Source organism: Garra rufa, chromosome 10 (assembly GCF_049309525.1).
Source record: "Garra rufa chromosome 10, GarRuf1.0, whole genome shotgun sequence".
Taxonomy (NCBI): domain Eukaryota; kingdom Metazoa; phylum Chordata; class Actinopteri; order Cypriniformes; family Cyprinidae; genus Garra; species Garra rufa.
This window is the reverse complement of record NC_133370.1, coordinates 38,776,108-38,848,196: the sequence shown is the minus strand read 5'-3', so window position 1 is coordinate 38,848,196 and position 72,089 is coordinate 38,776,108. Positions and strand designations below refer to the sequence as shown.

Here is a 72,089-nt window from a genome sequence, read left to right as displayed (position 1 = left end):
AGCCTGCCGCGGAGACAGACTGACTGCGCAGGCGGCCCGGCAGATGTACGGAAGATAAGTTTGTGTTCGTAAGCTGGGCCGTGACCCTCAGCGGCAGGACACTGACCAGATCCTGTCAGCGAGAGGGCAGAAGGGAGCCCGGCACAGCCGCTACCCTCCCCCACAACTGCGGCCTCATCCTCCGACCGGCCCTCCTGCCACCCAGCCTATCGTGGCCCCGCGGGGAGGAGGGAAGCCCTGTGGAGCCGGCGCTTTCCTCTACGGCAGCACCGCGAGGCTCTCTAACACCTCCTCCGACCCCGCAATCTCTCTCAGGCTCTGCCGACACACAATGATGGCCCGCATCATTTCCCCTCTCCCTGCCGGACTAATGGATGGAGACGTGTGACAGCGACGCCGGAGTACTTTCGAAAACACTCTATCAGCAGTTTCTCATGGCTGTTGCTTCTAGAGTAACCGAAGAAAGCTTTTGCTTGCAGTTGAGAATTATGACGTTGCATGGAAAGAGAAGCAAAATCTTAATGTTTAAAATGTGCATTTTCTTTTTAAACTTGCAAAAATGCAGCAGTACACGCAAAATTATTATTAATTTTTTTTTACATTCAAAACCATACCATGGGGAAGTGGGTGGCCACTTTCACTTTTTACATTTTTCTTTTTTTGTATTTATTTATTTTTGTGGTGGTGCATGTGCAATAAAACAAAATAAATATGTGAAGAGTTAATTTGCAAAAACAGACTTTTCAACTTTTCAAAAATCATATTTTTTCATTGTGCATCTCAATCAAACTGCAGTTGGGTGAGGTTGTATGAATTTGTACGAATTAGCCACCTCATAAAAACCTACAAACTGATCATAAGATAGCGTTGGTTGTTATTATAAAGTAAAAATACAATACAGCTAACTAACACAATAAAACACAATAAAAATATAACATAATTAAAAACCATGATTTCTGACATAAAAAAAAAATCTGTTTTTGCAAATAAACTCTTCATTTGTTTTCATTGCAAAATCGTGGCTAATTTGATAATTTCGCAATCTCATTTGTGCATTTTTATATAATCTGCTCATGACTCACTATTATAATCTGCATGGCCAACTTGAACAAGTTGCAAAATAAGCATGGGGAAATCTTTCTTTTTAACAAGAAACTCCCACTTACATGGATTCAAGTTGAAAATATAGCTGCAAGCGGCAGTTACGGGGCCAAGCACACCAGAGGCAAAGTGAAGAGCTAAGCATGGCATGGAGCATCAGACCAACTGCAACAATGAGTAAAGGAAGCAATTTTAAGATTTTAGTCAAAATGGCAGAAAAATAATGTAGAACTCCTAGTAATATGATTTAATGACTTATCACTTTTAACCAACAGGTGAAGCTGTTATCAAATTAATGTGGTGTGTTCTGTTTAAGGTGACAATGACACACACAAAGTTGGTGTCATTATTTCAAAGCTTTGCAGAGATAAAGCCTCAGAGTCATTTTGACATGAAGCCTAAAATTTGTAGTGGTGCTGTACGAAAATGGATTTTGGTAAAAATCAGACAAATGGTTGTGAAGGAGTTTGAAAAAGTAGGTTTTCAATAGGTGGTCAAAGTTTATACCAAAATTTATGCCAAATTTATGTGGCATGATCAGTGTGAGGTGACAATCTCACATACAAAGTTAGGTATCAATCAGATGCAGTTTGGCACCTTTCCAGCAAATTTGTTGATGCGTTCATTGAAAACCGTTTCATATATCGACACTAAATCCATAACTTTTTTGCCAGCATGGTCTGAAGATTATCCGAGTCAAATTTGGTGAAAATCGGACCAACAGTCTAGGAGGAGTTTGAAAAAGTATGTTTTCAACATTAATCAAAATGGCAGAAAGGAAGTTCATCCAGTTATGGCATAATTGGTAATTATGTTCTTGGCATGACCCAAGGAATATATAAAGAACAAATTCATTACAATAGGCTAATTTAAACAAAAGTTATTAGCATTTTTCTAAATTTCATTATGACAAAATTATATTATAACATTATAACTGCCATGGCAATTGGGTATGGTTCAATTTGGCATGCTCCACTGAATCTAAACAGACCAGTTTTGTGATTTTTGGCCAAACCATTGAGAAGTTATAAGCATAAATAGCTATTTTTCGTATTTCCTGACCACTAGGTGACTGCACCGAAACACTACAGGTAGCCTCAGGTCATGCTTGTTATAACACACACCAATTTTGTTCTCAATACGCCACGAAAATGATTGTATAAAATGATCAGAGCCAATTTAGGACGAGTTTAAAACTATTAAAAATAGAAAAAAAAAAAAAACGATTACGATTTTCAAATTCGACTTGGCATGAGCCAAGGATTCTGAGAAAATAAAAAAGTATTCTGTGCATTACGGTTCAAAAGTTATTAGCATAAGTAAACCTTTGGACAAGTTAGAGACTCCAGATTTGCTATGACGACATTTTAGACTGTCCTCTATCAGTGTGCCAAATTTCACAACTTTCTCGCAAGCGGTTCTATGGGCGACCATATACTCAAGAGACGAAGAAGAAACGTAAGAAGAAGATAAAGAAAAAGAACACCAACGGATACAATAGGTGCCTTTCGCACCTTTGTTGCTTGGCCCCTAATTACTGCATTTTGCCTGTAAAAAAAAATTACAATAATAGTTAATGTTCACCTTTAGGGGTGGATCTTCATGCATCCTTTTGGTAACACTTTATTTTGATGGTCCCTTTTGACTATTATGTTGACAATAAGTAACATTGCATGTGTCAACTAACTCTCATTAGAGTATTAGTAAATTGTCTGCTTAATATCTGCTAACTCTTTATTGTGATGTAGTGATGCGCGGGTCGTCTCATAACCCGCGGACCCCGCTGGTAACCCACGGGTCGGGTTGGGGCGGGTAAAGAAAATGTCACTTTATTTGCGGGGCGAGTTGGGGCGGGTTATTAAAACAAAATAAAATAAAAAAAAATCTATGTATGTTGCGTGCAATTCCCTATAGCCTATATTAAATATTTGGGAATATCTATTTTTATTTTTATACGACGGCCTAGTATGTAGCAAAGTAACTTGCGTGATGTCCCCAAACCTTTGGGGTCATGTGACACGTCACGAAAGCGCCAAGCAGCTCCCGCTGCCAGCCAAGAGCGCATCAAGCGAGCCGACATTCAGCTCTGCTGGCCTGGTGCTGGAGTCTAGGCGAAATAGATTAAACCCCGGTACAGTGGATGCTATTCTTTTTTTGCACAGCGAACGTAACCCCCCACCCCCAAATGACTCGACTATCCCCCCTGCAAATGATCGCGAGTAAACTTACTTTTGATAAGGAAAAATTGTCCAGATCTAACATTAAATACTGCCAAACAAATCATCTAGCCCTAAAGGAGCACTAATCTCTACAACAGTAACCTAATATGAAGCTAATATCTAAGTGTTTACACCGACCACCAACATTTTTATGCATATTTTTGGGTTATTGCTTAAAAAACGCTGGATGGAAACGGCAAGATGCGCATAAATTCTAAAAATGCACATAAAAAACTTGTGCGCTCAACTAAGTGGGATACAATTTTTATAAGGTAAGAAAACATGCGCATAAACTCGATGGAAACACTTTTACCTAATAAATTCCTTAATGCGCATCAAAAATGTGACGTGACTTTGTTTTTCTTTGTGATATTTAATGCAAGTTAATCGGGAAGTGAGAATTTTGTTCTCTTCAACTCACTGGATGGAAACAGTGCTTTATGCGCAAATGTTTTATGCCATATTCTAATTTAGAGCATACATTAAATTAATTTTGGATGGAAACATACTGGCATAGCAGGCGGGCACGCACTGCGCATGGGATTCACGCATCTTAACATCATGCATATGCAGCGCTTCTGTGTAGAGAGAAAAACAGAATAAAATAAAATAGTTATAAAGGAATAAAATAAATAGTCCTAAAAGAAATATCTTTCAATTCATATTTCAGTTTACTGTCAAAACCAAATAAAAAACTGCGACAAGTCTACACTGACCGTGCAACAAGCTAAAGGAAACTTGTTCTTTATTTTACGAAAGTTCAATGTCTTGTTTTAATAGTGAGTGTACACAAATAGAAGTTAACCTTTTACAGTTCGGAATAATGTCTTATTCTTGTCTATGTGACCAAAAATGACATTTTTAGTTGGTTCCGCTATAAGGAAAAAAAATCTAAGCGATGGCGCCGGAGCCTCTAGTCGTGGAAAATATTTGTATTCGTGCCGAAAGATGCATGTGTGTTTCAGTTTCTCTTTATATTCGTTATGGTTAGACTTTTGTATGTTGTTTATAACGAATGCCATTATAAATTGTGATTTATTTTATAATTTGTATATCTAAATACAATTTATATGTATATGTACAATTATTTTGTAGATTCCCCTATTTTCTGATTTGTATGTTCCTTTGTCTGGATATGCTTCCATACAATTTAAAGAATTTGTCGACAACAACTATAACTTTTATGGGTAGTTTAAATGTAAAACATTGTCATGAATTCGTTGTAAATTACAAAATTCATTGTATGCCTATATAGATGCGATTATCAGGCGGCTTTGCATATACCCACTTTTTAAATACCTTCTGATGCGCATTATTCACTAGTGTCCTGTATTAGCCAAAATCATGAAAGTCAACCACATCCAGTCATATGTGAATAAATGTAAATATTCGCTAAAAACACCCAATAAAGACAGTAATGATGCAGTCAGGACTGTGGCGCCGGCTTGCTTTGAAATGTATTTGATGATTGCGCCTGATGCGTCTCCTTAGTCATTTGAATCGGTACATAATAATGAAAACAATACCTTACAAATAAAATGAAGCAGATTTTTAACCCCTGTAAACCTTTCAGTCCAAGGACCCAGTAAACGAATGCACCCACTTCTCCTGATTCACTGATTTTCTTTTTATCAATATAATGTTTCCAAGGATTTTCAGGCTGAAATAAAGGCTGTTTTTGCATTACAATGCCTAGTATGTCTATTTAATGGTCGCGGGTGCGGGGCGGTGCGGGTTGTAAAAATTAGATACAGTGGTGCGGGCCGGCTGGGGCCAAATAATTTCATTAAAGCGGGACCCACGGGTTGGAAAAAACCCGACCCGCGCATCACTATTGTGATGGTCTCCCAACAGACATTCTACTGACTATAAGTATCTTTGCAAGTACATGTCTAACTCTAACCCTACTACTCTACGAATACTCTACTAACACTCTAGTGAGAGTTATTAGATATGTTGGTGCAATGTTAGTCAACAGAATGTGTTAAAGGGACCATCAAAATAAAGTGAAACCATACTGTTTTCTAAAAATTGCATGTTTTTGTACGAATCACAAAATAACTGTACAATTGTTATTTCTATCCTGATAACAGGTTGCACTTTTGGGTTCTTATCAGAAATGTTGAGATCTTTGGATCCTCTTCTCAGCCTACTAAGATACTAAGCACAGTCATGGCGTCACTGGAACATTAATGTGGCAGGCGTTCCCGATGACTTCCTGATTCTGTCTATGAGCTGAGACCAGTTGGGACACAGGACAAGATGAAAGCACTGGCACAACTTCGAAATGCCAATGGGAAGTACTGAAAACACTGCTTTGAAGTGAACCTAATTGGGCTTTCAGCAGTTACATCTCCTTGATAGAGTTTATTTAAAGCACTGTGGCCTGATTAGTCTACTGACTGGACTGTATCTTACCTTGCCTTTCAAAAGGGATTTAATGATAAAGGGAGTTCACCTTGAAGCCAAAAAAATGTGCATTCCAAGAAAACAGTGGGACTAAAATAGTAGCTTTATCAGAGGTGACTGTATTTCATGCGCTCTTTTGACCACCTGGAATGAAGTCCTATTCAACAAGTGAGAACAAAGAAGGAGTCTAGTAATAGTTTATTTCTTAATGTTATATGTGAGGTGAACTGTGTTCTGGGGGGGGATTATTGATTTGTCAATAATGTTTGCAGAGTATTTTGAAGAGTGTGGGAAATTAACAAACTGAAATTAAATAAGGAAAATAAAGAAATAGGTCTAAACAGAACAAATCACCAATTGGCAATGTGACAGCTTTAACTGTTTTTTTTTTAATGTTGTACTGTGAACTCACGGTCCCGGGTGTGGATATTATTTTTTAAAAAGGTCCCACAAGATCTGTCCATAAGTCCAACAGCATTTTGTAATTGTTTTAGACAAAAGGAATATTATGGAAACCTGACTATTTTGATGGCATTTACTGTTTTGTAATAGCTTAAAGCTTCATACCCATTAGAAACTGCGCCCCCTTAGTATTTTTGGACAAAGTGGATAACCCCTCAAACATTAGTTGTATCTTTGATAATTACCTTGCACATATCATCACCTTTAACCCACCCTCGTATCACTCAAAACCTAGATGCTCTTTTGCAAAGAAAATGCATGGTGTTCGCCAACTGTCGCTGAAGTTATATCACAATTTTGATAGATTTACTATATATAACTATAGATATATAGACAGGCAGGTTGAGTTTTGCACCTAGGTCCTCATGCACTTAATAAAAACTGTACTACTACATAAACTCCTTTTACACCTACAGTGCCTTTGTGAAAATATTCGTACCCCTTCAATTATTAGGGGCCAAGCTCAGAAGGTGCGATGGCACCTATTGTATCCATTAGATTTCTTCTTCTTATTATTATTATTCCGCTCTTGAAGTCTATGGCAGCCCATAGAACCGCTTGCGGAAAAGTTGTGTAATTTGGCACACTGATAGAGGACCGTCTCAACATTAACCATAGCAAGTTTGGAGTCTCTAACTCAAACTCTCTAGCGCCACCACTTGTCCAAAATTTCACTTTCTTTTTGTTAATAACTTTTTAACCGTAAGGCACAAAATCAAAATTAATTTTTTTCTCTGAATCCTTGGATCATGCCGAGTCGAATGAACACTGAATTTCAAAAATCGTAAGGTTTCGGGTTTTTTTTCTATAATTAATTGTTTGCAAAACCTACTTTTTCCGAAATCGTCCTAGACGGTTTGTCTGATTTTCACCAAAATTGGCTCAGATCATCTTCAGACCATGCTGGCAAAAAGTTATTGAATTCAAGTTGATTGGACAAACCGTTCTCGAATAACACGCTAATTAATTCTACGAAAAGTGTGCAAAAATGGATGTGAGGCCATATCTCTGCAATGCTCTGGAGTATTGAGACCAAACTTGGTGTGTGTTATTACAAGCATGGCCTGAGGCTACCTGCAGTGTTTCGTCACAGTGCCACCTAGTGGTCAGGAGATATGAAAATTGGGTATTTTTGCTTATAACTTCTCAATGGTTTGGCCAAAAATCTCGAAACTGGTCTCGTTAGATTCGGAGGAGCATGCCGAGTCCAACCATTTCCAATTTTCCCACGTCAGCCATTTTGGGCGTCAGCCATTTTGAATTTTGTCATAAAATGCTATATTTTCCAATCACATTGACATACCGTTACGAAACTCGGTATATGTCTTCAGCACCAAGCCCTGACAGTGCTCAAAAAGTTTGGTGGCAGCGCCACCTTCTCGTCAAAAGTTATAAAGAAATTTAGAAAAATGCTAATAACTTCTGAGAAAAATGGCTTATTGTAATGAAAGTGATCTCAAAATATTCCTTGGGTCAGGCCGAGATCATTGATACCAATTATGCCAAAATTGGCCAAACTTCCTGTTCACCATTTTGATTCACGTTGAAAACCTACTTTTTCGAACTCCTCCTAGACCGTTAGTCAGATTTTCACCAAATTTGACTCAGATCATCTTCAGACCATGCTGACAAAAAGTTATGGATTTCGTGTCGATATTCGAAACCGTTTTCATTTAACGCATCAACAAATTTGCTGAAAAGATGCCAAAGCACATCTATAGCTGTATCTCTGCAAAGCTTTGAGATATTTGCACCAAATTTTGTATGTGGCATTGTCACCTCACAGTGATTACACCACATCAATTTGGTAACAGCGCCACTTATTGGTCAAGAGTAATAAACCATTTATTAACTATCAATTATAAAATGCTAATAACTGTAGATAGCATTAGCCTATTGTAATGAAATTAGTCTCAAAATATTCCTTGGGTCATGCCGACAACATAGATACCAAATATGCCACAGTTGGTCAAACTTCCTGTCTGCCATTTTGATTTATGTTGAAAACCTACTTTTTCGAACTAGTCCTAGACCGTCAGATTTTCACCAAAATCGAGTCAGATCATCTTCAGACTGTGCTGACAAAAAGTTATGGATTTCATGTTGATAGATGAAACCATTTTCGTACAGCGCCTCTACAAATTTTAGGCTTGATGCCAAAATGATTCTGAGGCTTTATCTCTGCAAAGCTTTGACATAATGACACCAAATGTTGTGTGTGCCTTTGTCACCTCACACTAAACACACCACATCGATTTGATAACAGCGCCACCTGTTGGTCAAACCTAATAAGCCATTAAATCATTTCAGTAGGCATTCTACATCATTTTTCTGTTGTTTTGACTAAAATCATCCTAAAATGGCTTCTTTTTACTTATTGTTGCAGTTGGTCTGCTGTTCCTGCCATCCTTAGCTCCTAATTTTCCCTTTGAATGCTTGGCCCCGTAATTGCTGCTTGCAGCTATATTTTTAGGTTTTGTTATTGTACTTCACCCAAAAATGAAAATGAGTCTATTATTTACTCATCCTCAAGCCATCCTAGGCGTATATGCCTTTATTCTTCCAGACAAATCCAATTGCAGTTATATTAAAAAATGTTCTGGCTCTTTCAAGCTTTATCATGGCAATAGGCGGGGGTTTCTCTTCAACAGGTCAAAACAAGTCAAATAAAGTGCATCCATCCATAATAAAAAAGTGCCTTACATACTCCTGTAGTGAATCGATGCTTTTTGGTGAGAAAAATATCCATATTTAATACATAGTAATCACTTTTCTTTAGCTAACTACCGGAGCTGTGTGAGACACTTTTATATTATGGATAAATGTACTTTATTGGACTTCTTTTGACCTGCTGAAGAGAAACACTCACATATTGTCATGGTAAAGTTTGGAAGAGCCAGGATATTTTTTAATATAACTCCAATTGGATTCGTCTGAAAGAAGGAAGTCATGTACACCTAGGATGGCTTGGTGGCTTATGATGGCTAATATTCATTTTTGGGTGAACTAACCCTTTAAAACTGCTTCAGACTTTTTTCTTTTCACATCATTCTACACCATAATGTCAAAACAAAAAACAGGTTTGTAACAACTTTGCAAATTCATTAAAAATAAAAAACTGAAATGACTGCATTGCATAAGTATTCAGACCCTTTTCTGGGACAGTTAAAGGGGTCATCGGATGCAAAACTAACTTTTACATGTTGTTTGAACATTAATGTGTGTTGGCAGTTTGTGTACACAACCACCCTACAATGATAAAAATCCACCCAGTGGTATTTGTTTAATCTTTAAAAGTAATATCCCCTTTTTAAAATTAGGTCATTCTCAGCTTCTTGTCGGTGTGACAGCACACTGACAGAGGCCACTCCCACGATAATTGATTGACATGAGCGCCTTACCTTAGACCCGCCCTCACCGAGCTGAAACAGTCCGACTTCGAAGGCCATTGTGTCAACTCAGGTGCAGACAAGAATGTCTCCGATTGAGCGATTGAGTTGTTCTGTTGTTGGATGTAATAGTGAACACAGCAGTCGTCATTTACTCCTGACATCTGAGCCGCTGAAGACACAGAGGAAAAAGTTACTTTCGTTTTTAAAAGGAAAGCACCGGTCCCAACATTTGCCTCTATGTTCGTGCGAATTGTTCCTGATGCAGCTTCACCCACAGAAAAAGTGAGTATAAAGGTTTTTTTATGCATCTTTGTGAATGGCCTTTCTTAATAATGTGCTTGTTGGCCAGTTTTGCTGCTAAATGTGGGTAAACGAGTCTAAACGCAGCTAAATGCGGCTAAAGTAAACATTACATCTCATAATCCCACAGCAAAGAGGGGCGGGGCAAGCACAGCTCATTTGCATTTAAAGGGGCCATGCAATAAAATGAGTTGAGTTTTTGCAGAGCTGATTTTGACAAGGTAAAAGGTTTTTTTTTTTTACACTGCTAAAGAGAATTATTAACCAAAGTATATTAGAGACTTTTCATTAAGACCCTAAAGAATCATATGAACTTGTGGAAAATGGGCATCCGACGACCCCTTTAAAATTTAGCTCGGGAGCATTTATTGCTTAGCCGTTACTAAACTTTGAGTGGAACAGCTGAAAATGATTGTCAGAGCAAAAAACAAACCCTGAGGTTAAAAGAAGTGCCCGTAGAGCTCAGAGACAAAATTTTGTCAAGACACAGATCTGGAGAAGAGTTAAAAAAAAAAAAAAATGTTCACAAAAGCATGTAGCCTCCATTATCCTTGATGGAAGATGTTTGGAACAAACAGGACTTTTCCTAAAGCTGACCTCCTGGCCAAACTAAGCAATCAATGGAGAAGGGCCTTGGTTGAAAGTGGTGATGGTCACTCTAGTTGAGATCCATGATCATGGAGATGTGAGAAACTTACAGATGGACAAACATCACTGCAACACTCCAGCGATCTGGGCTTTATGGCAATGTGACACATAAGAATTAGCAAAAAAGCACCTAAAAGATTCTCAGAAGCTGCTTTAACTAACTTTTGCTTTGTCATTATGGTGCATAGATTGTAGAGATATGAACACTTTTACAAGGCACTTATATATTATTATCTTGCCCAAGACAGTGTCACCTCAAAAAGTAGATGCAAAATGCACTTAAAAGTAATCTATCCGGTATTGTATAAACTGTATGATTTAGTGTTAATGTTCAAATTCCACTTTCAACTGACAGTTTGATGAATCTCAGTCAAATATTTAATTCTGGTTTTTCTTGTAAAACTTTTATACTAAATGTACTTTGAGTGAATTATTCATTAAGAAGAATTATTATTATATTTTTACAATATTTTTGGAAGTCATACCCAGCACTTTACAACCTGAAATAACCTTGCCTTGTCATCACAAAGTATCTGACTTATTGACCCTGAGTCTAAAGGTCATCTCTGTGATATAATTTCCTGTATTATGCTTGTTGCACCATTTGAATTTTCAATAATTTCATTGTGATTCTTCTTCATTATGATTTTGGCACATTTTTACTTTATGCAATTACGTGAGCAAGCCTCCCACTTTTAAGTCTTGTTCAGTTCAGACTTATCTGGAATCTCGCATTGGATAGAAAATAAAGAGATACTAATAGATGATTTACCCTTATATGCACATTAGTCATGCACAGTATAAAAAACTACCTCATTATTTACTTGTCCATTCCTTCGATTTTTCACAGTGGTGTCATTTTGTAAAAACATTTGTTATATTTTGATACAAAATTTGGCTTGGTTTGCCTTTAACTCAACTTATCAAAGCATGTTCCTTGTACATGACGAAAACAAAAACATAGGACTTTATTAGGCCTACGTATGTGATACTAAGAATTGTGGAGCCATTGAAGAAGCACGTTCAGATAATTATAGCCAATAGCAACACAATAGATACATGACAGCAGCTTACCTCACTACTAACAATTTATCCAGCATCCAAAATCCACACTTACTGTTGCCCCGGGAGGCGGGAGGGTCTCGAAGCCAAGCTGGGTCTGGACTCTCTCCTCCATCACAGGCTGTACACCACTTTTTTTTTTTTACTTTTGCCTCTCCTCTGTGATAATTATTTAACCATGAAACCTAGTGAAAGTGATATGTTTAGATATGGACAATAGATCTGGATAACATTCTACACCCCATTACTGCCCCCTCCCTATGGTCCTGGTAAAGCAGTGTTGCTTTGTCAAATTCCCAGAGCATCTTACAAATGACACACGACCCTAAAGTGTTTAGAATCCCTCAGAGTAAACCTACCATTGTTTAACACCATCAACACATTCATTTATCCTGTGTCACCTTCCCGAAACAGGCAATGAAAATGTATTCGGAATGAACAAGAACTCTGCATCTTGTAATCTGGACCCTGCGCTGAGATCAAATCTGTAAAATGTAAAATATAAACATGGCAGGTTAAACAAGCATTATTAGAAATTAAGAGAAATTATTATACATTTAAATGACATTCTAAAGAAAACTTTTGAATTAAGTGTGCTGATAAAAAAAAAAAATCACAAATATGATCAGTATCAATAATAATAATGTTATTATAAAAAAAGAGATCATACAAAATGCATGTTATTTTTTATTTAGTACTAACCTGAATAAGATATTTCACATAAAAACATTTACATATAGTCCACAAGAGAAAATACTATTTGAACTTACTCTTTGTTCATGAGTCCATTGTTTGTCCTGAACAGTTAAGCTGCCCACTGTTCTTCACAAAAATCCTTCAGGTCCCACAAATTCTTTGGTTTTTCAGCATTTTTGTGTATTTGAACCCTTTCCAACAATGACTGTATGATTTTGAGGACAACTGAGAGACTCATATGCAACTATCACATAAGGTTCAAACACTCCCTGATGCTCCAGAAGGAAAAACAATTCATTAAGAGCCAAGGGTGTAAACTTTTGAACAGAGCGAAGATGTGTACATTTTTCACATTTTGCCAAAATATCATATTTTTTCATTTAGTACTGCCTTTTTCATAAACTACTTACATGTTTCCCAAAAGACAAAATAAGTTAAATTTACTTTGATCTTCAAATTAATGCATCATGTTTCATTCTAAAGCATCAGTGAGTGTTTGAAACTTCTGTAACAGTTGCATATGAGTCCTTCAGTTGTCCCCAGTGTGAAAAGATGGATCTCAAAACTATACAGTCATTGTTGGAAAGGGTTCAAACCCCCAAAAACGCTGAAAAACCAAAGAATTTGGGACCTAGAGGATTTTTCTGAAGAATAGCGGGCAATTTAACTGTTCAGGACGAACAAGAATCAAGTGTATGTAAACTTTTGAACAGGATCATTTTTATAAATTATTTTTTTATTTTCTCTTGTGTAAAAATCTTTTATGTGAAATATCTTATTCAGGTCAGTACTAAATAAAAAATAACATGCATTTGTATGATCCCTCTTATTTTGGTAAAATAATTTTGCAGATTCAGGTGTATGTAAACTTTTGACCTCAACTGTATTTATATATAGAACATGACCTTATCGTTATTTGCCATGAATTGCAAAATTCAAATTTATCCAAAATTTATCCAAAAAGTAGCTCAGTCACTGCTGGGACAATTTAATTCCATTGCGTAATAAGTGCTTTTTAATGCACCATTTATTGTTGGCCTTCTGCTGCTTTTTATTTTATGTAGAAAGTGAAAATATCTCAGGAAACCAAGAAGAAAGGGGATGCATAGAAGCACGATGCAGACAAGACTTAAACCTGTGTCTCTCGCAAATGCTATTATAACGACTAGGCCATAAGTCAAATGTCTTTTTTTTTTCTTTTTTTTTTTTTTACAATTCAGATTAAATGAGGATCAGAACTAACAATTTTAAAGAGCTCCTCTAGTAGACTGACAGTAGAAGGTTGTGTTTGTCCTTTCTACTTCAATGTGACACAACTGCTTTGATTTTATAATTACCATGGTGACAAATGGGTGCTTTTAAAGGGAATTTTTTTTAGCATTTCAACCCACTCATGTTTCATCTCCAGTTTTGATAATGAATTACAAAGCTGGGTGTTCTGTTAAAGTTTAGCGCCACACCAGAAACTCAATTCCCAAATGTTATGGGAATTTTTCAACTTCTCTCTCTTGAATCTATCAACATGAACATTTTGAAACAAAATCTTTTGGAATAAAACTGACTTCACAATACTAGAGGCTATTATGAGGAGAAAAATTAAAATCAAGATATGTGCCTCTTTTCCCAAGCTGTTCAGAGAAGTAAGAAAAAACAACATTCCTGGCTATTTTTCCCATAAGTACACATTATGTATATATTTAACATGACACACTTTTAATGCACATACATGGTGAAGCAAAGGTTTTAAATCCCAACAATAAGAAATCAAGCACTTTGGGTTGATGTGGTTATTCTAATGATATCAAATAAAGTGCAATCACATTTTAGAGCAGGACACTAATTTCTTACAGAAAATCCTATTAAAAAGTTGTCCCTTTTGAAAGTATTTTCATAGTTTTGCAGTAATGTTACCCCATTAATAACAAACTATATGATGACACCATCATAAAGCAACTCACTTAAAATTAGTACTATTCTCATTTTTCTTCCACCTACTATGGTGCCGTGCTTCTGACATTACTGACAACATTATAGTGAGTCTGTCTAGCCTCCCACTGCACTCATTTCTTAGAAAAGGGCAAACATTCGATGGCAGGCTGAAAAAGGCCAGTATTGACACTAATATCCCCAGATCAGAAGTGTTCAAATACAGCCTGAGCGTATTTACCTCACACTTGCTACACTTTAATGTTTAATCCCTGATTAGGCGTCAGACAACACAGGTAAATAGACTATTGTATGCGACACTACGTCGCACGGAAAGGTGTGAGGGTGTGTGTGTCTGTGAATGTGACCTCTACTGTACACACACACAGTCTTGTTAGATGAAAGAGAGTGAGAGGGCAACTACAGGTAAAAGGTCAGCAACAGGTGACACATGAGATGTCCATTTAGCTGCCATGGGAGGGAAGGAAATCGAATGGAAATCGAAATAACTGTCATTCAGATCGTATTATTTTAGCTTTGTATGATCCAAAGATAAAAATACTCAAAGTTGTTCCAAAGTTAAATCAAAGAGAGCTTACTCATGTGATACTGCTAAATAAACAAGAAAGCTGATTACATGGCAACACAAACTAAGTGATACACTAAGGAGTTGCCCAGGCATGACTCTCTTCCTGGATTTGTAGACACAGGCTTCAAACTGGTGCCATTAGGTATGAAATTCATCATCATTTGGCATCAGCTTTTGACGTATATTGATACAGACGTAGTAAAACTACTCAGTAGATGCAGATAAATTGTGTCATGTTCTTTTATGAGAATGTAGAGAAATAATTGGGCGATTGTTATGTTCTGTGTTGTGCTTGTATGAATGATTTAAAGTAGTGAAGCTATTATTTTTAACTACAATGCACTACATTGAGTTGCAATACAAAAACGTCACAATTTACTCAAGAGTATTTTGTTTACATAATGTACAGTGCCTTCATTTTTTTTCATGTTTTGTTATGTTGCAGCCTTATGTCCACATCAATCTACACTCCATATATCATAATGACAAAGTACAAAGAAGGTTTGTAACAACTTTGCTAATTTATTAGAAATAAAAAAAACTGAAATGATTCCATTGCATAAGTATTCACACCCTTTTTTGGGACACTTGAAATTTAGCTCAGGAGCACTCATATCGTTTGTAGATGTTACTACACTTTAAGTGGAGTTAAACTGTGACAAATTAATTTGAATGAGTATGATTTGGAAAGGCACTCAGAAAAGGTCTAACAGCTGAGAATGCATATCAGAGCATGAAAAATGAAAAACCAAGCCCTGAGGTCAAAATAACTGCCTGTAGAGCTCAGAAACAGGCTTGCATCAAGGCACAGATCTGGGGAAGAGTTTTGAAAAAAAAATCTGCTGCATTAAAGGTTCAGAGAAGCATGTAGCCTCCATTATCCATAATTGAAGAAGCTTGGAACAACTAGGACTCTTCCTAGAGCTGGCCTTCTGGCCAAACTGAGCAATTGATGGAGAAGAGGCTTGGTTATACTGGTGACCAAGAAGCTGATGGTTACTCTAGTTGAGCTCCATGGTTATATATGCAGATGGAAGAAACTTACTTACTTTACTGCAACACTCCACCAATCCGGTCTTTATGGCGGTGTGGCCAAAATCAATTATCACCTCAGTGAAAACACATGAAAAAGCACTTGGAATTTGCAAAAAAGCACCTAAAGGACTCTCAGACTGTGAGAAACAAGGTCCTCTGGTCTGATGAACCTCAGTTCCAAGCATCATGTTTGAAGGAAACCAGGCACTGCTTGTTACCTGCAGAGTACCATCCAAAAAGACTGGGCAGAAGGTTTTACCTTCCTACAGGACAATTAACCTAAAGACACAGCAAGAGTGGTTTATAGACAACTCTGTGAATGTCGTTGAGTGGCCCAGCCAGAGCCTTGAACGCAATCAAATATTTCTAGAGAAACCTGAAAATGTCTGCCAGCCCCTATCCAAGCTGACAGAGCTTGAGAGGTAAAGAGGTGAGACAAAGAATGGGAGATAATTGCCAAATGTTGATGTGCAAAGCTTGTCGCATCATATCCAAAAAGACTTGAGGCGTATGAATACTTATGCTATGTACTTATTTCAGTGTTTTTTTGTGTGTATTTCAGTGTTTATTTTTAATAAATTTGCAAAGTTGTCACAAATCTGCATTTTGCTTTGTCGTTATGGTGTATGTCGTTATGGTTAGGGATGCACGATATGTATCGGTCGATAACTTGCGCGTTTTGTCAGTAAAGCCGGTTCTGTAATCAGCGGTAAATGCCATCAGGTGCGTGATTTCACGTTGAGCCGTATATACTACACACAGCTCGTCGGTAAACAACGGCTGTGTGTAGTATATACGGCTCAACGTGAAATCACGCACCTGATGGCATTTACCGCTGATTACAGAACCGGCTTTACTGACAAAACGCGCAAGCTTTATCGACCGATTGGTATCGGTGCATTCCTAGTTATGGTATTGTCAGAGTGTCACCCACACAAACCACGCCCTCTGAAGCACCACCCACTCGTTCCAACTCACCTGATTATTGACTGTGCACACCTGACGTCACTTCCTCTGCTCTATATATACCCGGAACCTCCAGACACTCATTGTCTGGTCTACAGATCGCACTCCATGCTTGCCCTGCTCTCCCGGACTGCTTTGGACTCTGGTTCCCTCTCTGTTCCCGCGGACTCTCAATCTAAATACCCAGGACTGTTCAGATAAGCATACTTACCGTCACATTCATCTCTGCCGATGTTTACAACTTACCTGCTGTGTAAATAAACTTACCATCATCATTTTATACTTACCTCCGTCTCTGCCTTCATCCTTGTGTGTGACAGAAGACCAGACCACACAATTATGAGCACAGAAGAAACCTCTGCACCGAATCCCTTCACCGAACTCATCCATGCCTTTAAAGCGGCACTTACCCCATCAACCACGCCGCCATCTGCCTCAGGAAGTCCCATGGCCTTACCAACAACATTCGCTGGAGAAACGGCTGAGTGCAGCGGTTTCCTGTTACAGGTTGATCTTTACATCCGGATGCAACCACAACAGTTTCCAACAGAAGACGCTAAGGTAGCATTTCTAATTTCTCTCCTCACCGGTAAAGCTTTACAATGGGCTAAAGCCATATGGAATGCGGATAACCCCATTATTCACTCTTTTGAGCAGTTTACCAGTCATTTCTCTGAAGTATTCAGCACAACTACGAGCATTCTCTCTGTTTCTGACCAACTATTCCGATTACAACAAGGATCTTCTTCGGTGCATGACTACACTCTGCATTTTCGCACGCTGGCGGCGACTAGTGGCTGGAACGAGATCGCATTGCTGGGCGCCTACAGGCAAGGTTTACATCCAGACATTCGAGCCGCCATAGCATTGTACGATGACTCCATCGGGCTGGAAACTTTTCTGCAACGAACCACTCGGGTATCCCAGTGACTAGCCGCCTGCCAGCCTGCTCAAACCGCTCCTCAGCCCACTAATGTGGCAGCTTGCTCTCCAGTACCAGAACCCATGCTCATCGATTCCACCAGACTCTCACGGACCGAACGTCATCGTCGCCTCACTTCCGGCCTCTGCCTATACTGCGGCAAACCTGGTCATCTCCTTCGCAACTGCCCCATCAGACCCCCACGTCCTGTGGTGAGTACCATTCAATCTGAAATAGAAACTGCTCAACTTACATTAATACCCGTGACGGTTCATACTGCTGAATGCACTCTCCCCTTCTCTGCTCTCATTGACTCAGGAGCAACTTCATTTCGCAAGACTGTTTAGATATCCTACAACTACCTCGTCAGCGCCATCATCCTGAATATGCTGTGAAAACCATTCAGGGAAAACCACTGGGACATGGGCGGATTCGATACTCTTCACCAGTTGTCACCCTTCAGATTGGATTGTTTCATCAAGAGAAAATTAAGTTCCTGGTACTGGAGAATTCCACTGTTGATATCATCCTCGGACGACCCTGGCTTCACCTCCACCATCCTGAACTACGCTGGGATCCATGCGACATCATCAGCTGGAGTAAGCATTGCTATAAGAACTGTATGTCCTCACAACTACCCCCTGTTTCTGTTCCTGTCTCTCTCGCCTCCACTAGAATTGAAAGTCCGGACACGACTACCTCGACGGAGATCCCAGCGGAGTATCTCGATTATCAGGATGTTTTCAGCAAGCAAGCTGCCACCCTCCTTCCTCCACATCGGCCATGGGACTGTGCTATCGATCTGCTACCTGGGGCTCAATTACCCAAGGGACGGGTCTATCCACTGTCCAACCCGGAGCGCCAGGCGATGGAGGAGTACATTAAGGAGGCCCTAGCTCAAGGATTCATCCGACCATCTACTTCTCCGGCCGCTTCCAGCTTCTTCTTCGTGGGTAAGAAGGATGGAGGTCTGCGTCCCTGTATTGATTACCGCCAGCTCAACTCTCAGATCATTCAACAGCCATATCCGCTACCACTTGTCTCTGCCACCCTCGAAGAACTCCGCGGGGCTCACATCTTCTCCGAGCTGGACCTGCGGAGTGCGTACAACCTCGTTCGTATTCGTGAGGGAGACGAGTGGAAGACGGCCTTCATTACACCAACTGGCCACTACGAATATCTTGTCATGCCCTATGGTTTGTCCATCAGTCCCTCAGTCTTCCAGACGTTTATGAACGAGGTGTTCCGGGAATTTCTGCATAAATTTGTGGTGGTGTATATTGACGATATTCTCATTTATTCCCGGAACCAGGCCGAACATCGCCAGCACGTCCGTCAGGCCCTCCAGGTTCTTCGTGAACACCATCTCTTCCTGAAGCTGGAGAAGTGTAAGTTCCACATGCAGGCCGTACAGTTCCTGGGCTATAACATCAGCCCCGAGGGTGTGCAGATAGACCAACAGAAGGTCCAAGCCATCCAGAATTGGCCCCAACCTAACACCATCAAGGAACTACAAAAATTTCTGGGATTCTCAAACTTCTACCGACGATTCATCAAGAACTACAGTTCCATCACAGCACCTCTGACCTCCCTCCTTCGTGGCCAACCCAAACATCTCAGTTGGAATACCTCCGCCCACAAAGCATTCCACCAGCTGAAAAAGATCTTCAGCACTGCTCCCCTCCTACGACATCCTGATCCTGAACATCCCTTTGTAGTCGAGGTTGATGCATCTACCATCAGCGTCGGAGCAGTGCTGTCACAAGCGGCCGGGGAATCCTCTCTCCTCCATCCCTGTGCATACTTCTCCAAGAAACTATCCCCGGCGGAGCAGAACTACGATCTGGGCAACCGCGAGCTACTTGCCATCAAGCTCGCCTTGGAAGAGTGGCGTCACTGGCTGGAAGGGGCTAAACATCCGTTCCTGATCATCACTGATCACAAGAACCTCCAATACATCCGAGAAGCTAAACGACTTAACCCCAGACAAGCCAGATGGGCTCCATTCTTCACCCGGTTCCAGTTCAAGATCACCTACCGCCCCAGATCCAAGAACATCCCCGCTAACGCATTATCCAGACAATTCTCCAACGATGCCTCCACGGAACCCGAACATGTCATACCCCCAGCACTGATTGTTAGCCCCATCCAATGGGACATTGACACCTGGATCCGAGACGCCACTCTCCAAGAGCCCGCTCCGCCGGAGTGTCCAGAGGGTAAGATCTACGTCCCCAGCTCCCAACGTCAACGCCTTCTGGACACGGTACATCAGTCTCCGGGCTCTGGACACCCAGGTAGCAGAAGGACCCTCTCGCTCATCCAATCTCGTTACTGGTGGTCCAGTATGACCCGGGATGTCAACAGGTACGTCCAAAGCTGCTCAGTCTGTGCCACTACTAACACTCCTCGTCATCTGCCCGCAGGAAAACTGGTGCCCCTTCCTATCCCGCAGCGACCCTGGTCCCACCTCGGGGTGGACTTTGTGACCAATCTCCCGGATTCAGAAGGTAATACCTGTGTGTTGGTGATTGTGGGGAGATTTTCCAAATCCTGCAAGCTGATCCCTTTGCAGGGATTGCCCACAGCTATGGAAACCACCGAACTTCTGTTCCAACACGTATTTCGTCACTTTGGTCTCCCCGAGGAGATCGTGTCGGACCGGGGTCCCCAGTTCATCTCCCATGTATGGAAAGCATTCTTTAAATCTCTTGGCATCTCTGTTCATCTCTCCTCAGGCTACCAGCCGCAAACCAACGGCCAGACTGAGAGAAAGATCCAAGAGCTAGGACGGTACCTCCGGGCATACTGTTCTGAGGATCAGCACAGCTGGAGCAGGTTCCTCCCGTGGGCCGAATACGCACAAAACTCCCTGCGCCAGGACACCACTGGACTAACACCTTTCCAGTGCGTACTCAGTTTTCAGCCTCCGCTGTTCCCCTGGACGGAGGAACCCACACACGTTCCAGCTGTAGACTACTGGTTTCGAGAGAGCGAGAGAGTGTGGGACTCGGCCCATCACCACCTTCAAAGAGCCATCCGAAAACACAAGGACTTTGCCGATGTCCGAAGGAGAGCAACACCCCAATACCAACCGGGAGATAAGGTCTGGCTCTCCACTAAGGACATCCGGCTCAGGTTACCCTGTCGCAAGCTGAGTCCCCGCTACATTGGTCCGTTCGAGATCCTGAGGCAGATCAATGAAGTGACCTACCAGCTTCAGCTCCCACCCAGGTACAGAATACATCCCACCTTTCACGTCTCACTCCTAAAACCGTTCTTTCCCTCTGTCACAGAACCCGATGGAGCTGAAGCTGGACCCCCTCCTCCAGAGATCCTGGACCAACCTTTGGTCTACACGGTGCAGGAGATCCTGGATTCTCGACGCCGAGGGAGACACCTAGAATATCTCATCGACTGGGAGGGGTATGGACCCGAAGAAAGATCCTGGGTGGCCAGAGAGGACATCCTGGACCCTCAACTCCTGGCCGACTTCCACCACAACCACCCTGAGTGTCCTGCCCCTCGGGGTCGTGGTCGTCCCCGGCGTCAGATTAGGGCGTCGAGAGCCGCCCCTGGAGGAGGGGGTAATGTCAGAGTGTCACCCACACAAACCACGCCCTCTGAAGCACCACCAACTCGTTCCAACTCACCTGATTATTGACTGTGCACACCTGACGTCACTTCCTCTGCTCTATATATATACCCGGAACCTCCAGACACTCATTGTCTGGTCTACAGATCGCACTCCATGCTTGCCCTGCTCTCCCGGACTGCTTTGGACATTGGTTCCCTCTATGTTCCCGCGGACTCTCAATCTAAATACCCAGGACTGTTCAGATAAGCATACTTACCGTCACATTCATCTCTGCCGATGTTTACAACTTACCTGCTGTGTAAATAAACTTACCATCATCATTTTATACTTACCTCCGTCTCTGCCTTCATCCTTGTGTGTGACAGGTATAGTGTAAATTGATGTGGGAAAAAAGTAAATACAAAGAAGTTTAACATAAGGCTGCAAGATAACAAAATGTGAAAAAAATGAAGGGGCTATGAATACTTTCACAAGGCAATGTATGGGCTGGATGTGAGCAGTGTTCATTGACTCTTTTGAATCTATCTTTTCAATGAAACTATCAAACCGATATGAATTATCAAGGTCATATTTTTTTTATCTATTTGAGCGGTTCCAGCATACATAACTCCAGCTAAATAATACTCCAGCAGATAAATGCGTTCAACCAGTTGTGCTCTAACCCTTCTAGCTCTCCCACATTACTTTGTGTCATGACAGTGAGTCACCATGTCCATACTTCGCTAGTTGTATGAAATTAATAGAAATAAGTGAAAAGGATGTATTTAAATGTTTATTATGCAGTTCAAAGTAAAAGCTGTTGTTCTCGTCGATGATGTCAAACATTTGGCAACAAGTTTACTGCTAATTAGGCCAGATTCACACAACAGCAGATTATGGTTATCAGTCCTGTATTTGAGATATTATATTATATCATTTTCACCATCCAGAGATGTATGAAATTCACAAATTGTGTTCATGGATGAGGTAATGAATTAAGTTTTTTACTACCTGTACCTTCCACAGCTAGTCAAACAGCAAATAAATTATACAAAGAAAGCAAGCAAAGAACATTTACATTGTCAAAGAACATCATGATTGATTTCAGTGTAGCGCGAGTTTAAGCACTCTCAAAAAACTCCCCATATAATCAGTAAAGCTATGTATACACTGATGAATGAATCCCTTAATTCATACATACATCTGCACTTTGTTGTTTATGAGAGAATTCACGAGAGAGCAGAATTAAGTCAGAGAACGCGCACACTGAACAACAACCTCTGGCATTCCAACGATGACTTATCTGAATGCCTCTGATTGGCCATTGCATTCATAAATTCAGCAGATTTGTGTGTGATTGGTTAGAATGTGCAACTCTATAACAACGTGGAAGAAGAGTCATGATGTCTAAATTTAATGCTGCAGTCAACACTTTTCATTTCAGCCGTAATAGATTTAACTTAACTGTGCAGTGGCATTTTTATCCTCGCTTGTAGTTTCTACAAGTGAAAACCAAGAACAACTACGGTGGCCGCTGCAACTTAAGAAAGCACATGCAAACAGAAAAAAACGACAACAAATAAAAAAAAAAACATCTTCATCAGTTTGACAACACAGGCGCCGCAAATCCTCGCAACGCAAACACAAATACGGAAACGCTGCAAACACACACACACAAAAAAACGCTGCAAACACCAAAAAAGCACTGCAAATAGCACGGAGCACAACGGAAATGTTTCAGGGGGACCTCAAAAAGTGACGAACCCATCTGGGACCTGATTATTTGTTCAGTGGCTGTTGGTCAGAGCAGAGGTGTTGTCGGTGAATTAAAAGGTGATAAAGATGAACTTAGTGATGGGAAAATGAAGCTTTTCGAAGCACCGAGGCTTTCCCCTCAACTGTATCGTAAAAAGGTTCATTACTCGAAGCTTTTCAACACGTTGCACACTAATGACATCTTGTGGTCAAAGGTGGAAAAAGTTGCTTTCGCATCCCAGATCTCAAAGCGATTTTGGACAGTTTCATCAAATACATCAATTTGTGCTACGAAGCCATCAGAAATAAAAAAAAAAGTCATTTTACTTGAATTAATCTGTAAATAAACTTTTTAATAAAATTATACAAGTATAAGCATGGTTCATGTAGGCATATATGTTCAAAGTAAATTAAGAATACTGTTGACTAATATTATTATTAATTAGAAGTGCTTGTGAAGCAAGGATAACTACAAAATTAACATGCACAAAAGTACACGTACAAATTTATTCGTATTATGATTTATTCTTAACAAAAAGTGAATGACACTTGAAACCTGCGAAAGGGGTTTGTGTTATTTGAATTAGAATATGAAGCAGTCGCGTGGTTGTGTGCGAAAACGAAGCTTCAAACGTCACAGGTCACGTGGTTATGGCAAAATGAATCAAGCTCCGGTACAGTGCTTCACTGTGAGATGTTTCGCTTTTTTGATACAAGCTTCGAAGCTTCGGTGTCAAACGTCACATCACTAGATAAACTATCACCTTTTAGTTCACTGACAACACCTCTGCTCTGACCAACAGCCACTGAACAAATAATCAGGTCCCAGATGGGTTCGTCACTTTTTGAGGTCCCCCTGAAACATTTCCGATATGCTCCGTGCTATTTGTAGCGCTTTTTTTGTGTTTGCAGCGTTTTTTTTTTGTGCGTTTGCAGCGTTCCGTATTTGTGTTTGCGTTGCGAGGATTTGCAGCGCCTGTGTTGTCAAACTGATGAAGATGTTTTTTTTTTTATCTGTTGTCGTTTTTTTCTGTTTGCATGTGTTTTCTTTCTGTTTGCATGTGTTTTCTTTCTGTTTGCATGTGTTTTTTTAAGTTGCAGCGCGTTGAGCTCTCTCGGCCACCGTAAACAACAAAGATTGTGAGTTATGGATGTAACTGTGGATCTGTGAGACCGAAGGATGACCGTCACTAACGGTCTAAATAGAATGATATCCTTCGTTCCACCTTCTCTCGAGACCTTATGTAAACAAAGTCATGCCCATGACCCCGGAGGCGGAACTCCCGCACGTATAAAAGCGGATTTTACTTCCGGCTCGTTCTCTTACCTTGAACGCCCCAGAGTTCCAAGCGACAAGGATTAGTGACGGTCATCCTTCGGTCTCACAGATCCACAGTTACATCCGTAACACACGATCTGTTTCGACCTCACTCTGACCATCACTAATGGTCTAAATAGGATGACTTGTGTCAACAGGGTCGCGAGGAACTGCAGAATCCGTACCATTAGATCCTCGCTGGGCAACTGACATTAAAACAGCAGTGCTCACTGGTGTTGCACTAGTCACATCAACACTGTAAAATTTTGTGAATGTGCATGGCGTAGACCATGATGCTGCTGCACAAATATCCTCTACTTGAACTCCCTTTAGTGCAGCCCAAGAAGTAGCTATGCTTCTGGTTGAGTGGGCCCGTACTCCTACAGGAACTGGCAACCCTCTCACTGTATAAGCATGAGAGATAACTTCAACCAACCAGTGTGATAAACACTGCTTTGAAAGTGGCAACCCTAGCCTACTCTTTCCCTAGCAAACCAAGAGCTGAGAATGACATTTCCTCAAGGGCTGAGTAACATTTACATAAGTGCGTAATGCCCTAACTGGACATGGGATGAGCAAGCCCTCCTGCTCTGTCAGTGACGGAGGAGGTTGAAACTGCTTCATCTCCAGAATCTGATTCTTAAACTGAGTGTTGAGTGTGAGTATTACTTTTGGCAAGAAGGCAGGGTTTGGCCAAAGTGACACTCCTGTTCCATCTGGTTTCCAACGTAGACAATCGTTGCTAACAGATAGAGCACATAACTCCCCTACTCTTTTAGCGGAGCAGATGGCCAAGAGGAAAGCTGTCTTAAGAGACAAGATTTTAAGATCTGCGTTAGCCATTGGTTCATAAGGGGGCTTGGTGAGAGAGTCTAATACGAAAGGCAGGTCCCAGCTTGGTGCCCGCAAAGTGCGATTTGGACAGAGGCGACAAACCCCCTTCAAAAACTGGCATACCAATGTGTGTCTGCCTAATGGCTGGCCATTAACCCCCCCCGTGAAATGCAGAGATAGCTGAGGCATAGATCTTGATTGTGCTAGCTGCCTTCCCTGAGTCTAGTTGCGATTGCAAGAAACGAAGAACAAACGGCACGGAACAATTTACTGGATCCATTCCTGAGCCCAAACACCATTCTGAAAAGATTCTCCATTTAATGGCATAATTAGCACGAGTAGATGGGGCTCTAGCATTGTTTAGAGTCTCCTGCACAGTTTCATCTAACTGTTGAGGGATGGGCTCTGCAAGGGCCATACCCCCAAGCGCAGAGCCATTGGGTTCAGATGCCAAATTTGACCACCCACTTGTGACAGAAGATCTGCCCGTGATGGCAGCTGCCACGGGTGACCCTGAATCAGCTGGATCATATCTGGAAACCAGGGAGCTATTAGCAAAATCATGGGGCTGTTCCATATCGGGCCCAGATTTGGGCTACCACTTCCGTGTGTAGCCGCCACTCCCCTGGGAGAGGCCCCGTCCTGGACAGAATGTCGGCTGCTCTGTTCGCTATACCTGGAATGTGGATTGCTCTTAGCGAGGACAGCCGTGGACATGCCCAAGTTAATAGATCTGTTGCCACCTGAAGGCTTCTTAGTGATTTCGTCCCTCCTTGGTGATTTATGTGGTAAACAACAGAGGTATTGTCTGTTCTTATTAGTACATGTTTGTGGTGTATAACTGGCAATAGAGCCTCGAGAGCAAGATGAACAGCCCTCAGTTCTAGCACATTTACATGTTCTGATGACCAAGGGAATTCCCACTTCCCCCTCACTGACCTGCCTTCCCACACAGCTCCCCAACCTGTCAGTGATGCATCTGTTGTGATCACTGATCTCCTGTGGGGAATATTGCCCAGTGGGGCTCCGCTGCGAAGGAAGCTCCTGTTCCTCCAGGGAAGTAAGGCTTGCATGCAGGCCTGACATCCACGTAGGCTCTTCTTCCGGTCCTTTCTCGGATGAAGACGGAAAGAGTTGAACCATTGCATAGGCCGTGCCCTCAGCAGACCCAAGGGGATTACTACCGATGCTGCGGTCATCATACCTTACAGCTTCTGGACCCTGTGTGCTGTCACAATCTTCCCTGGCTGGAAATGACTTATTGCTTTTTCTAGGCTGTCTATTCTCCAGGGAGTAAGACATGCCTCCATTGTCATAGAATTGAAATGTAGACCCAGGAAATCCACCTGCTGTTTCGGCTGAAGACTGCTCTTCTTCCAGTTCACTGTGAATCCCAGGAACTGAATATGAGCTAGAATTATATCTGTGTGAAACACCTGCTCCTGGGAAGAAGCACAGATTAGCCAATCGTCCAGATATGGGAGGATTTTGATCCCTCGTAACTGAAGGGGAGCTAAGGCGGCTGCAACCACCTGAGTGAAGATTCTTGGTGCTAATGATAGACCGAATGGGAGAACCCTGAACTGAAAGGCTTGGCCCTGAAATGCAAAGCGAAGGAAGGGCCTGTGCTCTGGACAGATTGGAACATGAAAATAAGCATCTTTCAAATCCAGAGATGTGAACCATTCTCCTGCACTTATGGACTGCATTACTGTTTTCGTATGGATCATTTTGAATGGAAGAACTTTCAAATACTGGTTGAGGCCCCGGAGATCTAAAACGGGAGGATGACCACCGTCTTTTTTTGGCACTAGGAAATAAGTTGAATAATATCCAGTCTGCTGTGCGTCTGAGGGCACTTCTGAAATTACTCCTTTTTGTATGAGATTTTCTATCTCTTCTACTAGTATGGATTTTAATAGTAGGTCCTTGACGACAGTCATTCGGACTTTTGAAAAGGGTGGGGGGCGCCGTCGAAACTGTAGTCTGTACCCGTGAGTTATGGTGGATAAAACCCAAGGGTCTGAGACCACTTTCTCCCAACTGGCCCGCAAAAGTTGGGAGGAACAGTCGACGATCTGCCCCTGATCCCTATGCAGGTCTGCCCTCTCGGCCTGCATATCTCCGTGAGCTTCCCTGTTGGTTTCCCCCTCGGGACTGAGATGTTCTCCGGGAATGTGTGGAAGGATTTTGTCTTTGAGTACGAAAGCTGTGCCCTTGAACAACAGTTGGACCACCATTCATTCGATTAGACCAAGCTGGTTGTTGCGTCCTCTGGGATTTCTGTCTGGAGGCTGTGGGAGGTTTATGACAGGCTCGCTGAACAGTTTCTCTCATTGTGATAGAGCTCACTGGTACTTTGAGAAACCAAAAATGGTTCTTCTATGGCATCATAACAATAACACCCCTTTGGAGCCTTTATTTTTAAAAGTGTAATGTGCCTTTAAAACCATTAAAAATGGTTTCCTGTGGTGTGTTTTGGGGCATGTTCCGTTAGGATTTAGTGGTTTTAACAAGCCACCAACAGAAGATGACCAATTACCAGTAGAAACCAACAGAGTCATTACAGTTTCCATTGCAATTCCCATTATAACCAGTAAAACCATTCCAAATTCTTTGATGGTGTCTATAATTGTTGTTGTTTTTTAGCAGGGCTGCATTTTCAGAACACACAATCGTGTCTAGCATGTGTTTTCAGTTTTGACATGTGATTTTGGTAACTTAAAAAAAATTAGATATGAGTTGTATCTGAAAAATGTATCTTCCACCAGAGCTACTTTAGTCAGTTTTGTGGTTTAAGTGCTTTACACAGATATAAAAGCTGCTGTTAAGGTATGATGGATGAACTTGCGTCTCGACTGGATTTTTGTTGTGTCATGTGTGATAAGACTTTCCAGTTTTACTTTAGTCACTGTTGCTGCGGTTACAGGTGTTATTCACCAATAGGTATGAGCTTGACTTCCATTGCACATTCATACAGACAGCATTCAAGCCATTATTGTCAGCTGCTGTGTAAACAGGACATTTTGACACTCACACCTGTAAGTAAATGGAGTTGCCAATCCCAAACACTGATAGCGTGAACTGTAGCAAGCTGTGTTTAGCTAGCTGTTTTCCAGGGATGTTCTAGTTTGTAGCTTAACTAGTGACATTTTTCGAATAGCTTGCCCAACACTGGTTTTATGTCTCCTCAGCCTTCACTATGCAATATGACACAATTACAAAGTGAGCACTGAGTTGTGCTATGTAAATATCATATGATGTATTTAATAGCATTTACCATCTCAGGTGACGTCCTCCAAACATCATCCTGTTAAGCGTCCCAAATACTCAATGATTAATTGTCCAGAGATGAACTCATTTACAAAGCTGACGGGTTGTGTGTAATGTTCCCATGGATATTGTCCTTGCTGGTAAACAATCAGAGGAGGGTGCAATGATGTACTTTACCCCATCAGCCATGTAAACTTCAGGGACCACACAAAGTGTATTTATACCTCACACATCTTGATATAAACACCTGTGTTTATTAATTGAGCATCCAGTGAGCATAAACGTTCCTGACTGCCAGGCTTGGGCACCATCTCAGGTCCTCTTCTCCTGCATACTCAAACTGAGTGACTGAATGCAGGGCCCAGTTAAGCAGCCCCAAAAGACTATCTCACTTGTTTATTATCGCTATTGCCCTGTCAGCTACGACTCTGGGCGGCTTGCGAGGAATGCGACCAACTACGCCACAGCTCAAGACCCTCTCACTTAGGATCTGCACAACCACCTTCAACCCATCCATCAACCGACCCCCCTGCCCTTTTTGAAAAACAAGTACTCTCTAAGTAGCGAAGAGGTGCCAGGGCTAATTATAAACAAATCATTGATGTTTTAGAGACCTGGGCAGCCTGCAGTAAAAGCCTGGAACTGAGCCACGAAGGATGGGAGGGCAGTGGGCTCTGCTGAAGTGTTCTGCTTGAGAGAGTGTTCAATAGACTGTGGAAGGGGACCTCACACGGGGACCGCAGTGCTACAGCAGAGTGACAGGTGTTTAGGAGCAGAGCCAAACAAAGACAAGAGGATGCCTAGTGGAAGGCACGAGAGGTGAGTGTCTTAGCAAGACACAGACATTCAGAAGACTGGTGGGACTTGATTTCTGAAAGAGAACAGACTTTTGAGAGTGTTCGGTTCTACAATAAAAGAATCACAACAGAAACAGTTGAAAATTGTACATTTCAAGTTTTGGGAATGTGCTGAAGACCGATTCTGAAATCGTTACATTTCTTTCTACACTGGAAGACCCCATGAAATCGCTTGACAAGGGTCTGTTTTCTCTTCTTTTTATGTTTTAATGTAAAGTGGAAGTTTGGGATTATCATTTTTAGAGAATATTTGATTGGAGAAAGAAGTTTGCAGTGCCAGAGTCATTAATACTGATGGTCTATTTGTTCTATTAGTCAGGATTGATTAATATTTTTAATCAAAATGTAATCTTTCTGTGAAATGACAGACGTCTCTCTGGTACGCTGGGCTGTTCACACAACATGTTTAAAATTTGTGAGATGTGGGAAATGGAATGGGGGAAAAAATGCAAGACCTCACGATTTTTTTTTTAGAAGGTGAACTTATTTGAACTTGAGCGCTGCTTTTTTTAGAATAGACATGAGCACAATGGCCAAACATGTCTGACTATTGCAGGGATCCTCAAATCTGGCCCACGAGATCCACCTTTCTGCAGAGTTTAGCTCTAACCCTAATCAAACACACCTGAACATGCTAATCAATGTCTTCAGGATCATTAGAAAATCACAGGTAGGTGAGTTTGATCAGGGTTGGAGCTAGACTCTGCAGCGTATTGGCTCTCCAGGGCAAGATTTGAGGAACCCTGGTCTATAGAGTGTATTTACATAGAAAAACAATGGAAAAATGCATTCTGTGTGAATGGCCCCTTAGTCCACTTAAACCCTGCCCCTTTCTTGCAATCGACTACAAGCTTGAAATCCCATTCATATCAACACTCAAATCAAGTCTTCGCCCTGCATTTTTTCAAGACATAGAAAGGATCTTTTGCTGCTCCCATTTTATTGCAACTTCAAATGCTTATCTCTGCTTAAAGCAAATGATGCCAGCATATAATCCTTAAAACTATAGTAGACACAGACTAAAAGCTATTAAACTCCAATAGTGATTTCATAGTTTTTTTTATTTCCTTCTAAATTATATTTTGGATTAATATTAGATTAAGACTACAAAAATTTATGTAGCTAGACCTTCAGACTGATGGCAGAAGGTCTGGGAACCTTGGCCGCTTTGAATGGCCAAGGACTGCCCAGGAAGCCATGCAACTGACAGGTAACCAATGAAGTTTTTGTTTATCTTTACATATTTCACACTTTTGAAAATCCAGCATTTAGTTATTGATGATAAGCAATCATTGTCACAGTTGTAAACCCAATGGGTTTCTTCTTCCATGAGGGGGTTTGGCATCATGGCATATTTGTAGAATGGCATATTAAAGAACATGACACACACGTCTCCCAGAAATCCTGTATAATTCAACCAATCTAATGACAACTTCTAAAACTCCTGAAGCATTTCCAAATTTGTGTGCAATATCCATTAGACGTTCAGTCAACGGTCCATAGGCATGAGGTACCTTAGGCATACAGTTGTAGACCATTATAGAGATGTCCAGTCATTGCATTAATGTGTAGGCTAACCTAGAAGACTAATTTACATTTGGCATGGTCTTCATCTTGAAATTGTAATGGGGTGTTAGAAAGATGAATTTTGAAACCAATGTACAAGGAGAACCAGACAAGGCCTCTGCTCAGTCCAGCGTGATGTACCCAATCTTTAAGCAGAAGGAACTGAATGAGCTATTCAGAATCATGGTATTCAGATATCAGCCTACAAATACAATCTGGAATTAAGCCACATCATGTTGGTTCGTCTGGCCAGAAAAGAATTGACCCTTGGTTTCTCCCAAGGTTTTTTTCTTCTTTTCTGTCACTGATGGAGTTTGGGTTCCTTGCCACTGATTTGTGGCTTAGTTGGGTACATAATATTTGGTAACATTATTGACTTGACTGCACAAACATTATTGGATGAGAACAGAACTGAGCTGGATAGTGACAACACTGTTCTTAGCTGCTTTATCCGTATTTTTCTTCAACACGGAAGTAAGCCTATGGGTGAGACTTCCAGTTTATTATCCACTATAGGGAAATAATGAGAAGAATAACAACATGTAGTAAACGGCAAAACTGTTTGCACTACAAACAAGTGAGTTCATAATTAAGATAATACATTAAAATACCGTGGTAAGACACCAATTTGCAATACCAAGCAGCCAAACGAGCTGTTTTGTGCAGCAAAAAAATGCTGGACGCAGATGAAATCAGAAGCCTGACCCACAAAATGTGAAAATGGCCGTGCCTGTTCTTATGGGGGAAAAAAGTGAATAGATGAATTAAATTAATTCCATAATTGATGGACTTTACACAGTTATTGAACCAAACTGAATCAACATTGAATTGTTTTTATCTGAACAATGACTGTTTACTATTGTCTTTTTAGAGCTGCTTTACAGCAAATTTAATTCTGTTTGCATTATTGAATCACTACTTTCTTGTTTATGACTGTAAAGCTGCTTTGAAACAATCTGTTTTGTATAAAACACTGTAAATAAAGATGACTTGACTACAGTAAAAACACTATTTTGAAAACCCATTTGAAATTCCATAAGGAGCTTGAGTATGCAAGTCCTCTTCCAAGCTTTAGGCCTACAAACTAAACAGTTTTAAAGAATGCTGAAGACACTCCCCAGACCTAGATGACGGTCCTCATTTTCATCCATATTTACAACATCATAAAAAAGCTCTAAAATTCTGTCTACTTAAAACACCCACTATTTATTTTGGTATCAGTCTTAGTTTTTTGGCTAGTGAGTGATGAATCTGAGAAAAAAACGTCCCAGCTAGCACACAGGGATATGTGGGAGTGGGGAGTTTTGCCGTTAATTCCAAAACAGGCCGACATAAATGCACATGAGAATCCTTCACTGTGGCGAAATCATCCTCCTGTTTCATGTACTGTATGACTCCCAGTGGAAAGCGAGGAACTAAATGTGAAATGGCAGTTCAGGACAGAGGAGCAAAACAAAGTGTTCATGTATTCAAACTGATTTAGAATAATGTTTAGGTTATGTTGTTAGTACGTTTAGTCAAGTAGAGTGAGCTTCATTGTAGCTGTTATAAGGGATTGTAGCAAACTGGTATATTGTTACGTCACTAAAAAGAGAAGCCAGCCCCTACTGCACCCTCCTCTTTAGGTCTCCACAGGAGAAAAAGGTTAAATAAATGTTAGTGGTGTGATAACCCGCCTGTTTTCTGTAGAAGGCAGGCAGACTTTAAATAGTTGTGATGCAAAGAGGCTGTGTAACAATGTACCAGATTTTCACCACAAGACACACTGCCACCATTTACATTCTGGCACTCATTTTTATATTGTGCTTTTGAGAATACCATTTTGATTCATACCTCTGATCATGTAATCTAGAGTTAGATCACTAATGATGCATTGTTTTCAGATTTACCATAATTATGAGTTTCCAAATACTTTTTACAATTATAGTTAGGTGGCTATCTTACATATTTCTAAGTTCTAATATTATAGGCGTATGTTACCTTGTATTTTTCAACAACAAAGATGACATATATAACATTATGTGTAATAGCATTTAGTGGCACATTAAAAATATAAAACTCTGAAAGAGTGCTCCTCATGGTACTCCTCATGAAGAAATATTCAGTAGTATTTAATCAGTTAAACTTACTTCTCTGATTCTTCTCCCAATCCCATTAATCCATTTTCCAAACCACTTGTCCTATGTAGGATTGCAGGGATGCTGCAGCCTATCCCAGCATCTGGAGACATAGGCAGGAAAACACCCTTGATTGGAAACTCCCAATTCCATTGGTGCATATCCTGAAATTAATGTGGAACTAATGACAGCTGTAATTTTAATCATAATGTGGCTGGCCAAAACTAAAATTTAGCGGTAACTGCTCCTGTAATGCTACTGTAATGAGTTATGAACATTATGTTCTGGTGCTTTTTATTTCACTTGATCAAAGGTACTGTACAGTTCTGACAAAAAATAACTATTGTTGGCAATATTGTAATTATTAATAAGTATTGTATTAGCAGTGTTGGGAAGGTTACTTTGTAAATGTAACATGTTTCTGATTACAAGTTACCCTGTTTAAAATGTAATAAGCAGTACCTTGTATTTAAACCCCTTTATTTTTTCACGTTTTGTTAGGTTGCTGGCTTATGTTAAACTGCTTTAAATTACTTAAATTACTTCAAATTACTTTTCCCCCCACACCAAACTACACTCCATACACCATAATGGCACAAATAAAATATTTATTAAATCTTTATTATTTATTAAAAACAAAAAAAACCTTCAATGATTCCATTGCATAAGTATTCAAACCCCCAACAAATTCAAATTAAACAAATATTGCTTGTAGATGTTACTACACTTTAAATTAAGTTAACCTGTGGCAAATTCAATTGAATAGGTATAGTTTGGAAAGGCACCACATCTTAACAAAAGGTCTATCAGCTGAAAATGCATATCAGAGCAAAAACCAAGCCCTAACTGTAGAGCTTGGAAACAGGATTGTATGAAGCCACACATCTGGGGAAGAGTTCAGAAAAAAAATCTGTTGCGTTGAAGGTTCACAAAAGCATGTAGTCTCCATTACCCTTATGCCGAGTTCAGACTGCATGGTTTTCAAAGCAATCGCGTCACAGATGTTTTCACACTGCATGACTATCTGGGGTAGCATTCCGTCGCTGCTGTGTTCACACTGCATGATGGATCGGCGACAAGGGGTTTCACACTGTATGACTTTACAATAGGAAGAATCACCGACAACTTTGTCCCGGTCTGCAAACTACGTCTCACAACCAAACACACGCGAGAAGTGACATGGAAACAACGTGAGGTCAGTCGTGCAAGTTCTCACGTGAGTTCTCATGTGAGACTGGGATTATTATAATAAAAAATGGTAGCCCGCAAGAAGCTTGTCATACAAATTGCATGTGCACTCATTTGCAGCGAAAAGAAAAGAAGCCGAAGCTATGCTTGTTGATACTGTGGTCTATACCTTCGTAACTCCTCCCCCAACTTCCCACTGGCCTGGATGTTGCAGTCTCATTGGCTGTAGGTAATTGCCGATTTTTTGCCGCGTTCCAGGCAACCCGTAACCCGTGTTTTTCCAACATTCTACCAGTGAAAGTGCACTGGAACGGCAGTCAAACCCGTGACTTCCCACTCGTGAACTCGTACTAGATCGATGTACTCCCAGTTACCAGTTCTGACGTAACATAGCCCGCGAAACAACAATGTCCGCCCTAATGGGTGCGGTGTTTATGCAAGTAGTACACGGTGGAAAAATAGAGCTTAGGACAATATAACATTGCAATCAAATTAATAATAATATAAAAATAATAATAATTCATAAATGTGCCCAGGCAGTTTGGCTTGACTTGCCTGGAACGCTACAAAGTCGTGAGTTGTGGTTTGAAGTGGTGATTTACCAGTTAAAAAACCTGCCTGGAACGCAGCATTATTTTCAGTCAGATCACCTTTCACACGGCATGATTTTGAATCGCCGACAGGTCCAGATATTTAGCATGCCAAATATCTCACGGGTGTCGGCGACACGTCGGCGATTCTCTCAGATCGCGTCTTTGATATTTTACACTGTGTGATTGTCACTCGCGTGAACGAGCAGTGATTTGCCTGTGATTTCGGGCATTTGTCAGCGATTTCTCAAAACTTGTCGGGCTAAAATCATGCAGTCTGAACTCGGCATTACTGGAAGAAGTTTGAAACAACTGAGCAATTGATGCAGCTTTGGGCCTTGGTTAGAGGAATGACCAAGATCCTGACTGTCACTCTAGTTGAGCTCCATATAGTCTTTATGGTGGTGTGGCCAAACTTACTCTGTGAAGATACATGAAAACACACTTCGAAATTGCAAAAAAGCACCTAAATGACCTTCAGACTGTGAGAAACAAGATTCTCTGATCTGATAAAGCACAATTCCAGTCATCACGTATGGAGAAAACCAGGCACTGCTCATCACCTGTAGAGTACCATTCCAAAAGTGCTGATATCAGCCTCATGCTGTGGGGCTGTTTTTCAGTGGCAGGGATTGAGGGACTCGTCAGAGTAGAAGAAAAGCTCAATGCACAAAAATATTAAAATAGCCTTAAAGCAAGAGTGGCTTATAGACAACTCTGTAAATGTCCCTGAGTGGTCCAGCAACAGCCTGGGCTTGAACTCAATGAAATCTTTCTAAAACCTTAAAATGTGCATCTGTGCCCAAATGTGCCCATCAAACCTGGCCGAAGAGATAAGAAGAATGCCAGATAACTGCCAAATGCTGATGTTCAAAGCTTGTCGCACCATACCAAAAAGATCCGAGGCTGTAAAGGTGCTTCAGCTAAGTACTGAGTTAAGGGTATGAATACTTATGCAATGTACTTATTTCAGGTTTTTAGTTTTAATAAATTTACGAGGTTGTGACAGTTCTGTTTTTGCTTTGTCATTATGGTGTATGGAGTGTAGATTGATGTGGGGAAAAGTAATTTAAAGCAGTTTAACATAAGGTAGCAAAATAACAAATGTGAAAAAAATGAAGGGGTGTGAATACTTTTGCAAGGCACTGTATTTCAATTACTTCATTAAAGTAATGTAACTGCTTACATTTGATTACTTTACTAAATTTCTAGCTAATGCAACTGTTAATCAGTTGTTCAGCAGCAATGTAGATTGATGTAACTGGCAGAGGTGGTGCGCTGCAAATTCAAACAAAAGTTTTATGTCACACCACTTTACTAAACAACCTTTAAATGGCAGGAGGCATTGTGCATATCAAAAACAAGCAAAGAAAAAAAAAGGCAATTACTATTATTCAACATATCCTAGCTAGTTTTTTACATAATATATTCAGATGTAACCCCCTTTGTAATTGGTAACATTTTCATAAATAATTACATAATTTTTTTCTCAGTAACTGTAACAGATTTTTTTTTCATTTAATTACATTACACTGTTACATTTAACTAGTTATTTTCCAACATTATTTTGTGATTATGAGAATGTTGTTGAAATGGGACAACAAAAGACTGGGGATCAAGGTCAATAAAGCAGGTGCTTTTACAATGAAATAGTTGGAGAAATGTTATTGCCTTCTTCACTGATGTGAAAGTCAGAGTGTTCATGTTGACAGAAGGAAATTCCTATTTTCTGACAAGAAAGCCCCTCTTAAATCGTCACTTACTGAATTTTCATTGGAAGTGTGAGACATTGTGAATAAAGGAGGAAAAGTAACAGGGAGCATAAGTCAACAATTCTTCTCTAAGCTCAGTGAGTAAGTGCAAGTAATGATAATAAACATAATGGTCAGAGATTGATGGTGGATGGCCCTGACCTTGAGCACGTACAGCTTGGGCACTGGCCATGCCCACGGCAGACGCTGTTCCTTCTGAAAAATTCCCACATTACCCTTCATGGCATAGGAAGAAATGACAGACATCATTTCCCCCTACGATCAAGCACTGTTGATCTCCGCGTTGACACGATTTGATGCAATCTGCTACTCGGCACAAAATAATTGAATGTGCTGAAAATTGGGAACTATTTCTAGGTATTTCCTCTCTTTAAAGTTCAGGGCAGATTAGCTTAATTAAGGAGGGGAAAACAGGAAATTTTTAAGTCCTGCGGGTAATTAATAGGCAGCCTTGGCCAAGAGGTCTGCATGGTCACTCTCTGTAAGGATCCAGGAAAAGGTTGTATGTTTGTCTAACTTGGTGCTAAAAAAATATTGTTGATAAAACCAACATCTGCACATATTCAAAACAGAACCTTAAACACTTAAACATTAATAATACACACTTACATCATAAAATCAAAAGATTTGGATTAAAAAAGAAGTTTTGCTGTAAACAGGGGGGTTCTGAAACTGACCACACTCTATAGCAAGCAGGTTGTCTGTATCTTACTATGGTTCCTGAAGTGTGTCTCTCTGAGCTGTATCCTGTCTTACGTCATCCCTGATTTACTCTGGTTTCTTGTCTTGTTATCAGTTTATTATTGGCTCCCAGAGGACTGCTGATAGTTTAAAAGGGCAGTCCCAGAACAACTCAGACTCTCACACACAGAGACCACTCTATCGCAAGGGCCACAAATAACCAAAGCTGCTTTTTGTGTAATTGACAGTGTGATAAACGTGCTTATACAGAGCACAGAGCAGTACTTGTTATTCATTTATGTAGATTAGTTTATCATCTCATAAACCAGTTAAGAATAAGCAGTTGTAGTGAATTAAAGAGATACTTCAGTTAAAAATGAAAGTTTTGCAATGCAATAGTAGTCAACAGAATTCAAAGCAGTCTTCATTTTTGGGTGAACTGTCCCCAAAATGCTGAACAAATCTGAGGTCAAATTTTTACATACATTTTGCAGAATCTGCAAAATGTTAATTATTTTACCAAAATAAGAGGGATCATTCAAAATGCATGTTATTTTTTTTTGTTTATTACTGACCTGAATAAGACATTTATATAGTCCACAAGAGAAAACAATAGTTGAAATTTATATAAATGACCCTATTCAAAAGTTTACATACACTTGATTATTACCTGAATGACCCACAGCCGTTTTTATTTAATTTTTTTTTTCATTTAGTGATAGGATAGTTGTTCGTGAGTCCATTGTTTTTCCTGTAAAAGTGAAACTGCCTGCTGTTCTTCAGAAAAATCCTTCATGTCACAATTATTTGGTTTTTCAGCATTTTTGTTTATTGAACCCTTTCCAACAATGACTGTATGCTTTTGAGATCTATCTTTTGACACTGAGGACAACTGAGAAATTCATATGCTACTATTACAGAAGGTTCAAATGCTCACTTATGCCTCAGAAGGAAAGCCATTGCATTAAGAGAACTTTTTGAAATTTAAAGATCAGGGTAAATTTAACTTTTTTTGTCTTCTGGGAAACATGTAAGTATCTTTTGTAGCTTCTGAAGGGCAGTACTAAATGATAAAAATATATATATTTAGGCAAAATAAGAAAAATGTACACATCTTTATTCTGTTCAAAAGTTTACACCCCCTGGCTCTTAATGCATAATTTTCGCTTCAGTAAGTATTTGAACCTTCCGTAATAGATGCATATGAGTCTCTCAGTTGTCCTCAGTGTGAAAAGATGGATCTCAAAATCAAACAGTCATTGTTGGAAAGTGTTCAAATACACAAAAATGTTGGAAAAAAAAAACAAAGAATTTGAGGGAACTAAAGGCTTTTTCTGAAGAACAGCGGGCAGTTTAACTGTTCAGGACAAACAAGGGACTCATGAACAACTATCACTTAACAAAAAATAAACAAAAAAAATAAATAAATAAACAGCTGTGGATCATTTAGGTAACAACAGGGTATCAAGAATCAAGCGAATTTCAACTATTATTATTTTCTTGTGAACCCTATGTAAATGTCTTTTATGTGAAAAATCGTATTCAGGTCAGTACTAAATAAAAAAATAACATGCATTTTGTATGATCCCTCTTAATTTTGTAAAATAATTAATATTTTGCAGATTCTGCAAGGTGTATGTAAACTTATGACCTCAACTGTATTTAGTTCAGTCATGAAACTTTTATTGGCACAGGCTGATAGGTCCTTTAACCCTCCACCTCCCCCAGCTCCACCTGTTTCCACAGGATTTTTATGTATGCCTGTGTGTTTATGTGTATTTAACATACTCAGAGCAGTATGTCTATATATCTATCAGCAGATCTATTCTGCCAAGATCAATATCTGTACATTAGTATTGTAATATACATTAACATGCTAAAACTATTGTCATTATTTAACTAAAAATTTACTTTAAAAGTTATAAAGGTTCCTAACCTATACAGCAAGATGTAGGTGTCATTAGTTTGTAACTCATTTATTTACAGAAGCAGACAAGATTATACATCACTCACATTGTATGGTCATCATCTATCATTAGAACAGTAGCCAGTGCTTAATAATCACACATGAAAAGGTAAAATAAATGCAAATTTCAATTGATTAATCTATCTCATTTTCTCCCGCTTAGACACGGCTTGCATACGACAACAATCCCCTTCCCCTGTTAAGAATGATTAGAATTTGCTTTGTTGACACATAGGTAATTGATTCAAATGGGGCTCCAATGAGTTCAGTGATTGTGTTGTTTTTAAAAGGCTTGAGCTTTGACAGAAATACGCCGGGAAGTATTGCAATTGGCGGCGAGCACAGTTTCCCATAGACCAATGTGTTGAACTCAGCTCCAAGCCTCTTGGATGTGAGATGACTGTTGAGCTAGTGGGAGAGGAGAGATAGCAGTGACCTCGCTGTGAACCCCTGCAAAAACTTGGATTATGTCTGGAGTATTCGGAGAAAATACTTAAATGAGCTTCATGATTTAGTGGGGCGGCTCACAGACACGGTTCTGAAATAGGGGAAAAAAGGTGAAAAGGAAACTGGGAAAATAACATTATAGGACCACTCTAAGAATGCAAACACAGTGCTAGTGAATCTGACTGTCAAACTGCTGTACTTTGGTTTGTGAGTGCATTTTTAAACTAAAAGTGTTCAGAGACTCCAAAACAAGTCGAAAATGACTGTCTTTCACGCTTCTTATATATTTACTATTAGAAATAACATATCTAGTTTAAAAAACTATTTACATCCACACAATGTATTTCTAGTCTCTTTTGAACATTTTGTAACATATTTTTGAAAGTGAAGGTTTAAACTAAATATACTTGCAATTTGAAAATCTATTGTGTCTATCTATTAAGAATATGAATGAAGAATAACCCAAAGACTGACTTTTAAGATATGAGATTACTTGTAGTGTCAGTTGTTTGAATGATACTTGAGTTAGAAGAATCAAAACTACTAATATAAAAAGCAATGTTTTTATTTGAGATGTCTCTTTCTAAAATTAAGAGCTTCTCAGGAAGGCTAATCTGCCTCATGGGACAAATTCTATACGCGATTGCCCTTGCAAACAGAGCTTGTGGAAGTGTGAGTGTCATATCCTCCAGATCACTATTGGAGGCCATGCAGAAGTCAGTTGTCAGTTATGACTAATGCTTGCGTTTCCGCTGTTCAAGACTAAAGACCTGTACTTTTGCCCTTCCCTCGTGTTCCACAGTATACCTAGCTCTTTCTACGCTCTTTCTAATTTCCCTTCACCTTGACTTCCTCATATTTGACATTTGCAGAAGAGAACCAAAAACAAAAACAAAACCAATGCCTTGGCTTCCTGCGCTTTCTTCAATCACTCACTCATCTCCTTCTACAGTCGTACTTAATCAAACTTTGTTAGCCACAAAATCAAATTTGGCATATAAAAGGTCTTTATACCATTAAAACATCCTTTAAGTTTTATAGCTTACAATGTCCTCATAAACAAAGCATTAATTTAATCAAGCTCTAAAAAGACATCGTTTGGATCTGAGGTGCACAAACATTTGCATAAACACTGCCTCTAGAGCAAGGCATTGACGAATAGTCATCTTCTCACCATAGGCCCTGGCCACTGGCGTTTCGTCGCTTAACAGCTGACACTTGATTACGCTGAATGCGGATGTCGCATTGCGTCCAAAGCAAATAGAAATTACAATCACTGCTGCTATCTTGTCTACACTGGATACAGTATACAGAGCTTAAGTTACGAGCTTAAGTCTGTCGTCCATTTGACAAATGCTTTGATGCGTTTGGCTTAAACTGCTCGTTAGCGTCTTTGTATGGATATCAGAAGAACCTCAGCAAAAAATACAAATAGATAGTTCATTTTTAATTGCATCCTGGATTAGGTCAGAGGATTGTTCGGACTTCAGAGCTTGTTGTTTTGTAATCAAGGCACATTATCATGAGTTCCCAATAAAACATTTTTTGAAAGATGAAGCGGTACTAAATCTGAATCTGTCCTAATATTGAGTTGGAGTCCCCTACAACAAGTTTAAATGCATCTAAGGTTAGAAAACATTGACATTTTCTCAGAACATACATATATACATAGTCATTTGTCAATGGTTTCGAAACGGTTCATTCAAATCAGCTTTGAGCATATTGTCTGTAAACCCCTTCCTTCCGTATGCCTACTCTGCTCTGATTGGCCTGTTGTGTTTGGCAGAGAGAGAAGTACTTGAGCAAGTTAGCGAGCGCTACCATCTGTGTTGCCAAGTCCGCGGTTGTTTTGATGTCCACGGGTTAAAGCGACCCTAATAATATTTAGACCCTCGAATGCAAATTTACCAGGGGAACACAACAAAAAAGCATGTATTTTACACCCCGGAACGTGATTTTTATTGGGGGACCCCCTTGAAACGTGATTGGGCTAGTTTTAAGTAGCATTTGGGTGGGTTTTGTTGTGAAAACCTGGTAACCCTGATGCACCTTTGAATAAAAACAACAATATAGTGCTCAAATCCAATCTTAAAATATTTACATAAAAACATTTTGTTTAACACTTATACAAGCAACTCGTGCCCACAGCTAAAGTTTAGCTGCTAAACTGTAAACACATAACAAAATAATTAATTCACTAAGCATTCACTTAAAAATGTACATATAAGGTATCAATCGTACTTACAGGTTGTGGTTTGGAGACACTTGTTAGTCCAAATAAAGAAGATTTGAAGCCAGATAAAAGATAAAAGCCAAGATTAGAGAGCCAGTCCTCGGTAAAATGACGAGCACAACAAAAGGTTCAAAATAAATTGCTGTGGTATCGTGGAAAAAAATAATTTTAGCCACTTATTCTTCACATCATCTTTCGGCAACAAAAACAAAACAAACATGCTTTTACATCTCAGAACACTGTTTTCTTGACATGATGTAAGCACACTAACTAGCAGAAGTATTTGTGGGCAGGTCAGAGTGTTTGTATTTTGTGGGTAGGCGGGATTATGCTAATGTGTTACCCAGTGACGTATATCGGTAACAGGCAGAAGATTAAAAAAAACGATGACTTGTTAAGGCGATTCTGAGTCAACTTTTCTTTTGAGAGACAATATCTGTATATATATAATGCACTTTTTGATTAACAATTATGCAGACTGTTTACATTGAAGGATAGCTACCTTACAAACTACAAAAAAGATATTTTTCAAAAACCCATATTATCTGCTTTTTAAAGGACACACTCCTTTAAAACAGGTCATTTTAGACAGAGGACAGAATGAGGGTTAAAAAATATATATAATAATAATAATAATAATAATAAAATGTTATGACCCCTTTAACTACATGAAGAAAGCTATCCTCAGCAATTCTGTTCTGGAAACATACCATGTGACTGATAATGTGTCAAAAAATTATTAAAAAATTAAAAAAAATTGTGAATTATATATTTCAATATTACATGGTTACATGGTTACATGGTTACATGATTACGGCTGTCAGTAAGAAAACTCTTTTTTTTTGTCAGCACAATCATGTAGTTACAACATCTGTTAGCAGGGGCTAAAGTCATATCTAGCTGCTAAACCACCAATCATACTTTACTTTTTTATAAGTAATGTTTAGGGGCATGTACACGCCATGCATCAAAAGTGCTTAATTTTGCAGTTTCTATAAAAAATCTCTAGACCTCAAAGTTCAAAAGTTCAAATGCTCAAAAGAAGTGCTTTAATAAGAACAGAGAACAGTGCGCACAATTGCCATGTCTTCGTTATTCCATTATAATGTCATTCTTTTGCAGGGGCGGACTGGCCATCGGGAGAACCGGGACAATTCCCGGTGGCCTGGCAGCCAATTTGGCCCGCTGCCATTTTTTTATTTATATTTTATTTTCATATATATATATATATATATATATATATATATATATATATATATATATATATATATTGTTGTTGTTGTTTCTGTTGCCTGCCGAATGTACTAAAGTGATTATTTCCAAATTCACCATTCAATAATAATACTCTAATAAATCGTAATCCGGTTTGTCTTGACTGACAACCAATTCCATCCGCGCGTCCGCCAAAAGAATGCAAGACTGGAGAATGGAGCGCCCAGGTGGAGCAGAGAGTCGAAACTGTCCTGTTCAGTACTTCATTTACAGGTCAGATACATCTGTAAATAGACTATTGTAGTTTTGTTTTCTTAGTTAAGCATTAAACTACTTGCAAATATTATCAATAGCAGCCAGTTTGCTGCAAAATTAACAAAATGGCATAATATTGTAAAGAGTAGGAATTTAGCAGACAAATATTCACATTGTTTTATAACACGTTTAGAGGGAGCTAAGGCTAACAACAATACAACCCTTACAAAAATTATCCATGTTTTCACTAAAAACCAAAAACCATTGTTACTATAGTTAAACTATGGTAACCACAAATTAAAAAAGGTTTTGCTACACTTTATGGTATTTGTAGTAAAACTCTGGTTATACAATTTGTAATCAAAAAAAAAAAAAAAAAAAACACAGTTACTACTATACTTTCACCATAGGCCTAATTAAACCATGGTTAATTTTCCTAAGGACAGAACATGACCCATGATAATGCAAAAAAAAAAATTCAGTATTAGGATTTTACTAAAGATATATTCAAGATGTAGCTATTATTGTAGGCCAACAGTTTTGACATTTGGTCAAGATAAAACAATAGCACATGATCCTAATGTAATACTTAAATTTTTATAAAAAGGTAAATGGAAGTTCAAGAGATAATCTTTAATTATTTTGCGTGGCACCAGCCAATGGATTATACTTTTTATGTGATAATAATAATGGCTTTACAAAAAAAAAAAAAAATATTGTCCATGGTTTCAGAATTTGTTGTGGGTTTTTAGGATGGCCTGGATGAGTGTGAGATTTCCCGGCCTGAAATTTTGTCCCAGTTCTTTTGTAATATTTGATAGAAATTTGGGTAACATTTTATAATAACTACACACTATGAACCATTAGTTAAGCTTTAGTAAATAGTCAATTCATCATTTATAAATCATTATCTCTACATAAATATACAGTACTAAGCAGTTTATAAATGCAGCTATAAGTGCTTTGTTCTTGATTTTTAAACATATCTATAATGTGTTGAATAACTGCATTTTCATACTTTATTAATGATCGATTTATCATTTCTAAATTAAGTGTTACATTATTTCCAAATCAGTTATTTAGTTGTTATGAGTGTTTCATAAGATCATTTAGAAAGTGTAAGTAACTATTTAAATGTACATTTATACATATTATTTAGAAAAATAGTAATAGTGTGTTAATAAATGCTTTTTTAATACATATTCCTACTGTACTTCATGATTAATTCAGGTTATTCAATTAGTTATAAAACATTTAGTAGTTGTCAGTTAACTGTTTTTGTGAGCTCATCTAAATTGTAGACTATTTATACCTCGTAAAGCTTTTGCAAAGGAGATTTAAAGGCTCAGTTATCTTATAAAGAGAAGAAGGAAACAAACAACACAGTAATACAGAACACTTACTCATACACACACACATACATTAGATATTTGCTGTAGTAAGAAGGTTTTCTTGTTTCAGTTTCATGGCTGAGAGAAAATTCAGTGCAAACAGTGAGTCTCAAAGACTAAGTGTGGTTAATTTCAAATAAATTTCAATTTCCAACTGAAGACTCACAATTAGCTGAAACAGAAAATCAAATACTGTATATTCAACAAATGATAAAAAAAAGTCTTTATATCAGATTTCAGAGACTTTCATGTTACTAAGTTCTGTTTTTCTGGAGGTGTACAGGAACTTTTAATTTTCTATGACATTGCAGAGGTTTATTTTTCATTTTGTAACAAGTGTACAGTTGTACAGTTTTGTTTTTTGCATCTTAAAATAAATATTTCTATGTTCTGTATCACTCTGTTGTTTGTTTCCTTTTTGTTTAGAAGATAGCTGAGCCTTTAAAGCAACACTCCACTTTTTTTGGAAATAGGCTCATTCTCCAACTCTCCCCGAGTTAATAAGTTGAGTTTTACCGTTTTGAAATCCATTCAGCCGTTCTCCTGTTCTGGCGATATCACTTTTAGCATAGCTTAGCATAGATCATTGAATCCTATTAGACCAATAGCATCGCATTCAAAAATAACCAACGAGTTTCGGTATTTGTCCTATTTAAAACTTGACTCTTCTGCAGTTATATCATGTACTAAGACCGGGGGAAAATGTAAAGTTGCGATTTTCTAGGCCGATAAGATTAGGAACTACACTCCCATTCTGGTGTAATAGTCAAGGAAGTTTGCTGCCGTAATATGGACGCAGCAGACGCAGTAATATCACGCAGCACCTGAAATTAGTTCCCAGCTAGGTAACTTCCAACGAGGAACGCTCCCTGTGCATGCAGTTGGTCACATTGTGCTGCGATGTGCTGCGTGATATTACTGCGCCTGCTTCGGCCATATTACGGCAGCAAATTTCCTTGACTATTACGCCGGAATGGGAGTGTAGTTCCTAATCTTATCGGCCTAGAAAATCGCATCTTTACATTTTCCACCAGTCTTAGTACACGATATAACTGCAGAAGACTCAAGTTTTAAATAGGACAAATACCGAAACTCATTGGTCATTTTTGAGCGCAATGCTATTGGTCTCATAGGATTCAATGATCTATGCTAAGCTATGCTAAAAGTGATATCGCCAGAACAGGAGAACGGCTGAATGGATTTCAAAACGGTAAAGAGTTCCTTTAAATCTGCTTTGTAAAAGTTTTACGAGGCATAAACTGACAACTACAAAATGTTTTAAACCCACCTGAATTAATCATGAATTACAGTAATGATATGTTTTAATAAAGCATTTATTAACACAGTGAGTAACTATTGTATGTCTAAATAATATGTAGAAATGTGCATTTAAAGTTTATTAATAATTTAGTTACACTTTCTAAATGATCTTACGAATCTCTGACAACTCCTAAATAACTGGGATGTCAATAATATAATACTTAATTTAGAAATTATTATTACATCATTAATACATTATGAAAATGCAATTAATAAAAACATTATAGATATGCTTATAAATCAGGAACAAAACATTTATAGCTGCATTTATAAACTGCTTACTACTGTCTATTAATGTGGGGATAATGCTTCATAAATGATGAATTGACTATTTTCTAATGCTAAACTAATGGTTCATAGTGTGTAGTTACTATAAAGTGTTACCAAAATTTGTTACACATATTCCTAAAGGAAATATCCTCAGGATTTCCTTTTTCAGAACGCCAGGACTGTTTGTTTAGGGAAAGATCAGTTGGAAATTAGGCAGAATTTTACTAGAAATCCTCAAGGGCTGCGTCAGTGATCCCATCTCTTCCGGAGGCTGTAGACACAGACAGTGCCTCACTGAGATCCGTTGGGTAACTCCCCCTAGGGGAAAACCATTCTTTACCCATTTTCATACAGCCTAAGGCTCTCAGCTCTGAGTCCTGAGACCTCCTCCATGTTTATTCTGGCACAGGGTGGACTTTCAACTCCACCCCAGAGAGGAGAGGGTGACACTGACCCTTTTACTCACTGTCCAAATACAGAGTTCAGTACTGGACATCAGAAGCTGTGGAACTAAAGCAAAACTCAGTGTTGATTTAAAGGGAAGCATGTCTGTGTTAGAATTACATTGTGCTTACCTGCAGTGTAGTGCATAGTAAAGCGAAAACTGATTGATAGAGACTTTCTCGTTTGATTCCTAAGGCTCTACAAGACCAGATGAAAAGACAAGTGGACAAATCCATGTTTGTGTATGTCTCTTAAAGCTCCAGGAAGACACATGTGAATGCTTGACCATGGACCATACTTTTAGTCTGTCCCTTATCCTTCTGAATAAGTATTCAGACTATGATGATTGTCTCAGTTGTGTGATTTGTGTCTTTTGTTAAAGCTAGTCTGCTTATTTTTAGGAATACAGTGGCTTGTCCCAAACACAAACACCCCAGTACACAAGTTCACAGACAAAGAAATATTCAGAGCATGTTTGGTATTGTGAAGACCTTGTCCTCAGCTGTGGGTTGAAATAAAAAATATTCTTTGGTGTTGACATATTGAAAGCTATAGTGTCATATTGGATGTGAAATTTACAGTAAAACAAACTGCAGCTGTGTGTGGTTACAGTAAAAATATGAGAGTAATATTTTAAGTTCTAAAAATTGTAATAAAATGTATACTTCATTTGTGGGAATAATGTTAATATACTAAATTACTAAAATCTATTTTTACTATTATAACATACTGACAACCACCTTAAAAACACAGGTGGAAGTGAGAAAGCAAAAGCTGAGGGTAAATACAAATATGTGACCCTGGTCGCTGAGGTATATTTGTAGCAATAGCCAAAAATACATTGTATGGGACAAACTTATCAATTTTTCTTTAATGCCAAAAATCATTAGGATATTAAGTAAAGATCATGTTCCATAAAGATATTTTGTAATTTTCCTACTGTAAATATATCAAAACTTAATTTTTGACAATTAATATACATTGCTAATAACTAGACTACTTCAAGGTGTTTTTCTTAATATTTAGATTTTTTTGCATCCTCAGATTCCAGATTTTCAAATAGTTGTATCTCGGCCAAGTATTGTCTTATCATAACAAAGCTTATTTATTCAGCTTTTAGATGATGTATACATCTCAGTTTCGAAAAGTTTACCCTTATGACTGGTTTTGTGGTCCAGGGTCACATGTGCACAGTGTCATACACACAAATATAAAACACCATCATAGTAACACAAATGGACAAATATAATGCATGAAAACATGAATTTACCAACAGGATGTAACATAAAACCCTGATTTCAAAACCATTATCTCAATTAATGTTTTTTTTTTCACAGTATAAGATCTGTTCCAAAAATGTGGTGGTATTTATCAGTGTAAAATTCCATGAAATTAAATGAAATGAAAGATCTACTACACTTTAATGTACAGAGTAAGGGAACTTACAATTAACCAATTAACATTTTTTCTGTACACTGTAAAAAAAAAAAAAAAAAAACGAGAGAGAGAGAGATGTTTCGAAGTTAAAGATCATTTACACTATTTACACTATATTTACACTAAAATAATATTTCAGTCTTTCTACTTCAAATTTTCTAATTTAATTCAATTTAATTAAATACTTGCCATTTATTTGCAATGATTTGTAACATTTACTACCAATTTCTAAATGTAAAAAATTATTCCAAAGGAAATCCTGCATTATTTTATAAGTGTAGGATGTTTACAGTATTTTAAAGTCTGTAAAAAAAACTTTGTGTCATTTACTGTAAATTACCATAAAAAAATATTGTAGCAACATTTCTCACAATTTATTCGCTATAATTTAGAAAATTGTAATAAAATATGACAAGAACTCCGAGTTGAACTGTGTCAGAACAAATTCATCTTGATAACACAAATGAATTATAGTCAAACCAAAATTTATTCAAACACCTTCAAAAATTCCTTCATTATCACAGTTTATTTGCTACACCTAAAAATGGCTGTGAATTTAACAGTAAAAACCTGTAAAATGGTTAACGGTTTCCCTACTATATATGGTGAAAAACTGTATTGGACGTTGCATATAATTTTACGGTAGTATGCCGTTTTCGGAAAGTGGAAAAAGAATGCAATGGTCAATAACCGTAAATTGACATTCATTACATTTTTTAAATTTGATGGGGTTTTTTTGTTGTTGTTTGTTGAAATAACCATTTCTTCTTCATTCTACTCCTTGTGAAGCTCTCCCAAGTGTTTGAATCGGATTTACTTGACATTATTCTCAAGCTTGCGGTCATCCCTGTTGCTTGTGCACCTTTGCTGATTTCTTTCTTCCAGTCAACTTTGCTTTTAATATGCTTTGATACAGCACTCTGTAAACAGCCACCCCAATTCAGGAATGACCTTCTGTAACTTACTCTCTTTGTGGAGATTATCAATGATTGTCTTCTGGACCACTGCCAAGTCAGCAGTCTTCCCCATTAGTGTGGTTTCAAAGAACAAGAGATACCAGGAATTTATACTGTAGGGATGGTCATTTAATGAAACTCAAATGTTAATATTCAAATATTTTAAGATACTGGATTGTTGACTTTCATGAGCTGTACACTCTAATCATCAAAATTAAAATTAAAATGTTTTACTTTACATGTAATGAATCTAGAATATATGAAAGTTTCATTTTCTTTTAAATAAGTTACAATAAAAAAAAAAGAAATTCATGATTTTTTGCACCTGTATGTCAGTATTTATTATCTGCTTGTGATGGGCTTTGGTTCATCATGTGACTTTCTCATCACCACCTGCTTTTGGTGGTTATCAGTGTATTACAAAGGTTTAGTACTTCAATAGGTTGGTACATTAACATTATATCAGTTAATGAAATTACGTTATTTAAATGTAAATTTAAGTTAAAACTGTAAAACCTAAAACGTTACTACTTTTCATACTTTTCTTTTTACAGTGTATAGTTAAAAATGGTAATAAAATATGACAAGAACAAGTTAAACTGTGTCAGAATAAATGCACCTTGATAATGTCAGATAACTTTGATAGAAAGGTATGTAACATGGTCAGGTCAAAGTGTCACATCAAATTTTTGGTCCCAAATTTGTTGATCAATTTTACTGGTAGTCCACTGTATGAAGAATTTTTGGGTATAATATGTCACAGTTTACTTTATTTTGCTATCCTCACTTAAATAAATGAACTATAGTGTCCTGCACCCTCTAGTAAAAAATATAAAAATAAAACGCCATCATGTTAACAGACATGATACTGAAATAATGCAGTAAACGTTAATTTAACAACATTAGATGTAAGCTAAAACTCTAATGTACAAAACTGATATAAAAAACTAGGAAGAAACAATTATTTAACAAAAAAAAAAAACATCAAAAGTGAAGTGTCATGTAGGGAAGTATATGTATTTTACTGTAAAATTACATTACAGTTATTCATCATATATTGTACATAAACTGTTAAACAAATAACAGGTTTTTACTGTAGCATTTTACAGTCTTTTGCTGTTAAAATCATGATAATTTTTTACAGTGCATCATATTCTTATAAACCCATTCCAATACACAAATATCATAAAAAAAAAAAAAAAAAATATATATATATATATATATATATATATATATATATATATAAGATTTTCTTAATCTTATTACAATATAGCTTTTTATCTTTTTTCTTAACTTTATGTTTTTACCCATAGTTAACACTCTCCCTTAAAAATTAAAAAACTGTAACGAAATAACCCCACTAAATGTCTCAAGTGTCTAAATGTCATCCAATGACAAAAAGCTGAGTGCTGGACTGAAAAAAAAAATTTTTAATTTTAAATTTAAAAATCCAGTAAAAATATCCAAAAACCAAATCCAAAAATGTTTATTTTGTCTATCTGCTCAATTAAAATCTGCCAGTGTAGTATGACAAAATATAGCTTTGTATGAGATGATGTATCTTTTTAGATATTTACACTGGAGACTTTAGATAAAAATGGACAAAAATTAAGACATATACTCATATAAATATAATGAGGCAAAATACTCAATAAAAACTGGATTTGTTTTGCAGTGTGTTGTTCTGGTATTATGGATCCTACACATTAAAAGACGCATTCAGATATGCAATACCAACTTGTACCACTAGAACCATGCTTGCATGGTTCGTCTTGGCACAGATTGCCACTCCCAGCCCTCAATCACAAAGAGAAGAATTTGCTAAAATCCTTCACAGATCCCAGCCCCCACTAAACCTCATAGCAATATGTCATACACCCTGGGCAGATAACCAGAATGCATAAGAATAAATCTTAATCAACGCTGGAGCAGTAGGTGACAGGAGAAGGGAGCTGGAATGTAATGTGACGTTAGAGCAGTCTAAGTGAATTCTGTTGGGCTGTGCCAAAGCTGTTATTAATGGAGTGTGTTTCTGAGTTATTGAGCTTTATGTTGTGGCTGGTACTTCTCTCTGAAGCAAAGAGGGCAAATGTAGTTCAAAAGGGCAGCAGGGAGCAACGTTTGCTCTGTGGAAATACTAGTCTGGGCTGGTGTTATGGTGTTGCAACTAACAAACAGACAATGGGATTTACGATTTAAGGCAAAACCGGAATGTTAACAGAATTTGAAACAACGTAAAAAAAATGGGATGAACATTTATACTGGATGTACTACAAAAAAAGACATTTATGACAAAGAAACAATACAACAAGTGGTTCTGGGTCTCTGTTCTTTCCGCATAGATTCGTTTCAGTGATCTCGAGCGAAATACGTGTTGTGAACATGGTGTATCTGTGTGCATCAAAGCGTGCTGTGTCTGTTGGTTTGATTCACAAACAGCACATGAAATTACATCAGAGAGCTGCAATCTATTGGAGCCGAGACGTCATCAATCAGTCGTAAATCAAAGTGCAACCTTGAGGCAAAGATCAGCACATTCAAATGTCAGAGTTCACATAAACCAATAACTCATTTGGGCTGGGCTTTGGCTTAAGCAGGCTATAGATGTGACACAATATTTCATTTTAACACTAATAATGTTCCTTACTGACCCAAATTCAAATCTGCCCATTTTAGTCAATGTTTTGATCACATGTATTATTCATGAACTCGTGAACTCAACTAATGTCATAAATGAAACAAAAAAAATATATATATATTGTAAAAGTTACTATTATTCAAATACAGTTTTCAAGCTTCAATGTACCAACAAACAAAACAATCTGATCCATAAGCAAACATCTGGCCTTTGGTGTTTAACAATATTGATTCACACTTGATTCAATTAAAACAATTTAAATACCTTTACAACAAAAGTAAGCAATGGGAAAAACAACCACTTTAGTCATGGCTCTTATTTATTGTTCCAGTGTTTATGAACTAATCTGAGGAAAAATGACATTTTTTTAATACTCTGTACACTGGAAAACAGTAGGGAAAGTCAGTGGTTTCAGAACATTATTAGCATAAAAAAATTACTTTAGGACTAGTGATGACAATAAAAACGGAAAATCATTTTAATCAAATTATCATAATTACAAATTATGTGGTTCAAGTGGTTCATGTGATGAGTACGAATAGCCTTTCACAATAAATGAAGAGTTTGAACCATAAAAACACACACATTTTGCAATCCAATTTATAATTTGAATCATTTCAGGACAAATAACAATCTGACAAATAAATCTGTTTAACCCAGGTGACAAAAATCTTAATAATTTGGAACTGAAATTATGCCAACAAAATGCAACCGTAAAATACAAATACGTTAATTCAAATAAAATAAACAAATACCTCTAACAAACACACTACATTGCAGAAATAAATAATTCTAGAGGTTATAAAGGTGGAGAATCACAATGATAGCAAAACGTTTCTTGTGTTGTTCACACATTGTCTCTATGACACAAAAAGCTTGTCCAAAAATGTCTCTGTCTAGGAATCTAAGGAGTAATCATTTGAAGAAGGCTCTTCTGGTGCTCCTTTAATCCCCAGTTTCAAAGCCATAAGATGTTTACATGGGAAACTTGTAGTTGGGTAACTGTTTAACAGATCAGAGGCAGTAAATCATGGACACCAAAACCACTTGAGACTCTTTCGGCTCTTTAGATAGCTCATTAATTACTGTCATTGTGCATTACGCTTGTGGTTTAGATGGTAACTCACAAGAAACTTTCACTACTGATTGATTCTGGCACACATTACTCTCTCTAAAACATTCAACAAATTGTGAAAGCAAGATCCAGATTAAACATTGTCCCTTCATCAGCTAAAGAAGTGACCACGGAAGTGTATCACACTGAAAGTAAAAAAATAAAAATAAACAGCAATATGCACTGACGTTCACACATCAGTGTCATACGTTAGGTAGTTTTATATCCAAAATCATTGCAGCAAAACTTTTTTGCAGTTTTGTATTGTAACAAAAGATGCATCAGAAAAGAAATCCTGAGCGCTGTTTGTTCTAACAGAGATATAAAGGTCATTGCATTTACGCTTTATGCTTCGCTGATGATTTACGCCATTCAGATTTCTTCACGTACACTCTTAAAAATAAAGGTTCTTTACTGGCAACATCCATGGAACCTTTCAAATGCAGAAAAAGTCGTAAATGTTCAAATGTTTTTTTCGGAACTGTTTACTAAAAGGTTCTTTGGGGAACCAAAAATGGTTCTTCTATGGCATCACTGCAAAAACGCCCTTTTGGAACCTTTATTTTTAACAGTGTAGGATCCCAAACAGATTTTCTTCAGTATGAAATTTGATTCGAACATTTTCATTTGACAGTGATCTCTAGGAAAATGTGTAATCGAACAAAACACTACAAGTCTCATGTGAGTTCCTGTGATCTTTGATACCCTGTGTTAAACCATCACAAAATCGTCTAAGAGCTTTTTTTTTCTCATTTTCTTTAAGATTTTACATTGAAGGTGTGCAGATTAGTGAGCAACATCCACTGCAACGACGTCATGCTTGAAACAAGATTTCAAAGGAAGGGCAAGGCTTCAGTCCTACTCTATTTGACATTATCTTTATTGACAAATATATGCATTATTTGGACAACCGTAGCTTCATAAATATGTCTGCATTCATCAATAAGAACACCTTGACACTTTATCTTCAATTCCAGTTTCAGAAAGATCAACCATTTTCTCTTCAGATCACCACAATCCAATCAACAACCTCGTCTTTCCAGATGGGCGAAGTATCCGTTAGCATTAATATGTACAACTCTACTTTCAAAAAAATCTTTTTTGATCCACTTACTCCTCCGAGCGACATTCACGGTGCAGGGGGTGCTCTGAAAGTACCAAAGGTATGTTAAAGCAGATGCTCTCAAGTGTCGTCCTCTAGTGCAGAGTAGCAAAGATCCTCCATCCTGGATGTCCAGTATTCCACGGGTGAAACAAAAACTGGAGTATTCGGAACAGATCAAGCCTCTGCACAAGATCACTAACACGGACCAAAAACAGATGACACCCCACACCCTGCCAGATTTTAAGAACAACGCCAAAGGGACGTTCTAGAGAGCTGAAGGACAGCAAATGGCTCCCATCCCATAATGCCAGGGTTTAGGCCAAGGCCATGGGGCACCAAGTGTCCCCTCGCACGGAGGTTGCCACGTCAGCTGTGGACGTCAGGCCTACATTCGTGTACAGACTCTCCTGCCCGGGGTATTTCACCATGGAGCCCGTCGTGCCTGGAACATCAACTTGGCCCACCAGCGTCGAAGAGTTGACCTAGATCAAACCAGAAAATGTCAGTATGACAAATAAAAGGAAAACCAGTTGTTGCAATGAAATTGACTATTTTTGCAATGACTTAAAAGCACAAAGTGTTGCGAGTTTCATGAGCAATGCAGAAAAAAATGTTAATCAAACACCAGCAACTTTTTAGCTGAGCAAATTCAGCAAAAAAATAACAATGTGTAAACTTACTGATGTTACAGGCACCTGTGTTGATGAAGGACTGTTCTTTGTGCACTCCTCTGAATTAGAAGACGATGAAGAAGTTGGAGTCATTGGGACAGAACTGCTTCCTGTGAATCATTTTAATCAGTTAGTTAACCTGCACTTAACCTTAATAGGGTTATTAATGAAAAAATTAACTTGTCTGATTAAGTTTTTGCTTTTATTATTATCATTATCATTTAACATACCAGATGATCCCTTTGTTTTGTTCAAAGTTTTTGGTTTTCTTTTCCTCGTCTGAATACCTTCTTTCTTCATGGCAAGGGGCCTAGGCACCTAAAAACATGAAATCATATTTTAAAATACTGTAATGTCGTCTGCTTTTCCTCGTTTATTTTAATAATATCAAACTCTTTTTTTCAGTTGTATTACATCTTGTTTTCATGGAATGTCTAATATAGCTTACCCCGTGTAACTTTGTGTAAAGTCCACACGCGTTGCACACGGGCTCTCCGTCTGCGTTTCTGCGCCACAATGTTGTAGTGCTCGTCTGGCAGTTTGCGCAGGACAGGCCGATCCGCCTCGAAGACGACTGGAGACGAAAGCAATTAAGAATGCCATTAATGAATAATAATAAAAATAAATTGTCTTATAGTGGTAGAATTCAATAGATATGGGCTGTTAATTTCTAGCAGATTAAATGCATGCTTCTAAACATAAGACCTACGCAATATCTTGTACTTTATTTATTTATTACTTGTTTAATGCAGTAAATTTCAAAATCATAAACAATAAAATAAAAGGTTTTCGATTACACATATATATTTAAAAAAAAGTTTACATTAAAAATGTCTTTTTGTAGCCTAAACAATTAATTTTCAATGCATGCAAACTTGTCTCGCCAATAAAAATAGCGTTTATTATGGGAGTAGACCTGTGAAGATGTTCCCAGATAACCTCTGGCTATTGTTTGAAATAAATAGGCAGGAAATTGAGTGGTTAAGTAGCTCATCAAGTCGGTGCTCACCATACGCTTCTGAGGTTTAATTAATGGTCGGCTGAGTCCATTCATTTTGCTGTACAGACCGCAGGCGTTACAGAGAAAGTGACCCGTGCCGTCGCGTCTCCACAGCGGGGTGGAAATGGAGCCGCAGTTGACGCACTCGCGGCTCTCCACCATGTCCTCCAGCAAATCTGAGACACAGACAGTTCCCCGTCAGTCAACATCACATTCACCATCAACTTCAATGTGGGCCAAGTGAATTGCGCCGACATAACACATTGTAACAGACTAATAGCATTAATGACAGATGTTATTATTGGTTTTCTCTGTAACACCTTTCTTTAAATAATTAAATTTACGCTGAAGTATCCACATTTTCGGAGCAGCTTGTAATTACCTAAACATTTTTATTTTAATCGCAATTAATTATATTGTAGGCTACATGCACACCTGTAACACGGACACTAAAGCAAAGCTGTATAATTTACATTAGCAACTAAAAGATACCAAAAGTACTTCGTTGATAGCCTCAGATTTATTCTGTATAAATCTGTTTTATTCAATTCATTTTAAACTTGTAAATGGTGTTATCATCAACGTTTCATTAGACTATAGCCTACACAACTATCTGTCGCTGTTGTAATAATTATTTGTGATTTAAACTTTTAACTTTGATTTATATTTAGTTATATTATAGTTATATTTAAAAAAATAAAATTTAAATCTGTCCGATGGCTCGTGCTTTCACCTGTCGCCAAACAGGCTACATGATAAAGAACAGAAATCGCTTGATGGAGGTAATCATAACCATTTCTGGCGGTACATTAAATTTAAGACATTTGATAGTCGTATTATAAATAAATCACCCAACTTTAATGTTTTGTTTATAACAACTTTTTGACATTGATCTATGTGTGAGAATGGCGCCATATTAGGCTACAAAGACTGCACCCTGAAAATGACCTAGTTGTGCCTTAACATTTAATAATTTAACAACACACAAATAAAGAAACAGATAAATAATTAAATTAATGAATTAATTATTAATTAAAACAATAATAATAATGACAACAATAATAAATAGCAGCCCAACAATTATTTAATTATTCACACGCTGCTCAAAATGTGAGAGAAAGTTGAGTTTTGAATTTTACAGTCAGAAAAGACCTTTGACATGATAAATAGTTATAGCTCACCTCCATTTGGCCCCCTGATAGACAGTGGTGCGCTTCTGGATTGCAGGGAATGCAGCATGGAGTTCTCGAAGGGCCCTGCTGGCCACGCCGCCGGTAACTGTGATAGCTGCGGTGCAACATACGAAGGATACGGGCTTGTGTAAGATCCACTTATTTGTCGTGAAAGGTACTGGTCTCGACTGTTTACATTCAGAGGAGTACTATAGCTGGTATCCCTCGATGTGCCGTTATTCATAGGCGGACTGGGGGAGTAGTGGAAACGGTTGGAGGTATGTGGGCTTCCAGTGCTGTAGGACGGGCTCTCCGGTGCGGATTGTGACCAGACCGAATGACTGCTGACAGCATGGCTGGGCTGCGATGACACGCTGGGTTGTAGGTACGATAAACTGGGTATCATCGTTCCAACGCGAGACGTCGGTACATAAACGGGAGAATTAGGGTTGGAGTGCATGTAACCGGCCGATGGCGTGTCGTTATAACCGGCCTGACTCTGGGCCGCGGCGATGGCCAGGGTTTGATACATGTCGGTAGGGTCCACAATTAAGCCTCCCTTATGCGTCTCCCTGGTGTGCCCACCTGAGATGATGAGTTTGTTGCCCTGGTCTAAATCCGTGAAGAGTGTAACGTCGTCAGAATTGGGCAGGGCGTTGTTGGGATGCCCAAAGTGGACGTAGGAGTGTAGGGGCCTGCCCTCGGCGCGACGCGTTCCCACCGCGTCCAGGTGCGTCGGCGCCGGTGATCTCAGCCGGTCCCTCCGGTCAGTGTTCAGGTAGCTCTGCTCAGCCGGAGACCCTGGGCTGCTGCTGGACACTTCGCGCTTGACCATGGACCAGCTGTTATCGCCCAGGTCCATCCAGGATCCCTTTTATATCTCACAGTGTGTGGAAAATACAGAGGCAGAGTGCACTGAAAATGAAAACATAAAAATGTGAGAAACCTTGAGGTATTCAGAATAGTGAATGATTTAAAAAAAAAGAAACGAGAGAACGAAAATATTTTACTTTTAAACACTAAAAGACAAAGAAAATCTCAACTTAAATTTTGCGCAAATATTTATTAAAATATTCTCACTTTTCCTTTTACTGCGGAGGAATAGTTTCACTTCAGAAAGCGCGTAATAGTCAGGTACAAACTTGGTACAAACTAAAACCCATACAGGGCTTTACACTGAAGATCTGAATCCATCCGTGTCATGAGTCCGTCCTCCCTCTTGATGTAGCCTCATCATAATTACCAAAAAACCCACACAACGTAACAGATAGGAAACAAAACGTAATATGTCTTTGCAGAAAAGAGATAACCACTTGATAAGACCCACAGAAGATAAGAGAGAGAGGCAGGGTAAAGAGAAAAAAAAAACAATACCCGAAATGATTTAGGCTCTCCTCAGCTGGCAACGAACTCAGCACCAAGACCAGAAGTTTGACAAGGGCTGGATAAGACATTTATAATCAAGACAAGAACTTGTGAGAAGAAAAAAGTCACCACTGACCTATTGGTGGTTTGCCATAAGTTGGTCTTCGCAGGATCCAGCGGTTATGTGGTTGCAGGACTTGGAGAACTATTAGGAATGAAAGTTCTCTGTTCACTCGTGACGATGTTTAAGAGAGGAGGCGCCTCCTGTGCTCCAAAGCTCTGATTGGATTCCAGCTTGAGCAAACACATCTGCTCGATAGGGGTGCTGCTCTTCATTTTCCACCTTACTTAGTTTTGATGTCCTTGATGTCGAATGGAAAATGCGAGTCTTATAAATCTGACTACATTTTCTCAAAGGGACGGAACATATTTAATTGCTTCAGCGGACTCTTTTCGGAACAAATATAGCTTAGATATTTTTCTCTGAAAGACAAGTACAAGTTAGTTGAAATTGTAATTTAAAGCAGTAATAAGTGGTGTCATTTAGTAGTCTAAATTGCTGGCATAAAATGGTTTTAGTTTAATTTATATCAGTTTTTTTTAAGTGTATACTCCCGAACATACATTCTATACTAAAATGTAAGCGAGCAAAACTACTAAAATCCGAATTATATATCTTTGAAATAATATTTTATATTATATTTGAGTTTTGTGTAAAAATGTTTAATCTGAGGGTAATCACGAAAACAGAATGATGAAATCAAGTACTCTTCAATTTGTTTTGATGTTCAACTTTGTCTGTGCTATGCAAATGAGGGTCGTTGCTAATTAGTTCATCTAAGACGATTGGGCATCGTTTAGGATTGTAAGGGATCCTACACAAACACCCAGCGGGCAATAGGCATTACTGAGTACTTCACTTTGAACAACAGATAATTCATTCAAACAGAATATACATTGCATTGTGACCTGATCAAGTATTGGAGGATGCCAATTAGATTAATCATTTTATAGTCGTGAGGGTCTCTGACTCGTTTGTTGTTCAGTTTATTCGATAACACAGAATTATTGTAATATTTGAGTTATGCTTTTTATTACACAATTGAGTTTATTAAATATATGTCATAAATTAAAACATATAATATTTATTTATAGAATAGTTATAATACATAAATAAATAACAGTGTGCTATTAACCCAACAGTGTGTGTCAAAACAGATATCTGAAGCTAAAAATGTATATTGTTGTTTTATATGATGTATTTTAGAAATGTCTTATTATGCACAGAATTATCATTTAAATAAAAATCGCTCTTATCACAATTTGAGAGAAAAAATGGATTGCGCAATGTAAAATGATAATATATATTTTTTTCATAGTCACTTGCAACTGGAGTATTTTTTAATAGTTTAGTACTATTAAAAAACATCCAGACAATTTAGGAGCACGTGTGAATACATGATCCGGGCGTCAGTCTGCTGTCTGTCCTGCAGTTATCTGACAGATGAGCTACTCTGCCAAGATGTGTGTCTGTCTCATAGTAGCCTAATAAAGACGCAGTGATATAAAATCGTTTGCTTTCTTTCATTTGGAGAATCAAAAACACAATTATTATGACGAAAATTCTTCTGGTTTAGACTGAAATAAATGTAAAATAAATAAGCATATGTGATAATTACTAAGAACTAATCGCAATTCCACTAGCTAATTAAAACTGTTAAAACACATAAAACAAATCGCATTGTTGTTAACAAACAAATATCATAATCATCATCATTGTAATCATCAACAACAACAATTAATGATACTTTTTTTGTAAAACGCAAAATCACATTTAATTAAGGCCTGTTTACCCTACAGAAGGACTAAAGTGAACTAAAGCGACAAATATAAAGCTTCTCTTTGATATTTCAATATGGGAGAATTTTATTTGGCACACACATTAGGGATATCATAGTTATCACTGCTGTTCAGTAAAATAAGGAAAGTTTAACATCGCCGTCGATCAAAACAAACAGGTTTAAAAATAAAACTAAACACCCGTATCGAAATCACAGCCTTATAATTATTTACGGGAATAAGTGTTTTCTACAGCATATGTGAAATATCATATACTGGCCTATTTATTACATGCTAGGCCACTACAAAGAGTCTTTATCAGGCTGCCTCCATGTACTTTGACCCCACAATGTAAAACGAATTCAACGAACACAATAGAGACACAATGTCTGTGCCAGTATGCTCTCATAAGCCAACAGCACTGATCGATGATTATAACGACAGCATTATCATCGTAATTCCAAATTATTATTAGGCTATTGTTAATATTATTACTATTATTATTCGTTTGTGTTTTGTTGATGGTAATGCGTAGACAATCATGTACACATTAAATAAAACACTAGAGTTGACATATTATTTGATAATTACAACTACAGAATAATTTAACTAGTTTGCTTTCTATCTAGAAAAAGCTCATAATTCAACAGTGCCATCAGATAATCTCTATTTGATTAGACAGCTTCAGCGGTGTAAAGGAAGAATGTTTGCGATTGGTCAGCGTCATATTAGATATTTGCTCACGGCTCATCAGGTTGCTTCAAACAGTGTTTCTTGTAGACCAATCATGGCTAGATTCGTTTGCTTTGTGTTGTACATAACTAAAGTTGCTGCCGCATGAATGATGATGAAGTGATCAAATACTCATTACCTTCGGTGACATATTGTAAGACCGGGTGTTGGCCTTTCCCAGGAAGACCAGTCATTGTGGACATGAAGTCACCGCAGTGCTTATAGTGTTTTAAATATCAATTTCCCAATTTATGTTTTTATGTAGGTTATGAATTAAATATAAAATGTGTAATTCACTCTCCTTACCATTACATTAATATTTGACATATGGTTTTCACAAAGTGTTATGGGTTTGTGCCTGGCACTGCCTTCTCCAGTTGAGCTAAAAGTCAGAGACTGTCATCTATTGAGAGGGACAGTCAGAGGCATATATGTCGCTGTTTGCAATAGTAGATGATTAAACAAGAAGGTGTAAAAGCAACCTTTGTGTGTGCGTGTGTGAGTTTATATATGGGGGCGAGTGGGAGAGGCCTCGATGGTAAACGTGTTAACAACCTTCTCACAGATCTTTGGTCACACCCTGTTGGAGTCATGCGATTCACCACTGTCACAATTGTATTTCTCTTGCTCTCGGTCTCAACACTGAGAGTAATTCAGTAGAAAAACAGAAGCATTCTAGAGGAAGTTCAAAAGAACCATGATGTATGTCTTTTGAGTCCTTTGTCAGTATAGATGGTGTGTAATAATAGTGTATATGTAAATAATAAATTCTATATATAATGTGCATATATACATATGGTTTTTACATCAAATAGTTACTATATCTAACATGCTATTAAAATGAAAAGGTTGTCATATACTTTGCTGCCACATTTTATGAAAATGTAGTTATTAACAAGGCAAATTTACAGTATGGACTTTGAACTATTAGGCTCCATGTGAGATGCCTTACTCGTTTAACATAGCAAAAGGAAAAAGAAAGAGCACAGTTACAGTATATACACAAATAACAAATAACAGTAACAGAAACACACACATATATAGAGAAAGAGAGAGAAAGAGAGAGAATCAGAATCCAAACAGTTTTCTATGGGCTGTTAGGCAGTTAAGAGCCAAGAGCAGTCAAGCACAATAGATGACCTATGAAAGATGAGCTAGAATTACAGATAAGAGTCCCAGCCATTAGTCGTTTGATTCAAGTGTTTAAGAAACTATTAGAGCTGCACATGATAGTTGATAGGGCATGTCTATTTTCTACATACACCAGATTTAATGGTGATTGTTTAGGTAGAAAGGGATTAGATTTAGGTTGAAAATGTACTTCTAACATAATAATAATAATAAATCCAATAGAAAGGTTAACCATAAAATAATGTATTAATTTATTAAAGTTATTAATTTTTAATTATTAGGAACAACAACAAACACTATCACACAATAATGTAATACGTATACAGTTGAGGTCAAAAGTTTACATACACCAATCTGCAAAATGTTAATTTTTTTTACCAAAATAAGAGGGATCATACACAATGCATGTTATGTTTTATTTAGTACTGACCTGAATAACATATTAAACATAAAATATGTTTACATATAGTCTACAAGATAAAATAATAGTTGAATTTATAAATAAAAAAATACCCGTTTAAAAGTTTACATACACTTGATTCTTAATACTGTGTTGTTACCTGAATCATCCACAGCTGTGTTTTTTTGTTTAGTGATAGTTGTTCATGAGTCCCTTGTTTGTCCTGAACAATTAAACTGCCTGCTGTTCTTCACAACAATCCTTCTGGTCCCACAAATTCTTTGGTTTTTCAGCATTTTTGTGTAGTTGAACCCTTTCCAACAATGACTGTATGATTTTGAGATTCATCTTTTCACACTGAGGACAACTGAGGGACTCATATATAACTATTACAGAAGGTTCAAACACTCACTGATGCTCCAGAAGGAAACACAATGCATTAAAAGCCAGGGGTGTAAACTTTTGAACAGAATGAAGATGCTGATTCAGAAGCTACAGAAGATATCAAGTGTATGTACATTTTGAACAGGGTCATTTTTATAAATTCAACTATTATTTTTTATTGTGGACTATATGTAAACTTGTCTTTTAAGTGAAATATCTTATTCAGGTCAGTAGTAAATAAAAAAGCAATGATGATCCCTCTTATTTTGGTAAAAGAATTAACATTTTGCAGACTCCGCAAGGTGTATGTACACTTTTGACCTCAACTGTAATATATATATATATCATTTACATAAATATACAAGTTTAGTATCATTGCAATATCATTAGAGATTTGCTGTATTGTATTTAATTACTAGTTTTAAAACTGATTACTTGGCTTCACATGAAACCAGACTGATGGCCTCTTGGGCATCTGACCCTTTTGTATCAACAGTATAAGCAAGATGTACTCACACTACCCTGTGCTACATTTCACTGTGTGCTTGACCTTTGAACTCTTCATGAGAACCTCAAAGTGAAATCAATATTGTTTAGCCACTGTGTGTCTGTATCCACTACCACCACTGCCCTCCAAAAATAAAACGCGATGAAGCTAACGTTCTTTGGGCCATGTTGTTTTTTCCATACGCCATCCAATCAGCCTCCATCCTGTTGGGCTGTGCCTGTGTTTTGTCTAGGGGGGAAGGTCAGCTTTGTGGTACAGACTGTGGCTTTCCCTGAATCAGCTGTTTTAGTGGCAGCGGACGCTATCTGCTGTCTAGTCCGACTCGTGCTACATCACTTGGGATCAAGATTTGGGCAGCCAAGCATGTCTGTGTGACTGAGTGACGGGACCATAGTAGTGATGTTATATTCAACGTTCATCTTTAAGATTATTAGAATGTGTTTTAAAAGAAAATTATTTCGATTGTATCTACTGTAACTCAATGTGTTATTAGCTGTTTATATGTAACTTATTTGTGATATTTACTAGCAAATTCAGAGTGAAAATTGTTTCAAAGTAAATCCTACTCAATTTTTTTCAGTTCAGGGGATTGTTCATGATATTCTAAAACAGCTTTATACTCAGTACAGTGTGCTAAAGGCAATGAGTTATAACTTCATTATATTTTTAAACATTTCTCCTTTAAATTTTAATATCATAGTATAGTTTACCCAAGAAGGAAATTTCTGGAATCCAAAGCCATGTTACTTTGTTTTATCATCTGCAGAAATGGTTAATCTTTTCCATGCAATCCATGAATAGCACCGAAGCTTTACAGTTTAAAAAATGAATAATAATAATAATAATGATAATAATAAAAATCTTTGAAACTTAGTGTGATGCAAAGACCAAAATAATATTTTCGGATTTTCAGTGAAACTACTTTTTGTTTGTCACCTAGAGTGATCATACAGTTAGAAGAGTTTAAAGAGTTTATGTTTTTTGCATGCAAAATGTTGTGTGTTGGCTGAAGAAAGCAAGTCATATATTTAAAAAGACAAGAGAATGAATAAATGTGACCCTCACTCTTAAAAATAAAAATAAAGGTGCTTTAAAAGGTGCCATAGAGGAACATTTTTGGTTCCACAAAGAACCATTTAGTCAGGGTTATTTAAAGAACCATATATTTTTTACTTTTTTATAATCTGAAGAACCTTCTTTCGCCACAAAGAACCTTTTGTGAAACAGAAATGTTCTTCAGATGTTAAAGGTTCTTTATGGAACCATTTAGACAAAAAAGGTTTTTCTATGGCATTGTGAAGCACCTTTATTTTTAATTAAGAGTGCTGGACCACAAAACCAGTCATAAGGGTATATTTTTAAAAATGAGATTTATATATCATTCCATAAGCTTTCCATTGATGAATAAGCTCCATAGAGATACAACTATTTGAAAATCTAGAATCTGAGGGTGCAAAAAATCAAAATACTGCGAAAATCGCCTTTAAAGTTGTCCTAATGAAGTTCTTAGCAATGCATATTATTAATCAAAAATTACGTTTTAATATATTAACAGTGGGAAATTTACAAAATATCTTCATAGAACATGATCTTTACTTAATATTCTAAAGATTTTTGGCATAAAATAGCTCAGGAAAACTTGATGATGCAACAGAAACTATTGACTCTCTTTTTTCTAGCACTTTAGATATAGTTGCTCCTCTGCGGTTAAGAAAAATTAAGGAAAACAGTCCGACGCCGTGGTATACTGAACACACTCATGCACTGAAGAGAGCACGACGAAAAATGGAACGCAGCTGGAAGAAAACAAAACGTCTCAGGTTACGTATGTAACCCTAGTTCCCTGAGGGAACAAGACGCCGCGTCATGGAACGCTATGGGGAACGCCATTGGTGGCCAGCACTCTGAATCATGTCTACAACCAATGAACGACGGGAGTGACGTCACAGGCGCGGTGACGTCAGCGACCAGGAAGTATAAAGCACGTGTGTTTGAAGCCGGCGGCAGCTCTTTTAAGAATGAAGCGAGCGCCGCAGGGTGCGGGAATTATGGTCCGAGACGCGGCGTCTTGTTCCCTCAGGGAACTAGGGTTACATACGTAACCTGAGACGTTCCCTTCCGGGAACTCGAGCCGCGTCATGGAACGCTATGGGGAACGAGACCACCAACGCCCCCATAATTTCCAAACCCTGCGCAGTGTCTGCTCAACCAGGGTGGAAAAGTTGTGTCTGGTGGTTCTTGCCAGAGCACAAGAAGAGCCCTTGTCTAGCATTCCGCGGACAAGAAGGCACTGTAATCCTCGGCCCTCGGGCACACGAGGAAGGTAGTCAACCTCTGTCTGGTCGCCAACCAGAGCGAGAGGTACTCCTTGGCCCTCAGGCGCACGAGGAGTCTTAGTCCTTTGTCTGGGAGTAGCCAGAACAAGAGGGACCGCAATAACCATTGTCTAGTATTCCACGGACAAGATGGTATAAGTGTTCCCCGGCCCTTAGGCCCACGAGGACAGTGCACTCGACCTCAAGAGTGTTCCTCGGCCCTCAGGCTCACAAGGAGAAGGTAGTCCTTTGTCTGGGGTTCCGCCAGAGCAAGAGGGACTCAAGAACTCGGCCTGGTATCCTGCCAGGACACGAGGGGAATAAGCCATTGTCTAGTATCCCACGGACAAGAAGGCAATATGATCCTCGGCCCTCAGGCACACGAGGACAGTGGTGGATCTCTGCCTGGTCGCCAGCCAGTGCGAGAGGTACTCCTCGGCCCTCGGGCACACGAGGAGTCTTAGTCCTTTGTCTGGAGTTCCGCCAGAACAAGAGGGACTGAATAAACTCGGCCTGGGAATCCTGCCAGGACGCGAGGGGAATAAGCCATTGTCTAGCATTCCGCGGACAAGGGGGCACTGTAATCCTCGGCCCTCGGGCACATGAGGAGGACAGTAATAAACCTCTGCCTGGTAGCCAGCCAGCGCAAGAGGTACTCCTCAGCCCTCGGGCGCACGAGGAGTCTTAGTCCTTTGTCTGGGAGAAAGCCAGAACAAGAGGGACCAAAATACACTCGGTCTGGTAGCCTTGCCAGAACACGAGGGGAATAAGCCATTGTCTAGTATTCTACGGACAAGAGGGCAATATAGACCTCGGCCCTTAGGCACACGAGGAAGATAGTAGGCCTCTGCTAGGTCACCAGCCATTGCGAGAGGCACTCCTCGGCCCTCGGGCGCACGAGGAGTCTTAGTCCTTTGTCTGGGGAAAGCCAGAGCAAGAGGGACTGAACAAACTCGGCCTGATAACCCTACCAGGACGTGAGAGGTATGAGCCTTTGTCTAGTATTCCACGGACAAAAGGTAGTGTGATCCTCGGCCCTTAGGCACACGAGGATGCAGAAACACTCCTCGGCCCTCAGGCACACGAGGAGGATTATGGCGAAGAACGACTTCTCTTCTTTTAACAAAAAGAATGCGCCTTGAGAAGTCTCCTCCTGGCTCAGGAGGTGGCTGACTCTTTTGGACTTAGCCTCGCTAAGTCGAGAGGACGAAGGAGCCTGGAGCGGCTCTGAGGTCGAGTTCATAAAACCTGACGAACGTCAGGGGCGAGGACCAACCCGCAGCATTGCAGATGTCCTGGATGGGGACACCTGCTGTCAGAGCTTTCGAGGCTGACAGGCCTCGTGTGGAGTGAGCCTTGACTCCCAACGGGGATGGGAGATCAGAGGACTCGTAAGCTGTAGATATGGCATCAATGATCCATCTTCTAATAGTGGGCTTAGTAGCCGGGCACCCCCTCTTTGGAGGGCCGAAACAGACGAACAGTTGTTCTGATCTACGCCACAAGGCAGCTCTGTGGACGTAGGCGTCTAATGCTCTGACTGGGCACATGCAGTTTAACTTCCTGTGATCCGGCTCCACGAATGGAGGAGGATAGAACGCTTGTAGCGTTATTGGCTGTGGTGCTAGGGACGGGACCTTCGGTACATACCCGACTCTCGGGTAAAGAAAAGCTTTGGCCATCCCTGGGGCAAAGTCAATATGAGAAGGGGCCACCGAAAGGGCCTGCAGGACCCCAACTCTCTTCAGAGAGGTGAGAGCTAACAGAAGCGCTGTCTTTATGGTAAGCATGCGATCTGTAATCTCCTCTATGGGCTCAAATGGAGGCTTGCATAGAGCTTCTAGCACCACGGCTAGGTCCCACGTAGGAACCCTCGGTTTCACTCGAGGCCTCAACCTGAGTGCACCGCGGAGGAAACGAATGACCAAGGGGTCTCTGCCCACTGAGAGGCCACCGTGAGGGGCGTGGAAGGCAGATATAGCCGCCACGTATACCTTCAGGGTGGAGTGAGCTAGCCCTGCGGAAAGGCGAGTTTGTAGGAACTCCAGTACTGTACCAACCGGGCAGTTAACTGGGTCTAAGCGGTGTTCGCGACACCATCCAACAAACAAGTTCCACTTAAGGCCATAAAGTTTCCTCGTAGAGGGAGCTCTGGATTGGAGAAGGGTCTCAACAACCTCGGTTGAGAGACCCGCTCCTATGAGTTGTGCCCCCTCAGGGGCCACACCCATAGCTTCCACCTCTCTGGGTGGGGGTGGCAGATCGCGCCCCCAGCCTGAGAGAGGAGGTCCCTCCTGACGGGAATCTCCCATGGTGAGCCGTCGAGGAGGGAGACTAGGTCCGAGAACCATACTCGGGCCGGCCAGTACGGGGCTACTAGCAACAGCCGCACTTGAAACCGGCGTACTCTTTCCAGAACTCCCGGGAGCAGAGCGATCGGGGGAAAGGCGTACAGACGAAGCCTCGGCCACGTCTGTACCATAGCATCCAGTCCAAGAGGAGCTGGAGGAACTAGAGAGTACCAGAGGGGACATTGCGATGTCTCTCGAGTCGCGAAGAGGTCCACCTGAGCCTGGCCAAACACTCTCCAGATCTGCTTCACCACCTCTGGGTGAAGCATCCATTCCCCGGGCCTCGGCCCCTGCCTCGACAGGACGTCTGCTCCCACATTCAGATGTCCAGGAATATGGACTGCTCTCAGGGAGAGAAGTTTTCCTTGAGACCATAGGAGGATCCGGTACGCCAGCTTGTACAAGGGGCGTGAGCGGAGTCCTCCTTGATGGTTTATGTAGTAAACCACCGCAGTGCTGTCTGTACGGACCAGCACGTGACGGTTTCTCAGGTCTGGATGGAAACACTTCAGGGCCTGGAATACGGCCAGCATCTCTAGGCAATTTATGTGCCAGGAGAGATGGTGATCGCTCCACAGGCCTTGGGCTGAGCGGCCACTCATGACCGCCCCCCACCCGGTGAGGGATGCATCTGTCGCTAGCGAGATGCGGCGACAAGGAGCCCCCAATACCGGACCCTGAGAGAGGAACCAGGGTTTCTTCCACATGGCCAACGCATGTAGGCAGCGCCGCGTGACCTTGATCTTGCGGAACGGGTTTCCCCTCGGGGAGAACCCCCTGGTTTTGAGCCACCACTGCAGTGGTCTCATGTGCAGCAGTCCAAAAGGTATCACGTTGGAAGCGGCTGCCATAAGACCTAACAGTACTTGGAACTGTTTGACAGTGAGTGACAGGCCTAGCTTGACCGCATTTACTGCAGTAAGGATCGACTCGATCCGAGCAGGTGACATTCGTGCCTGCATCGTGGTCGAATCCCACACCACGCCTAAGTAAGTGGTCCTCTGTAATGGGGAAAGCACACTTTTCTTGGCGTTGAGTCTCAACCCCAATTCTTTCATGTGAGCGAGAACAACACCTCGATGTTGAACCGCTAACTGCTCCGAGCTGGCCAGGATGAGCCAGTCGTCTATGTAGTTAAGTAGTATGCGGATGCCCTGGAGTCGCAGAGGAGCCAGAGCAGCATCCACACACTTCGTGAAAGTACGGGGTGAGAGAGCTAGGCTGAAAGGAAGTACTCTGTATTGGTAAGCTTCGCCCCTGAAAGCGAACCTGAGAAACTTCCTGTGTTGAGGAAGGATGGAGACGTGGAAGTATGCGTCTTTTAGATCTATCGTGACAAACCAGTCCTCGGACCTGATTTGTGACACGACATGCTTGACAGTAAGCATTCTGAACTTCAGTTTCCTGACTGAGCGGTTCAGTTGCCTGAGATCTAGAATGGGCCGAAGCCCTCCATCCTTCTTGGGAACAATGAAGTACCGGCTGTAGAACCCGGACTTTCTGTCTTGAGGAGGGACCACTTCGATGGCCTCCTTCCTCAGAAGAGTTTCTACTTCCTGTTCCATTACCAGACCCTGCTCGGGGCTCACTAGAGTTGGAAATACCCCGCTGAAAGGCGGCGGCCTGGCGCCAAAACTGAATGGAGTAGCCTTTTTCTACAGTACGCAGGACCCACATAGAAACATTTGGAAGTAGTTTCCACGCTGCCAGAAAGTTTACTAAGGGAACCAGCCTCTCGAGACTGGTTTCTGGATTTGTTTGAGGAACTAATTCGGAGACCTGTAACAGCAAGCTGGCAGGATGCTCCTGAACTAGCTCCTTTGAGGACCCCCGTGGGGGTTGCGAACTCTCCAGGGCCGCTACGTTTCCGGGCGGAACAGCTAGAGAATGAAGTTCGCGGGAGATTGCCGCGCCCTGTAACACTGGCAGGGTTAGCTGACAGATCTCCTGAGGGCCCCGAGGGGGCTTGGTGACCATAAACTGTGGTGCAACGCAAGCCCCCTCGAGAGGGGCTGCCCTCATCGGCCCTGAGACACAACCGTCAGGGCCGCTTAGCCGAGGACCTCTTCGATTGGAGGACGACCCTCAGGTCGGGCCTCTTCTTAGAGGCCCCCGGCTTAGAGCGTTGCTGACCCCGCCCTCTAGGCCCAGCCGGAGGAGCACGGGCGGCAACGCTCTGTTTCTGTGCCTCCCTGTATGAGGAGCTCGTACACGGCTGAGGCTGCTCCCGTCTAGCAGCCTCAGAGGAGTAAACTCGGCGAGGAAGGTATGTCTTGAACGCCGCCGCCTGCTTACAGGCCTCCTGGTGCCTGGCGACAACTGTGTCCACCGAGGCACCGAAGAGGCCGGAGGGATGCAGGGGGGCGTCCAAGAGTGTTGCCCTGTCCTTGTCTTTTAGCTCGGACAGGGTCAACCAGAGATGCCTGCAGATCTGCAGTACGCCGCATCTCTGTGATGTTAACCTCCTCGCCTTCGTTAAACTCCTTCAGCAGGTCGGCTTGGTAAGCTTGAAGGATGGCCATGGTGTGTAAGCATGAACCAGCCTGACCTGCTGCCGTGTACGCCTTGCCCACCAGGCTAGATGTAACTTTAAGTGGCTTGGTGGGCAAGGACGGAGCCTTCAGGGACGATGCCGAGCCGGGTGACAGATAGCCCGCAAGTGTCTGTTCAACCCGTGGCATCGTCCTGTATCCGCACTCCTCCGCACCCCCCACCATAATTCTCTGCGGGGTTATAGAGCTGGAAGGAGTATGGCTTCTCCCATGATCTAGACAGCTCTTTGTGAAGATCAGGGAAGAAGGGAAGGCTCCGTTTGGGGGGTGCTGACTTTGTCCGCAGGAAGCGATCATCTAGTCTGCTTCGCTGTGGCTCATGATGTTGCTCAGCGGGCCACAAGATGTTTAATTTGGCTACCGCATTTGTCAGCACCTCCATGTGCTCCTCGTAGTGAGGCGAACGGGGTGGCGGTTGGGTTTCCAGGCTTTCAACATCAACCTCCTCGGAGGAAGATATGAGAAGCTCTGGGACCTCCTCTTGGGGGGAAGAAACCACAGCGCGGGCTTCCACATCCAGGAGGAGATCGCTCGACCCGCTGAGTGAGGGAGGAGATAGGGGGTTACCCGTCTCCATACCCTCCAGCAGATCGAGCTGCGAACCCCACGAGTGCAGCTGCCGCTCCGCCTCGGCGGAAGCAGGGCCAGACCCGCGAGGAACGCTGGTGAAAGCCCCCTCCTCGAAGAGGGCTTTCTGGGAACAGAGCACCCGCAGCGGAAGACGTTCACACTGCGGACAGTCAGCCTTTTCGAGGGCTGACTGTGCGTGCTCCGGTCCCAAGCAAACCACGCATAGACTGTGTGTGTCCCCACCAACAATGAAGCGTTGGCAGGGAGGGACACACTGTCTATGCGGGCGCTGAACCGCCATTAAACTTTTCCCCTTTTTGGTATCTTTTGAAGCCATAACTGCTCAAATAAAAGTGTGCAAAACTGGCACGAAAAACAGCAGTATGACAGCAGACAGACAGACACAGAGCGCTCTCGCTGAATGACAAAAGCTGCCGCCGGCTTCAAACGCATGTGCTTTATACTTCCTGGTCGCTGACGTCACCACGCATGTGACGTCACTCCCGCCGTTCATTGGTTGTAGACATGATTCAGAGTGCTGCCCGCCAATGGCGTTCCCCATAGCGTTCCATGACGCGGCTCGAGTTCCCGGAAGGGAACTAGAGGTTTTCCGTACAGCCTGGCGTGAATGTAACATATCCTATAGAAAAGCATTAAAAACTGCTAGATCAGATTTTTTCATCTTTCTTAGAAGAAAACAAACATAACCCTAGGTATTTATTCAATACAGTGGCTAAATTAACGAAGAATAAAGCACCAACAGGTGCTGAATTTTCCCAACAGCACTGCAGTAATGACTTCATGAACTATTTTACTACCAAGATAGATACTATTAGAGATAAAATTATAACTATGCAGCCATCCGCTACAGTATCGCATCAGATATGCTATAAATCTCCTGAGGAACAATTCCATGCATTTTCAACTATAGGAGAGGAAGAGTTGTACAAACTTATTAAATCATCTAAGCCGACAACATGTATGTTAGACCCTATTCCATCTAAGCTACTAAAAGAGGTGCTTCCAGAAGTCATAGATCCTCTTCTGAATATTATT

The 72,089-nt window shown here is 39.7% G+C and overlaps 1 protein-coding gene and 1 long non-coding RNA gene across 3 annotated transcripts in view; both read right to left on the bottom strand.

Moving 5' to 3' along the window:
- The window catches only part of LOC141343572 (uncharacterized), a 1,152-nt gene extending 959 nt beyond the window's left edge, over positions 1 to 193 (bottom strand). Inside the window, exon 1 of the long non-coding RNA XR_012356777.1 lies at positions 1 to 193. This exon is cut by the window's left edge and continues 160 nt beyond it. This is a non-coding gene — a long non-coding RNA (uncharacterized lncRNA).
- A 51,932-nt stretch (positions 194 to 52,125) lies between these two features.
- gata6 (GATA binding protein 6) lies at positions 52,126 to 58,457 on the bottom strand. Of its 2 annotated transcripts, none has more exons than XM_073849755.1 (7): positions 58,388 to 58,457; positions 56,896 to 57,801; positions 55,724 to 55,890; positions 55,163 to 55,288; positions 54,945 to 55,032; positions 54,724 to 54,824; positions 52,126 to 54,525 (listed from the first exon to the last, which is right to left on the bottom strand). In XM_073849755.1, exons 2-7 carry the CDS (start codon positions 57,746 to 57,748, stop codon positions 54,358 to 54,360), a joined length of 1,503 nt encoding a protein of 500 aa, XP_073705856.1. In that variant the 5' UTR covers positions 57,749 to 57,801; positions 58,388 to 58,457; the 3' UTR covers positions 52,126 to 54,357. The 2 variants fall into 2 exon arrangements, with proteins under 2 accessions (XP_073705856.1, XP_073705857.1); XM_073849756.1 differs by lacking the exon at positions 58,388 to 58,457 and adding an exon at positions 57,967 to 58,124.
- Positions 58,458 to 72,089: the final 13,632 nt, after the last annotated feature.

What these genes read in the sequence shown, in the direction of transcription:
- gata6 (XM_073849755.1), bottom strand. Translation starts at nt 57,748, where the DNA reads ATGGACCTGGGCGATAACAGCTGGTCCATGGTCAAGCGCGAAGTGTCC. An exon ending in TATCAGGGGGCCAAATGGAG is followed by an intron (nt 55,891 to 56,895) that starts GTGAGCTATAAC and finishes TCTGTGTCTCAG; the next exon opens with ATTTGCTGGAGGACATGGTG. An exon ending in CAAAACAAAGGGATCATCTG is followed by an intron (nt 54,825 to 54,944) that starts GTATGTTAAATG and finishes AATGATTCACAG; the next exon opens with GAAGCAGTTCTGTCCCAATG.